Raw genomic sequence first — 72089 nt, forward strand, 5'->3', positions numbered from 1 at the left:
GTGAATCAGTGTTCCAGGCTTTTTTGCCACTAGAATAATAAGACCATATTACTATAGACTTAGAGCTGGAAGGCACCTCAGAGACCATCTATTGCAACCTCTTCCTTTTTACACATTAGGAAAGAGAAAGAAACTAAATGACCTACCGAGGGTTACATAACTGGTAGATATGTATGACAGCAATTGAACTTAGGTCTTCTTGACTCCAAGCTCAGGACTCTATCTACTGCAACATCTAACTGCTTAATTTTAAAAAAAGTCAATAAATTTCTCATGGTGTTCTATGAAAAATTGACAATTTAAGAAGAGGGAACCAGTGTCTTTTGATCTGAATCTAGTAATGTTACCAATTTATTTATTAGTTAGAATTGTAACTTTTGACTAAAGTTGGGCAGAAATGAAAATGACTTTCAGCATCCGGCCAAAAAAAAGTTTCAAACAAGCACGTATATTTAATGGGATATAGTAACTGAATCAGTCCAATAATATGATGGCAAAATGAGGGATGGTGAAGATCACCTTAATTTTGATGTCAATTTTTTTTACATAACGTTCATTTCCAAATATGTTCCTTTATGCTTACCCACTGAGAAAACTGTCCTTTATTTAAAAAATAATAATTTAAAATAAATAGAAGAAAAGTAGTTCTCCAAAATCAACTCGCCCATTGGCAACATCTGATAGTATATGCAGTGTTTCACTCCCATAGTCTCCCACCTCTATAATGAAATGAGAAGGCACATTTTTCTTCATCCTGTCTTCTTATACTTTTTTTTTCTTTCTGCTCCTAGCTCCCTCCTTATAAATAAGAAGGCAGGGGGGCAACTAGGTGGCGCAGTGGATAGAGCACTGGCCCTGAAGTCAAGAGGACCTGAGTTCAATTCTGGCCTCAGACGAAACACTTAACACTTACTAGCTGTGTGACCCTGGGCAAGTCACTTAACCTTAATTGCCTAAAAAAGAAGAAGAAGAAGAAGGCAGTAGAAGAAGGAGCCTGACACTTGTGATCTAATTGAAACAGACTCTTTCCTCTGTGCTGTAACTCTTCTCTTCTTCTTACCTTCTCCTGATCCAAGTTTTTTTTTTTTCTTTCTTCCTTGCCTTTTAATCTTCCTTTCACATTTTTTCCCTCCAACAGTTGTTTTGCTTATGAATATTCTCTTATCAATCCTGCCCCACTTCTTATCCCCCTCTCTATCCATTCTTTATTTCTGTCCCCTCTTACTTCCTTTCTGAGTTTTGTCTACTTCCATACCAGTCCTGCACAACCTGCAGCCCACCAAAGGATTTTGGGCAGCCCATGAAAAATGTAGAGGAAAACATTCTCTACATTTTTCACAGACTGCCCAAAATCCTTTGGTGTGCCTGTGGGACATGAGTGACCCATGGGCCACAGGTTGTTCAGGCCTGTTATATTCTGAAGTCTACATATATAGACTATATATGAAGAGGGCAAGGGCGGGGAGAGGAAAGCAGAAAAGATGAGTGTAATTATGTTCAATTTTTCCTGTATCTGATCCAGATGAAAGCAAAGTTCTTGGATATACATTCTCCCTACTTTTCCTCCAAGCTATATTGGTTTCATCTTGTTCTTATTATTCAGTTGTTTCAGTCATATCTAACTCTTCATGACCTCATTTGGGGTTTTCTTGGTAAAGATACTGGAGTGGTTTACCATTTCCTTCTCCAGCTCATTTTATGGATGAAGAAAGTAAGGCAAACTGGGTTAAGTGACTTGCCCAGCATCACACATCTACCAAGTGTCTGAAGCCAGATTTGCACTCAGGAAGAGGAGTCTTCCTGACTTCAGGCTCTATTCATTGTGCCACTTAGCTGCCCCTAGTTTCTTCTTACGTACCTCTATTATGCAATAGTAATTTCCCTCTCCTTCTTCCTTTCCTTCGGGGTGTAATCCCCTATACTTCCCATTTGTGTCTTCTTATAAGACCATCAAAAGTTACAGAATTAAAGAGAGGTACCTTTCTTAACTCTTCTCTGAGGGCAAACTCAGTTGTTGTAATTATGCTTAGCATCCAGTTTCCTTTTTGTTGTTGGTGTTCTCTTTGTGTTTATTACGTTAGTCCTTGTATATATTAATGTGCTTGGTTCTGCCTGCTTTGCTCTACATCCATTTGTATAAGTTGTCCCATGTGTTTCTATCTCCACATTCATTGCTTCTTATGGCACAATAACCTTCCATTACATTTATTGTCACAATTTGGTTTTTTGATGTAAGGGTTTTATTTTAGTGTATTTTATATTAGTGATATTATCATATCAGTTTTCATTCTTTTCCAGGCTGCACTACTGACTCTCCACCACAGGTCTTTGTCTACCATGCCATAGAAATGTCTCCAACTCAGAAGCTTAACCTAGCCATGGACTTCACATGTATGAAGTACAGTCCCCACCTGTGGCCTCTCTCTCATTGGCTGGTTCCTCCCACAAGCTCTAGTAAGTTCAAAGTCGAGGCCAATATGTCTTAATTCCTCTCTAGACTATACTGTTGAATCACCTCCACAGGACTTTCTCTACCATGCCTTCCATGACAGAAACCTTCAACCCTCTTTGCCCCTCAATCTACTTTTCAGTTCCCTCATTAGAATGTAAGCTCCTTAAGGTAAGGGACTTTCTTTCTGCTTGTATTTCTATTCACAATGCTTAGCAGAGTGGTTGGTATATAGTAAGTGCTTAAAAATGCTTATTGTTATTGTTTCTATCTATTGATATGTGATATCTTTTTTTTTTTTTGTGGTGAGGCAATCAGGATTAAATGACTTGCCCAGGGTCACAGCTAATGTCAAGTGTCTGAGGCGAGATTTGAACTCATACCCTCCTGATTCCAAGGCTGGAGCTCTATCCACTGCACCACCTAGCTGCCCTTATAGATGTGATATCTTGATTAGGCACTTAAACAATACTCAATTCTACTAGAAATCTACCAATTCTTTTTCTTTACTGTGGGCAGTGGAGAAAAAAAGCCTTAAAGAAAAAACAAACTAGACTGCTCAATTTTATCAACAGCTGCTATCCAATAATTGTCAAATAATCTCCATTATTCAAGACGTTCTAAGGTAGGCATCTTCAGCTCAGAATTTCTGTTGCTCATGGAATCTCCTAATGCTTTGAGGAAACTAATTTTTTCCAGCATGGACTCACCCTATTTCAGAGTATTTCTAGAGTCTTTTTTCACAGCTATCCAACCCCCTGGGATGAGATGCATGCAATCTCTAGTTGTGCTTCCTTCAAATGATCTGCTTCTAGCATTCCTACAATCATTCAGTTTCTGCCATTTTCTTCCCAGCAAAGGCAACCATTGCTGAGGCATTGCATCAGCTAATGGAAAAAGCTAGAATGTCAAGTTGGATAATTTAGCCTGAAAATGGTTTCTACTATGTTAAGCAGCTATTTAGTCCCAAGTCTGTGCTAACATATTACGGTGCAGATGACACACTTTTCCTCAACACTAATGTTTTACTTGCAAGAAGGGGAGGTATTTTCTTAGCCATAAGCTGTCCATTCTCACTGAGGCACTCACAGATAACAACTCAAGAATAATTTTACATAAAGAACAGAACAACACATAGAATCATAAAGAAACTTTATTTTGTGGTCCTGTTATCACAAGAATGAATAAATTTCATAACTAATAAAGGACATTTTAATGTTTGCAAACTGCTTACCTAAATTCATAGCTAAAATTTAATAGCAAACATTTATGTAGTGCTTTAAGGTTTTCAAAATGCTTTGCAAATATCTTATTTTCTTCTCACAATAACTCTGATAGGTAGGTGCTATTGTTAATCCATTTCATAGTTGAGAAAACTCAGGGCAAGAGAGGTTAAGCAACTTTTCAATGTCATACAGGTAGTAAACGTCTGAGACTGGATTTGAACTCAGGTCAAGCACTTTATCCACTGTACCACCTATATGCTTCAAAATGACCCTGTGACTTAAGTACTATAATTTTTATAACTATAATTGTCATCATATGTATATAATAACACATGCTGTACACATTGCAATACATAATTATAAATATAATTATTTTATCACTATTTTGCAGATGATAAATCTGAGACGCAAAACCATTAATGGAATTATTAGTGGTCACCCTGCTAATAAATATCAGAAGCAGGACTGAAATTTAGATGTCTCTAAATTCCCAGTGAAGTGATTGTTGATAAATCAAAATAAATTAATAAAAAAAACATAAAAACATACATTCCCAATACAAAACTCTCCCTTAGTATGATGACTTGGATTCTGGTCATTCATTCTAACTCTGTCATAGAATCAAGTGTCTCATCACCAGAATGTTGGCTACCAGGGGGAGATCTTCATGGCCCCAGCAGCTCACAAAGAACCTCAGCCAAGGTCCTCTGAGGCTAGGGCCTGTGTAGGGGAAGGGATTCCATGCTGATGAGATCACAGATCCCTGAAGTATGATCTATCCATCCTGCATGGACATGTCTCTCTGCTTGCCTCCTATAGGGTAGCACTAGGAGTACTTAGCACCTCCTCCTTTCCTATGTGATGATCACTGCTTTATTTGTTGGTTCTTGGGGTTTAGTTGTTTGGTTTTTGTTTTGCTTTTTCAAGGTGGTGGGAGATGGCTATGCTTTCAAGGGGTGAATGCAGACAAGCCGGATAGGGCCTGAGACATCCCAGAAATGAAGAACGGAAATTGATTTTCTCTGGGCAGTGCCTTGGAAGGGGAAGAAAGGGATGATTTCTTACAAAGAATCATATCCAGTGATCTTCAAAGAATGTAATTCCAAAATATTTAATCATCTTCAAAAAAAAAACTTTCCTTTACACTATGCTGCTTCTATGGCTTTGCCTTTACAGTCTCTATTGATGACAAGCCTCTTGAACAACTCTTTTGTAAGGCTATCCCTGCATATTAACCAGAACAGAGATACGAGTCCTGTGAGAGTCCTTAGAAAAGACTCAGTTTACAAAGAAAGTAACCATTGTCTAAAGAATGGCTAAGCAAATTGTTTTACATGAAGGTAATTGAGTATAACTGTACTGTAGGACGTGATATACAGGAAGAATTCCAAGAAGACTTACATGGACTGATGCAGATTAAATTAAGTAGAAGCAGGAACACAATACACATGACTACAAAACTATAAAGAGAAAGAACAAAACATATACTTAATGTTATGTAATTATATCAATGAAGCTTGACACTAAAGAACTGAATGTGTCCTCCTCCCTTCTTTTCATAGATGGGGAGACTATAGGTATTGATCATTGTAATGCTGTCAGAGCTGATGTACTGTTTGGTCTTACGAATCTGTTTTGTTTTTTTCTCTTTCTTTTTATTTATCATTATGTATGACTTGCTGGATAGGGGAGGGCATAAGGATTTGGAGATGAAGGTAATATAAAAACAAAATATATTATCAAATATTAAAATAAAAGAAATAAAATATTGATCTTGGTCTCCCTTGTCAGAGTCCTATTTCTATTTACTTAGAAACAGTGAAAGTGACAGGGTCAGAGACAAGGATAGGGATAGACAGACAAATATACAGAGAGATGGGAATTATGACTGCCACAATGATGTCAACCATCATCTGGGACCAGTACTCTCCATTTCTGATGCCTAATCCAATGGACTATTTGCAAGGGGGTTGGGATATTCATCAAATTAGTCCCCTGGGAGTAAAAAAAATTCCAGTCCATATATGAAAATGTGTTGGCAGAGTATTGTTTCCAAAATGCAGCATGGGGTTTGTGAATGTTGGATTATGTCAATCAAATTGTGAATACCTCTAGTTTGTCAAAGTTTATCAAAGTCAGAATTTCAAGATCTATGTGATCAGATTGTGGTAATCTATCTTTAATGATGTTCTTATCTACTCCTGGAATCCCTAATTGCCAAATTGGTCCAGACCATTATCCAGCTCTCTACCAATGCTAGCCATTTGCCAAGTCAGATAAATACCAATTTGAGAGGGAATGGAGCTTCTAGGGCATATGTTAGGTAATAGATAGTCCATATGTATCCATGAAAGACAGAGGACATACTTCAGGAGGAAACCTCTATCTCAGTAGGACCTGTGACAATTTCTTGGCTTTATAGTGAAATATCATTACTTTGTCCTACTGACCTTAGCAGGAATCTGTTCAAGTCTTTATATACGGTCTACTTAGACATATGGTTACCATTACTTTAACATTATATCTACCATTCTGAGTAATCTTGTGAGGTATGTGTTTAGGCTAAGAACCTTATGGGGTATCTGGAAGGCATATTGTCTCCTGCAGAGTTGATAGAAGCCCGTTATCAATTCTGTTCCACCAAACCATAGAATCAAGGTCTGACAGAAGCATTCTAAGGGAAAAAGGTATGTGTCTGTTGCCATATTTGTCCAAATATAGAATGGGATGCTTCAAAAGGGAGATATATCCTTCTCCTTAAAAGACTTCCCAAAGGAGCTGGAAGAATACATATCTGAAATGTTGTAACTCAGATTCCTGCTCAGGTGTGGATAATCCTTCCAATTCAGAACTTCTGGGATTTAATGGTAATTTATATAGAAAATTTGATGAATAAGTCATGTTATATTGAATTGCGTATTGTCATATGAGCAATAGTCTAATGTATGCAAAGTACACCAATTATCATAGAGGAGCAAAATTGTGTTTTCTGAAGTATTTTCAGGTACTGAAAGAATAAGCTATATTGAAAAAATGGGTAATTTCATAGTATTTTAACTGCAATCATGGTTTAATTTAACACTTTTAGAAGTGTTTTATATTAAGAAAGAATGGAAGGAAGGAAGCAAGCAAGAAAGGGAAAATGGAAGTGGTTTATGGGAATTTCCAAAATAATTTTTGTGTGTGAAGAAAATGTTTAAACTAGCAGACTTCATTGACATTGGGATGAGAAAGAATTGGTGAAGATTTGCATTTAGGTGTTGAATGAATTTTATCTTAAAATGTATTATTTAAAAATGTCCTTATATTTTTTACTTCCTTGTTAAATCTAATATCCTGCATGAAAAAGGCTTCCAAAATCATTATTTGAATTCCCTGTTTCCCTGTCAGTACCACATCCTGCTATTACATGCAATTGTCATTATTAGGAAACCTTGAGGAATAAAAAGCTGCTTTTTCCTTGCCTTGATTGCAGCACATGCATTTCTGTGGTTTGTGGGATCTCCTTTCACTACCTGGCTTAGGAATTAATCCCCAGGGATAATCTCAGAAATTATAGTAATCATTTTAGGGGATTTCAGAAGATGCAGGAAATGAGAGTACAAGGAATCTATCTATGAGAATATCTACTATAATATTCTCAGGGTTCTTATGCATTTCTCATCTAAGCTGTTCAACAAATTTATTATCTATATTGTGAAATTGATAATATTTAAATTCTTGAATTTAATAAATAAAATGAATTTGTCATTGCTGTTGGCAAATTTCTTGACTTGATTTATTTATTTCAAGCAGGAATTTGAAAATACTAATCAACTCTTTCCATTGTGAAGGAATGTGAACAAATTCTTCTTACTTTACATCTCAACTTTCCCAAAAGCTATAGTTTTATAAGCTTTAATTACACTCCTAATTTCTCAGACTTTATGTAGTTACTCACATCAATAGACAAAGCAAGAGAATTGCAAATACCATCACCTCTCCTTTATTATTCTAGCCTTCTGAAAGGTGAGGCTAACTCTTTCTAAAGGGAAATTTTGAAAGTCCTTTTATTCTGAACTCCATTAGATTGAATACCAAACTTAAATGCACAATTGTTATTCCTGCTTTTTGAATTGATTTGACTTCAGCAAACATTTCAGCAAATATATTTTAAGTACCCCTTATATATCAGCCACTGTGGTAGGTACTGGTAATAATACAAAGATAAATTAGAAACATGGCCCTGCCCTTGTGGAGCTCACAATCTAATGATAAGTTCTTTTTAAAAATATTTAACATTAATTTTTTTAGATTGTGAATTCTAATTTTTTCTCTCCTTTAAGCCCTCCCACAATTATTGATAAGTGATATGATATCATACATGTGAAATCATGTAAAACATTTTCATTTCAGCCATATTGCAAAAAAGATGGGGGGGAGGGGAGGAGAAAGTAAAAAAAATTATATTTCAATTTGAACTCAGAGTTCATCAATTCTCTTTCTGGAGGTGGATAGCATTTTTCATCATAAGTTCTTTGGACTTGTCTTGGATCATTGTATTGATCAGAATAGCAAAGTCTTACATAGTTGATCATTGATACCATATTGCTGTTACTGTATACAAAGATCTTGTAGTTCTGCTCACTTCATTTTGTATCAATTCATATAGGTCTTCCCAGGTGTTTTTTTTTTTTTTCTGAGAACATTCCCCTCATCATTTCTTATAGCACATATTCCATCATGATCACATACCACAACTTGCTGAGCCATTCCCCAGTTTATGAGCATCCCCTCAATTTCCAATTCTTTGCCACCACAAAAAGAATTACTATAAATATTTTTGTATATATAGACACTTTTATTTTTCTTTCATCTCTTTGAGATAACATACCAGTAGTGGCATTCCTTGACCAAAGGATTGGCAAAGTTTTAATAGCTCTTTTGACAGTTACAAATTATTCTCCAGAATTCTTGGACCATTTCACAATTCTACCAACAGTGCATTAGTGTAACTATTTTTAAATATTCCCTTCAGTATTTGTTATTTTTCTTTTTTTTTTTTATCACGTTAGCCAACCTGATAGGTATGAGGTGGTATCTCAGAGTTATTTTAATTTGCATTTTTCTAATCAATAGTGATTTAGAGCATTTTCTATATGATTATGGATAACTTTGATTTGTTGTTTCGAAAATTGCCTCTTGGCATCTTTTGACATCAGTTGGGGAATGGCTCTTATTTTTATAGATTTGACTCAGTTACCTATATACTTCAGAAATGAGACCTTTATCAGGAAAAATTACTGTAAAATGTCCCTCTCATTTCCTGCTTTCTTTCTAAGTTTGGCTGCATTTCTTTATTTTGTTCAAAAACTTTCTAATTTCATGTAATCAAAATTATCTATTATACTTCCCATGATCCTTTCTGTGTCTTGTTTGGTCATTAGGTCTCCTGTTATCCATAGATCTGACAGGTACATTTTTCCCATGATTCCCCAATTTACTTAGGCTATCACCCCTTATGTCTAAATCATGCATCCATTTTGACTTTATCATGTTATATGGTGTGAGATATTGGTTTAAGCCTAGTTTCATCCAAACTGCTTTATAATTTTTCCAAACAATTTTTGTGAAATCTGAGTTCTTGCTCCCAAAGCTTGGATATGTGGGTTTGTCAAATACTAGATTACTGTGGTCATTTACTACTATGTATTGAGTACTTAATCTATTATACTAATCCACTGCTCTACTTCTTAGCCAGTACCCAATTGTTTTGATGATCACCACTTTTGTAATACACTTTGAAATTTGGTACTGTTAGGCTACCTTCCTTCATGTTTTTTTTTTTTTCATTGATTCCCCTGATGTTCCTACCCTTTATTTCTTCCAGATGAATTTTGTTATTATTTTTTCCCAGATCTACAGAACAGTTCAGTGGTAGTTTGATTGGATGGTACAGAAGTAAGTTAATTTACATAGATTTGTCATTTTTATTGTATTGGCTCAATCTACAAGTGAGCAATTTATATTTTCCTAGTTGTTTAAGTTCATCTCTGCGTAAAAAGTGTTTTGTAATTGCGCTTATATAATTCCTGGATTTGTCTTGGCAGGGAGACTCCCAAGTATTTTATATTGTTTGCAATTATTTTAAATAGAATTTCTTTATCTCTTCTTCCTGTGTTTTGTTGGTAATATACAGAAATGCTAATGATTTATATGGGTTTATCTTATATCCTAAAACTTTAGCAAAGTTGTTAATTGTTTCAAATAATTTTTTAGCTGATTCTCTAGGACTCTCTAAGTATACCATCATATTCTCTGCAATGATTATGTCTGGTAATGTTGCTCTATTTGAAAAGATATTTGATATTTTTCATCCTATAACTGTGGTTAAAATTGTCACTGTTTGAAAAGCAAAGACTTAGTTTTGTTCAAGTTTCTCAAATTTATTTTAGTTCTTTAATAAACAACATTGTTGAATTTAAACCTTAGCACTATTCATGGTAGAATGGGGTTGTATAAAAGGCAGGTGTTTTGGACTCATTCAGTGTTCTTTGGTTTTAGATGAAGTACCAAGGGCAGTTCATTGTGGCTCCATCCTACATTGCAAACTGTCAACATATCTCTGTAATGAGTCTCCAGTATGGATACTGCAGATAAGGCATTTTAAAACATGAATTTAAAACTTGAATTTTTTGTTTAAACGTCAGCTACGTATTGGACCATTGATTCCCAAGACACAGAACTGAGAGCTCCACAGGAATATAAAGATATAGATTCTTGATCCAGTTCTTGGAAATTATTTTTAAAAAGTTATTCCAAACATGGTTTTTGGAAGTAAAATTAAATGGAAGAAAATAGATCTGGTTGTAGAAAAACAATACAAGTTTCAGCCTAAAATTGAGACAGTTTTGAATATACTGTTACTGAGAGAAATCCTGCCTTCTAATCCTCACTCAAGGTTCTATAAAACTCTGTGGGAATTACATCAATGTCTGGGGATAGAGTTGATTTGGAGATGTATCTTAATTAAAGATGGAAAATTCAGTTTATTTAATTATCACGTATCTGTGGGGATTTTATGAGTAAGCTCATTAATCCATGGAGTCTATTAAAGGTAAGGCCAACAAGGGTACGCAGATTTTTATTAAAAAATATAATTTAAAATTAAAATTGTTCAATCTAATTAATTGATAATGGGCTATGGCAGAGGCAAATTAGGAAGCAGTAAAATGAAGAGTAATAGGAATACATACACACACACATATATATACATACATACACATACATATAGAAGCTCTAAGGTGACAGAACTGCCTAATTGATTTTAAAATTCTAAAAGTCCTAGTTATTCTTACGTCTAAAAATAATTTGCACCAAATTTACTAGAAAATTAGTCTCATTTCATGAGACCATGTGAAGTATTTCAAAGCAACAAGTTTTTGTTGAACTTCAGATATTGAGTCTTTCCAAGCTATAGCTATGGAAAAACAACAACAACAAAAATGGATACAGTTTACTCTTAAACTCTCTAGGTACATTTTGTCTCTGGAAGTGAGTTTCTGCTAACCACACTATTTCAGACTTGAAATGAGGAGTCTTCTTTTGACCCACTCATAAAATGAGACTGATTTAGCAATATGTTTTAGTGAAGCAAATCTCAGTTTTGATTTTGAGCTACCCCAAATCCACAGAAGGTCAATGCACATTTATTTCGAGGTAGACAGAAAAATCTCTGATAATTGCAGGCCAACGAATAAACCAAAAGCATAAAGATGTAAGGATTTTGAAAAAAAAATCTAAATATATATTATTAATTCCTTATTTGGTTCACAATGAAATGTTTGGTAATTGTTTTTTTTTCTACCTTAGGATATTTTTTAAATGAATCAACATTTATTAAAGGCTTTATATGTGTACAAAACTGTCTTAAGCCCTAGAAACATAAGAGTAAGACAATCCCTGCTTACATTCCAATTGGAGCTGAAAATGCTTATGAGGTTCAGCTGCAGGGCAGGTGGAAAGGTCCGTTGGGATTTAGTGTACAGTGGCAAAGCAAATTGTAATTTAGAATTATTCACATATTTCCATAAATCCATATCTGTTTCTGATGTTGAATCACTTGATAGTACCTGTGACTTTGGTGGTGAGAACTTTCTTTTCTGAGTCTTCAGGTACTATGGTTATAAAGGAGGGAGAAAGTGCAATGCATGTTGAAGCAGTCATGTTGTACCTCCTCAGGGATGGCTTTCTTGAATTGTGGCAGAAGGTGGGCTAGAAATAACATTGGTAGTTTAGTGGCATGCTTCTGTTCCTGGGGCTCTTGAGTTTAGTTACCTGTCAGTGGTAGCTGGGCTGCATTTGATAATGATGTAGCTTCTGGTGAAGGTGTTGATGGTGGTAAGAATAACAAGTCCTTATTTACAGGAATATTCCCTTGGGTTGTGACTTCAGGGCTTTGCTAGAAACAGTGCAATGGTTGATGTGGGGGCGAGGTGATTTGGGGGTGTTGTTACTTCTGAGTCTCTTGGGGCATGGGTTCCTGCAGTGTCTATACAGGCATTTGAGGGGAGATAGTGGTAGTGGTTTGATCTGCCTGCTTCTTCCCTCCTCTTCCCCAGGATACCTAGATGCCTCATCTATGCTAATTTGCCTGCCCCAGTGGCATTTTTTTTCCATTTTATTTAAAAGGCTATGTTAAATTGTTGCCTTTTGTGATAAAGGCACCTCTGTTAATAAATTTTCTCAAATTGAATGTTATATTACTACAACTTCCCACAGTATAGAATATATGACTCACTCTCACAAAGCGATCTTGAAAGAAATACATCTTTATTTAAGTGATACGCAGAACCACAATTCCATAAAAGTAGATGCATTTCCAGAATCTCTTTAGTCACAGTTCAATTAGACTTTTCCCTATATAAGCTCAATAGCTTCTAGCTTGATTTGTGAAACATAATTAAAGAACAAGGCTAACATAGTAAAGTGCTGAAACTTCCTAATTATATTTTAAAGTTTTGATACTATGCTATGGTTCCTAGGGAGGTAGAGATGCAATAACGTGGACAGTAGATACTTGCCTGATATACTCACAACTGAGAAAGAAGACTCTGGACAATTTGGGAAGGGGGTAAAGGAACTTCATGAAACCCCTTCCCAATCTTTTCTCTATATCTATGCCATATAAGAGAATATACCAAGAATTCATGCAAGGAGATTTCTTCACAGTCACTAAGGAGATAAAAGTGAAAATTATCCCAAACCCAAATTTCCTGCCTATGAATAGGATAAAAACATGTTGACAGGGTGGGAAGATAAGAATCATTTTTTTCTTTTCTTTTTTCTTTCTTTTTCTTTTCCTTTCTTCTTCTTCTTCTTCTTTTTTTTTTTTTTTTTGCATCTCAGGCCCTGAATTGGAAAGCCAAAATTAATTCATTCCTTTAATATTTAAAAGCAGGTTGCCCCAGAATTACTCCAGCTGAGGAGGAAGGATATCATAGTACCAGAATACAAATCATAAAGCATTTTATATATAAAAGGCAAAGCTATACTTACTAGTATGACTTTCGCACTAATGACCATTTTAGAAGATTATCCTTTAGGATATGTAGTGAGCAAATATAACCAAATGAATATCAAAATCCTAAATAAGTACTCTCTACCACCTTATAAACTACTCATTTCTTTGAGGAAAAATAGAATGAAACAATGTAAAACACTGAACAGTGCACTGAACTGGTGATCAGGAAAAACCTGAGTCCAAATGTTAGCTTTGACACTAATAGTGTGACATGTGGATAAATTACAACCTCCCTTAGACTTGGGGTCTACTTCAATAATGTGATACCTTTCTTAATCTTTATCTTTGTATTCCAAGAGCCTAACATGGTAGTTTTCTTATTGTAAGCTCTTAACAAATGCTGCTTGAATTGGATACATAAATGAATGGGTAAAATAATAAAAACTCAGTTCCATAATATTTCAAGATTTTCAAAGAACTTTACTCATATCACACTTGTGAGATAGATAAAGCAAGTGTAAGTAACTCCAGCTTACAGGTTAGGAAACTAAGACTCATAGTCATTACATGACTTGTCCAGGGAAACTCAACTAGAGTCAGAATTTAGGAACATGATGGTATAGACCCGATCAAGGTGTAGGAAACAGTCCCTTGTGAATAATGCAGAGTAGATGTATGTCTGTGGAAGCAGTGTACAGTACAATAACAAATTTAGAAGTTAGAGATGACAAATTCTATGCTATCTTATATAGAGAGGGATTAGAGGCAGCTAGGTTTTGCAATGAATAGAACATGAGGCCTAGAGTTAAGAAGACCTGAATTCAAATCTGGCCTCTGACATTTCCTGGTTGTGTGACCCTGCACAAGTCACTTAACCTTTGTTTGCCTCAGTTTCCTCATTTGTAAAATGGGGATGATAATAACAATCTGCCTCCCAAAGTAGTTGGGAAGATCAAATGAGATAATATTTGTAAAGTTCTTAGCACAGTGTCTAAGACATAGTTGGTTAGTTGATTGGCCTTCATTCTTGAAGAGTATCAAAATGACATCATTTTGTTAGAGTCAAGTTAGAATGCATCCTTCTGTGGCTGATCAGATCAATACAAGCTTGGAATGCTTCACCACAGGTTGGGCACAGATAGTCCATGTGAACATTTGGTGTGGATTCTCTAAATTTACAATCTTGCCTTTCTTTTGAGCCACTTCAATTCTGCTTTGCACATAGAGCACAGCACCTTCTCTGATGAGGGCATGCCATGTTGCATGGTCTGGTGCCAGTGTCTCCTATGTCATATAAACAATTCCAAAGTTCTTAAGAGAGACCTTGAGAGTTTGCTTGTATCACTTCTTCTGACCATCATGTGAGCACTTGCCCAATGTGAGTTCTCCATAAAACACACTTTTAGCCAAGTGTACATGTGGTTTTAGAAAGGGCCAAGGAATGGTAGACATGGTATTTGCTGCCCAAAAACTGTAGGAGAAATGCCATGAGAAGAATAGAGGTCTGTACATATTTGTAGATCTGGCCAAGGCCTTTGATAGTCATGAGGGCTTATGGAAAATTATGTCACAGTATGGTTTCCCAGAGAAGTTCATCAGTATTATACATCAATTCCATGATGGCATTCTTACCCAGGTTCGGGATAATGGACAATTCTCTTGTACTTTCCCAGTCACCAATGGAGTGAAACAAGACTGTGGTCTTGCTCCCATGCTTTTTAGCATGATGTTTTCATACATGTTATCAAATGCCTCCAATGAGGATGAGCATGGCATCAAGGTCAGCTACTGCACTGATGGTAAATTCTTCAACTCAAAAAGGCTACAAGCCAAGACCAAAGTGGAGGGAGTGATGATGTATGTTTTTTTTTTTTTGTTTGTCTGCAGTTGATTGTGCATTCAATGCAGCTTCTGAAGCTGATATGCAACAAAGCATGGATCAATTATCTGCTGCTAGTGCTAATTTTGGCTTAACAATTAACACCAAGAAAACACAGGTACTCCATCAGCCAGCACCACATCACCCATAGGTGGAACCATCGGTGCCAGCAAATGGAGACATTTTAATGCTGTGGATGTTTGCTTACCTTGGCAGTGTAATTTCTAAGGATGTACATGACCCACAAATGTGCCACAATCACATTCAAGAATTCTGAAATCTTCTTATGTGACCATAATCTATTGGCTTTCTACCTTTTTTCAATATAAAAACCCACTCCTCATCCATACTATGACCTTCTCTCCCTCCATCCCTCAATTCTCTACAAGACCATGACTCCTGCACTAGACACTTTCTCCTCCATTCCCTATTTTGACCCCTTGGTGAACAAGTTCAGCTCTACACTGTCCTCTTCTCTTTAGTAGCTGACCCCCGACCATATAATCTATTTTCCTCTGCCAAGTTTCAGCCTTGGATGATTCTTATTATCTACTACCTTTGCTCCTACCCATATGCTGCTGAGCAAATTGTGAAGAAAACTCACACAACTATTCTGACTGGGTCGATTTATGTTAAACCTCAAATTGGCTCTCTCTGCTGCTAGGTAATCTTTTTAAACTTATAAACTCACTATCCCACTCTTCACAGTGGCTTTTCCAAACCTTTTTCATCCCTACTCAAAACTTTCAAGGATCCCCTTCTTCCCCACCCTCTCAACTGAGATCGTTGCCTCATATTTCATCCAAAAAACAGTACTATTTATCATGAGCTCCCTCTTCTTCCCACTTACTCATCTCATATATTGTATATGCCTTCTGCCACAATACTCTCCTAACCTCCTGTCTCATATGAAGAGGTGGCCTTACTCTTTACCAAGGCAAACCATTCTATTTGCAGTACTGATCCCATTCCATCCCATTTCTTCCAACAAAGTACTAACCTGGTCCAACAGATTTCTCTCTCTGTCATCTCAACTCTCATTTATCTTGACTCTCTTCTTATCTACTGGCTCTTTTCTTATTGCAAAACAAACAAACAGACAAAAAAAACCCTGCCATTCTTATGCCTCCCCCATTCTAAAAAAAAAAAAAAAAGCCTCACTTGATCCTGCTACTCATGCTGTAATCGTATATGTCTTCCTTTTATGGTTAAACCCCTTGAGAACACTGTCAACAATATATGCCTCTACTTCTTTTCTTACTCTCTTCTTAATCAGCTATTAACCTCATCATTCCACTATGAAACTACTCCCTCTGAAGTATGCATACATGTGTTTCTCTTGCACATGCATGTATATGCAGTTTGGTCTAGACCTATGATTTCAGGATAGGGAAAGTCTCTCCAATGTTATAGATTGATATATACACATAGGTGTGTATACATATATGACATACATTTACATGTGTATATACACATAAACATATATAATGTATAAATGTGTGTGATATAAACATGTGTGTACATACTTATGTATGTGAACTAAAGTATATTCTATACCATCAACTTTTCATAGAACTGATTGGACCACATTAACTTTCCGTTTTCTAAATTCCTTCTTGTTCTTATTGTGGTCAACTAAAGACCCATTTGTGGTGGATATTCTTTGGACCCCTCATTTATACCAACTTCAGGCAATTAGTAAAATCTCAGTGCCAAAGGTGAAAAGGATTTTAGTGCCACTTAATATTATCCTTTATGTTCTATTTTGTATCAATTTAATTTTCATGTCACTTGTCAACCCTTATTAGGCTGTGCCTCCTCAAAAGTTGAAGGAGTAAACTAAGCTTGAGGCACATAATAATTTGACAGACTTCTGCAAAATCAAAATGGCTGCTTAGCTTTCTTTTATCCCATGACTAAATCTCAGCTGTTTCTGAGCTCACTGATCAGGTTTTTTTATTTCTCCCGAGTGTTTTCCCTCACTCCCAATCATTGATCTATAGACGATATCATCACAATTTAGTATTGTCAAAGAAACTGTAAAGCCTTTGAGCTAAAACAAATATATTAGAACTGTAGGTATCACAGTCTTGGTTGAATTGGACTCACAGTGACCATGGTTCTGTGATATACTTTATCCAATAGCAAAAGAATAAATTAGCAGTATTCAAAATAGAATGGTATATTTAAAAGGTATGTTAATGAGATTAAATACATGAACAGGAAAGTTTAGTGAGCATTTGAAGATCTTCAAAGGGTGAGATAGAAATAATATTTTCATGGGAGTATCTATAGATGATCTTTATCAAAAGAGGAAATAGACAAGAAGTTTGAGAAACATCAAAAGTGTGATCTAGAGCCTTGATATCATAATAATGGATACTGCTGGACATCTGCTATATTGCTCTTTGCCAGAAGCAGAGAAAGTAATAAAATCTTGATTTGCTCTGAAGATAATTTCATGCTTTAAAAAAGTGGAGAAAGAGCACAAGGATGCTGTGATTTTGCACCAGATCTTGCAGAACAATGAGCAATCAGTCTTTTAAAGAAAAAATGGTGGAAATCTTTCGGTGGGGGAGAGAATAGTCCACGTTAATATAATATAAATATTACCAAAATGAATTTACAGATTGAGTGCCATACAAATCAAACTATCAAGGGAGTATTTTAAGGGGGAAAATAAATAATAATAAATTCCTTTGGAGGAACAGATTAGATGAGGAATAGTCAAAATATAATAAATAGTCAAAAATAATTTAACTCAATTATCTAGTGTTTGATAAACCTCCTCAAAAGATAACCTAGGGAAAAAAGAAAAAAAAAACTTCCTACCTGACAAGAATTTCTGAGAAATTTTGAAAACAGTCTTGTATAAAATGTGGTTAGGTCAACATCTTACACCATATATCACGATAAACTCAAATGAATATCTGACTTGAATATTGAAGATAATAAGCTCCCAAATAAGAAGACAATCATTTCATGTACTTTATATTTATAACTAGAGAGTGAATTCTTGAACAAAGAATAGAGAAAATTACAAAAGCTAAAATAAATATATTTTAAATAAGTATTTTTGATTATATGAAATTGAAAAGCTTTTTCATGAACCAAATAGATGGAACTAGCATAAGAATGGGAGTGGTCAAATATGAAAATAAACTTTTTATAAAACATCTTTGATAAGTATCTGGGCTACAAGATAGTTGAACAGAAATGTATAAGAACAAAATTCATTCCACAATGGATGAGTGATCAAAGGACATGAAATTAAAATAGTCCTCACAAAAAGTATAAACTATTTAAAAAATATGAAAGAATGTTCCTAAACATTAGTAACAGTATTTCACACTAAATAAATAAAATATAATAAACTTCCTGTTTTAAGGAATTGCTCTCTGGGAGGGGTGAGAAAGACACACTGGGATATGAAAATAAGAGATAGCAATAATTAAAAAAATACCAATGAAACATTTTTTTAAATTAATAAATTTATTTATTTTTAGTTTTCAACATTTACTTCCACAAGATTTCGAGTTCCAAATTTTCACCCCATCTCACCCCTCCCCCCACCCCAAGATGGCATGCATTCTGAATACTCCTTCTCGTAGTCTGCCTTCCCTTCTATTTCTTCCCCCCTTCTCTTATCCTCTTCCCCTTCTATTTTCCTGTAGGGCAGGATAGATTTCTGTACCCCATTTCCTGTATTTCTTATTTCCCAGTTGCATATGAAAACATTTTTTTAAACATGAGTTTTTAAAACTTCAGGTTCCAAATTTTCTCCCTTCCTCCCTCCCTACTCACCCTCATTGAAAAGGTAAGCAACTCAATATAGGCTATACACCTGCATTTAGGCAAAACACTTCCCACCCCCCCCCCATTTATTGTATTCTTTCTTTTGACCCTGTCCCTCCTCAGAAGTATTTGCTTCTGATTACACCCTTTCCCAATCTGCCCTCCTCTCTATCATCCCCCTACTCTCTTGTCCCCTTCCCCTCCTATTTTCCTGTAGGGTAAGACAGATTTCCATACCCAATTGAGTGTGTATATTATTCCCTCCTTAAGTCAAATCTTATGAGAACAAGATTCACTCATTCCCTCTCACCTTCCCACATTTCCCCTCCATTGTAAGAGCTTTTTCTATTTTTTGGTGAGATAATTTACCCCATTCTATCTCTCCCTTTCTCCTTCTCCTAGTATAATCCTCTCTCACCCCTTAATTTTATTCTCCAGATATGACCCCTTCATCTTCAACTCACCTTGTGCCCTCTATCTATCTATCTATATCTATCTATCTATCTATATAGATAGATACACATACATATAATTTTTTTCCCTCCAACTACCCTAATACTGACAAAGGTCTTATGAGTTACAAATATCATCTTTCCATGCAGGAATGTAAACAGTTCAACCTTAATAAGTCTCTTATGATTTCTCTTTCCTGTTTACCTCTTCATGTTCCACTTGAGTCTTGTGTTGGAAAATCAAATTTTCTACTCAGCTCTGGTCTTCTCATCAAGAATGCTTGAAAGTCCTCTATTTCACTAAATGACCATTTTTGCCCCTGAAGAATTATACTCAGTTTTGCTAGGTAGGTGATTCTTGGTTGTAATCCTATCTCCTTTGTCCTCCAGAATATTATATTCCATGCCCTGTGGTCCCTTAATGTAGAAGCTGCCAAATCTTGTGTTATCCTGATCGTGTTTCCACAATACTTGAATTGTTCCTTTCTGGCTGCTTGTAATATTTTCTCCTTGACCTGGGAACTCTGGAATTTGGCTACAATATTCCTAGGAGTTTTCCTTTGGGGATTCTTTTGGAAGGAGATCAGTGGATTCTTTCAATTTCTATTTTGTCCTCTGGTTCTAAAATATCAGGGCAGTTTTCTTTGATCATTTCTTGAAAGATGATGTCTAGGTTTTTTGGGTTATTTTTTTTGATCATGGCTTTCAGATAGTCCAATAATTTTTAAATTCTCTTTCACGGATCTATTTTCCTGGTCAGTTGTTTTTCCAATGAGATATTTCACATTGTTTTCTAATTTTTCATTCTTTTGGATTTGTTTTACAGTGTCTTGATTTCTCATAAAGTCACTAGCTTCCAATTGCTCTATTCTAATTTTTAAGGAAGTATTTTCTTCAGTAAGCTTTTGGACTTCCTTTTCCATTTGCCCAATTTTGCTTTTTAGGGAATTCTTTTCTTCATTGGCTTTTTGGACCTCTTTTGCCATTTGGGTTAGGCTATTTTTTAAGGTGTTATTTTCTTCAGTATTTTTTGGGTCTCCTTTAGCAAGCTGTTAACTTGCTTTTCATGATTTTCTTGTATCACTCTCATTTCTCTTCCCAGTTTTTCCTCTACTTCTCTTACTTGCTTCTCAAAATCCTTGTTGAGCTCTTCCAAGGTCTGGGACTGATTCGTATTTTTCTTGGAGGCTTTGGATGTAGGAGGTTTGACTTTGTTTTCTTCTTCTGGTTATATGTTTTGATCTTCTTTGTCAACAAACTAAGATAATATAGTCTGATTCTTTTTGTGCTGCTTGCTCATGATCCCAACCAATTACTTGAGTTTTAAACTCTTTGTTAAGGTAAAAGTCTGCTTCCAATGTGGAGAATGTACTGTCCCAAGCTTCGGGGGTCTGTACAGCTGTTTTGAGAGATACTTTTAGGGACCTGAAAATTTTCAGTTCTTGCAAGGTACTATGATAAGGGACGAGGTGTTTCCTCTCCACCACTACAACAAGCTCTATACCAGCGCTCCTCCTAGCCCCAGGACTGCCCCTCAGAACTGTGACCCAGATCCAAGCACGGGCAAAGCAAGAGATTCCTGCCTCAGCACTGGCAACCAGATCGTTGCAAACCCCTCTGATCAGCCACTCGATTCCCCCTCAGTCTGTGGGCCAGAAGCTCAGGAGGCAGCCGCTGCCCTGGGGGTGGCTGAGACCTAGTTTCTTCTCTCACCGCAATCACAGACTTTTCCCACTGACCTTCTAAGTTGTCTTTGGTGTTCCTGGGTTGAGAAGTCTGGAAGCCACCACAGCTGCCTGTGATTCAGTCTTCTGAGGCCTGCTTCAGGTTGTCTGCGGCCTGTGCTCCCACGCCGAACTGTGCTCCTCTCCCTGTCCAGTGCGATATACCTTTTGATCAGCCATCCAGGTTGTCTTGAGCTGGAAATTTGTTTCACTCTGTCTTTTTGTGGGTTCTGCTGCTTTACAAATTGTTTAGAGCAATTTTTTATAGGTATTTGGTGGGGTTTGAGGGAGAGCTCAAGCAAGTCACAGCTTTCCCTCCACTATCTTGGCTCCACCCCAGTGAAACATTTTTTAAAAGACTGAAGAAAGTAAAACAAAATTAAAGAAGGTAAAAAAGATGATCAGGACAAATTTGTTACTATTTTGTTAAATGAAATATATACTTTTATGTAAACATCACAACAAAAGTTTACAGTTTCATAAACTTTCCTCTTCTTTTTATATTGAAATGTTATTTTTTTATCTTGAGTTAATAATTAAAGATATATATATATAATATACATATATATTAATATCTGGAGGTTTTCATAGAATGCAAGTTCAAAGTGAGTTAATAGTATATATAGCAATCAAAAAATTAACACAACCTTAGGGTACATATGTCCAGAATAAGAGAAGTGGTTGCTGCATTATATTCTGCCTTAATCAGACAACAGACTATTGTATTCCATTTTGTCACCACATTTTAAGAATATTTCTTTCTTACTAGCCTCTGACCCTTTGATTTGAGGGCTAGAGGGTGGAGCAAAATGTCCTTCCCAAAGCCTCCATTATGAAGAGGGCTCAGAAATCCAGACAATTTTTCATTTCCCATCAGCTTCACTCCTTTGATTCAACTCCACTCATTATACCTCTTCCTTGGGTAGTTTATTTCACACACACCTCAATCTTTCTAACTTTCTTTTGTGTATTGTCTTTTCCATTGTAAACTCCTTGAATGCAGAGGCTATCTTTTTTTTTTCCACTTAAGAAATTTATTTGGGGGCAGCTAGGTGGCAGAGTGGATAGAGCACCAGCCCTGAAGTCAGGAGGACCTGAGTTCAAATCTGGCCTCAAAGCAAACACTTGCCACTTACTAGCTGTGTGACCCTGGGCAAGTCACTTAACCCTAATTGCCTAAAAAAAAAAAAAGAAATTTATTTGGTCATTTGGTAGAAGAGATCCAGAAGAAGGTATGACTCTGTCAATCTAAGTAAGGTTTACATTATTTAAGGTTCAGAGAAGAGTACCAGGAAATCAATAAGAGTTGAAAAAAAAAAAAAAAAAGCTATTTTGTAGAGGGCAGTTCCCAGGCAAGTTTCATTGAGATGTAGATCAGTAAACATAAACATTTAAATCTGGGAATCTCAAAAAACAAGTTTCAGGTGGACCCCAAAACAAGACCTGGGTGGGATCTTAAGCATTTCCTGCAGCCATCCTAAGTATTCCCTGAAAGTCTCTCAGGTCACTCTGGCCTCTACGATAAGCTTTTGTGTTAGACAATTTTGTAGCCATATAAAACTAGGTTCAAACAATATGATAAAACTAGGCTTTCTTAATAATATATTTCTCTACAACTCCCTTCTTTTGAACTTAAAGCCCAACATTACAATACTACCAAAAGCATAATTACAGAAGCAGAAAGCCCGGTAATGGTTTCAAAGAGAGATCATTAAAATAATCCAACTCAAGGGCATCCTTTTCACTACCTACCTCATCTAGAGCTTGATAGAATTCCTTTAAGTAGGGATAGGGGCCAGATAAGCAACAAATTTTCCCCAATGTCTCATAAGCCAGAGGGATCAATTTGAGTACATCTCAGGGGCTGTAATTCCTATGTTTATTTGGCAGGCATTCATTATTGCATATTAACGCCTAATGCAAAAATACAATCTTTAAATCTAAGGTCTGTTGGCTCAAAAAATCTAAGTTGGCTCAAACTATTAAGAGTTACAATTTAATAATATTCATAAGTGATGGCAAAACAATTTATCAGATGAAATCTTTTTTACTGTGAGTAATCTTATAAATTCTTTTATTTTAGCAATGAGAAGTCTTAGTTTTTAAAAACCACATCATTACTTTCAAACTTCACAACCTGTTGTATTTTCTTTCACAGGATTGATAAGATTTTATGATTCTACCCAAATAAAAAAGTCCTCCAAAGCTTATCCATTTTAAAGAAAAATATACCCAATTAAATACTTTAGTGTTAAACTTTGTGACCGCATTTTTATTGATAACCAATTCATAATCTAATGGCATCAAAATTAAAAGAGAAATTACATTTCTAATGATACAATTGTATCACCCACTGGGTATCAGTTTTCAAAACAATTCTTATAGAATGATTTCTCAAAAATCATGAAAAATGTGAAGTCTTACTATAACATAAACAATATTGGAGATTTTAAAAATATAACAAACATTTTGCCAGTGCAAAAAAAAAATCAATTCATTTGAAGGAATTTCTGAGTCTTATTACATAGAAAATCACTTTACTCAACTCTCAATTTGGCATTCTATACCAATTACATTCAAAAACCAGTATAGAGTAATTATACTTAATAATAATAATAGCTAAAACTTATATAGCACTTACTATGTACCAGACATTCTGCTAAGTTCTTTACAATCATTTTCTTATTTGATCCTCACAACAGCTCAGCAAGTTTTTTTCCCATTATCCCATTTTACAGACAAGGAAACTGAAGCAAACAAAAGTGAAATGACTTGCTCAGGGTCACACAGCTAGTAGTAAGCTTCTAAGACCAGATATGAAATCAGGTTTTTTTGATCCATGCAGTTTCTGACTGTTGAAGAAAATTTTGGTTTGGGGCTCTCCCTGGTCAATTTAAGGCAAACTCAAGAAATAAGACAAAAGGAGTTTTGCAAGGCAACAAGCAGTTGGAGTGTGGCCTGCCACTTTGCACTGCTTTTATAGACAGGAGTGAAACAATTTCCATATAGGGGTAAGATAATCCTGATTGGTGTATTCTTTCCCTCAATGAGAAGATGGGTAGAATGCAGGCCCTGGAGTCAGGAGAACCTGAGTCCAAATTCAGCCTCAGACACATCTCTAGTATATAATGCTATAAATTTCTACAGACCATGAAGATTTCTTTTCTCTCCTGTCTTTATTTCTGAAATCTCCAATCTGGCCAGTGTTTTGATGTTAGAGAAAGAAAATATCTCTGTTTTCCTCCTTATCTCCCACTGAAAGTCTAATCAAAAGGTCAATGAGAGTAAGTCCCTGCTCAATACAGCTAGGAGAGCTGTTTTTAGTGAAAGACTCCATTAATCTTTCCCACCCTTCTATATTCCCTTTCTGTTTGTGTATTCTCCTTCAAAAATCCAAGGTGAATATAAACCTTATAAGCTCTAGAGAACTTCTGAAGTGGAAACCCCAGTCAAGGCCTACTTCACTGCCTGCCAAATACGTGTATCCCTCACTAGTCTATGGTCTTCTCAATCATCTAACTAAGACAAGACACAGATATCTGCTAAAGTAATCTGGTTCCTTCCCTGCAGGTCATGAGGTTGAACTGGAGGTCCTTGCTTTCAAGTCCTGTATTATACCTCCATGTCCACCAAGATATTGGAAAAGCTATGAGACAGTCACAGACCACATATCATGAGAAGGTTGAGAAAAAGTATAGGAAGATAAAGAAAAAGAGAGAAAGAAAATTCTACCAAATGATCCTCAGTCTAATTTTAATCAGATTTTCAGCAGCTACTTACCAAGCTCTTTTGTGATCAAGTCAATAGTATTGCTTATTTTGTAGATCAGGTAGCCTAAGTTAATCCTAACTCCACTGGAGTTTTTCCTTGAACAAGTGCCAGACACTGCCCCTTAATTTTCTGGACACTTAGAGTCCTCAGTCCTAACCTTCCTAATCACAGACCTTGACTGCATTCATCTTGAACCTTAATGGACTCACCAGGTTCTCATTGTGTCTGATTTGATCTATGTTGTTGGGCCCCATCTGTTTTCAATCTTAAAATCGAAGAGATTTACTTTGATTCCATCTCAGAAGGCCTTCAGTTTTACTTGGGGGGGAGACCACTGACATATCCCATGCTACTCATCATAATTGTTAATATAAGGATGAACCCCAAAACCTGAAGTAGTTTTAGAAAGAAATTAATTTGGCCATTTGGTAGAAGAGAGAGACAGAAGATGGTATGACTCTCTCAGGGACTACCTTTCTTCTTATTATTTATTTCTCCAGCACTTAATACAATACCTGGCATAAAGTAGATGCTACAATAAATATTTATTGTATTGCATTGTACTGTACATTTATAAGCTGGAGAATGTTTAGAAGAGGACATCTTTGATGGCAAGAGGATTGGAAACCCTGCTATATAAGGACTGGTTGAAGTAATGTTCAAGGATATTCAGCTTAAAGTAGAGAAGATATGATAATAGGTATATGTGATAGATATTTAAGTATTTGAAGGATCATCATATTAAACAGGGACTCAATTTATTTGCTTGGCCTAAGAGACCAAAGTAAAATCAGTAACCAGAAAGTACAGAGAGAATATATATATTTTTTGATACATTAGAGTTGTCCAAAAGTGAAATGGTTTACTTTGGAGGATGGTTGTATTTCCCTCACTAGAGAGATTCAAGGAAAGACTAGAGGAATATATCACCAAAGTAGAGGTGATTTTTGCTCAGGTATAAGTTGGACTAGATGGTGTGTGGCCCTTTGCAATTCTGAAATTCTGTGATTCCATAAAGCATTACTTCTAATAAAGTACTCATTCAAATGTTGTTAACAAATCTTCAAATTACATGTGGCTAATCAGGTAATAACTATTTATTAAGAACTTACAAGGTGCCAGGCACTGTACAAAGTGTTAGAGAAACATAGAAAGGTAACAATGTGGTCCTTGCCTTCAAGGAGCTTATATCTGAAGTAGGAAACGGTATGCAAATAACTGTGTTGGCAGAAGATATTTACAGTGAAAATAGGTGATATTCATAGAGGGAAGACACTAGCAGAAAAAGAGACCTGAATAGGCCTCTTATAGAAGGTGGAATTTGAGCTGACTCTTAAAGGAAGCTAGGGAAACCATAAAGAGGAGGTGGGAGAGAGAACATTCCAAGCATGAGAGACAGCCAGTGAAAAGACATAAAATCAAGAGACAGAGTGCTGTGTGAAAGGAACGGAAAGATCAGTGTCACTAGATTATGGAGTATGTGGAACTGAGAAAAGTGTGAGAATACTGGAAAAATAAGAAGGGGTTAGGTTGTGAAGGACTTTAAAAGCCAGAGGATATTATGTTTGATATTGCAAGTAGTAGGGAGACACTGTAGTTAGGCATGATATGGTGACCTGTGATATGGGAATATCACTTCAGCAGTTGAGCAGAGGACAGACTGGAGCATGGAATGATTTGTAGCAGGGAAACCAACCAGAAGGCCACTTCCCCTATGTAACCTTCTGGGACAACAGTTTTCTCAGATATTAAATAGCCCTTTGCTTTGTACCTCTTTCTTTTACTTTGAAGTCTTCTCTTTCAAAAAAAAAAAAACACTACTGTTGCTGGTTCTGAAACTTCAACACCTATAAAGGCAAAACAAACAAACAAAAACCCTGAAAGCCTGTTGCAGACAGGTCCTTATCATTTAATACTATGTATATGTCATCACTCTATAAATACCATCAGGAGAGGGACCATGCCTTCTCTAAACTTTGAATCTTCTTCAATCCCTAGCACAGTACTCTAAACATAGTAGTTGCTTAATAATTATTTGTTGGATGCAGAATAAATGAATGATGCATACTCCACTTACTCCTGTGTGGCTGCTAGCTAGATTTATACATCTTTGAGGCCACACTGCCAGCAAAGGTAGAAAGGTAGAGGGCGTTCAGCTCCAGCTCCTCTCTGTGGCTCTCTATAGACCTTTAATATATACTCTTTGCCATGTGCCTACAAATGGCTTTCTGCCAACTCCCACTTAGCTAAGGAATTGTCTACTGGTGTGACTCAACAATTCTCTGAGGGCTGCCATCTGTCTCAGAGATTTTAATGGAAGAAGGGAGAATAAAAGAGCAGGGCAAAGGATTTTTCCCTTAATTTATCCTTGTCCTGAAGTGGACTTGGGTACCAGAAACAGACTGAATGTTTTGTAGGAATTATAAATGTATGTTTGACCAAATGGAACAACTGTTTCAAGCAGAAAACATGGTATACTACATATGGACATTTTGAATACCATAAAATGTCCATCTTAAGTAGAGGAAAAAAGTGTTGAGAAAGTTCAGCGAAGTGGATTGAGCACTGAATTTAGTCAGGGGCTTGAATTCTAGCTCACCTACTTATTAGCTGTGCAACTTCGAACAGTTCACTTAATCAACTGAACTTTTCACTTTTATGAAATGAGATGATTATACTACATGATCCATAATGTCTCTTCCAATGGCAAATTCATTGATTCTTTTCATTGATGAACTGTCGTTTAATGACCAATGTTGCAGTATACAGTGTGCTAGATTTAGCGGTAGAGGGCCATCTGTGTGACCATTGGCAAGTCACTTCATATTTCTGGACTTCAGTTTCTTCATCTGTAAAATAAGAGGGTTAGACTAGATATCCTCTGAGGTCCTTTCCAGCCCTGGATGTTTGATTCTGTTTGAACAACATTTCTCCTAGGATCTTTAAGGAATATAGAGGAAATCCATCATCCCTTGCCTTAGTTAACTCTTGGTCTGATAGAGGAAAAAAGTCTATATCACTTAAATAATAGAGAAAATTCTAAGAGTTTCCAATCCACATTAAGCATGTAGTACAGACCAGACATTCCTTAAGAACCCAGAGATGGTGGAGAATATCAAGAGTGGCAATATGATCATAGGATCATAGAATTATAACTAGAAGAGATTTCAGAGGTCATCTAGTCTAAACCTTCATTTTACAGATGAGGAATTGAGGGCCAAGGAAAGTCAAAATTATTTGCCCTAAAACATACAGGTAGTTAGTAGTAGAGTCGGGGTTTAAATCTAGGTCCCTTAATGACAAATCCATCCCACATTTACTGATTCACACAGCCTTCTCTAGAATTGGGCCTTACCTGGCCAGGAGAACCACAGGAGAGAAGTGGGCACTTACTCCTTTTCCAAGCACTATGCTAGGTACTGAGAATACAAAGACAAAATGAAAATGGTTTTCAAGGAGTATATACTCTGCTGTGGGGAAATGACATTTACACATATATTAAATATAAGCTGCATATAAATGCTTTCTGGGGGGAGAGCATGAGTCTAATATGAAGGGCAGTTTGATAACAAAGAACAAGGATTGCAGAAGATACAAGAACTGGTAGGAAAGAATGAGACATGCCCCTGGAGGGATGGGGTTGTTATGGATTAGTAGGGAATAGAATACTGTTCTGGGTAGTATACAATAAAGAATCAGAGCTTCTGAATGGACTCATAGGGATTGTCATGTCCTTTACAATAGTTTTGGTTGATTAATTTGATTATCAATTCCTGAGAAAGGATGGGAGAGCATGACAGATCACCAGTCCCCTGTTCTGCCTGATAGTGAGAGTTGTGGTGGATAGGGTCCTTGGGCCAGTTTGGTTATAAAAGAAGGATGTTGAAATTCCATATTAATGCTATAGATAGCAAGTTGGGAGACATGATATCCAACAGATGTGGTAAAAGGGGAAATGAGGTGGAGGGGGGTGGGATGGATGAAAAGGCCTCCAGGTGTATCATTTAAGCTGAGCCTTGAAAAATGGAGGTTATAATTGAATTGAAAATGAATGAGCTCTCTAAAGTAAAGAATGGAGAAAGAGAAGAGCCAAGGACCATGCCTTTTGTAACACCCACAGTTAAAGGGTAGAAAGGAGAAATATCAAACTGAGTAATAAGCTTTCAAAAAGATGAAAGAATAATTAACATTATACAGTATCGTAGAAACTGAGGGAAAAATTTTACAAAGGAAAGAGTAGTAAATATTGCAAGAATCATAGAGGGAATGGAGACAGAAAAGGGACCACTGGGTTTTTAACTAGGAAGTTCTTGACTCTTCCCTTCTCTCCAGGTCTGAGAACATCTTGTGCATATTTAAAGGTAACAAAAAAAACCAAACAAACAAAAAAACAAAAAACAAAAAAACTAATTGAGAGACAGAGTCTAATGACAGCAAAGAAGGAAGGAATAAGTTTGGGAATGACATCCCCCAGGAGTAAGAGCTCAGTAAGTGATGATGAGTCAAACAGGAAAGAGATCAAATGCCCAGGTGGAGGAGTCAAAAGGCAGTGGCATTCTGGCTAGTGGCAGATGCTGTCCCCAGCCTCCCTGGTGGCACTTTGTCACTATTCACAAGTACTAACTTTCTCCTTGAATCATGCTAAACATATGGCAAAGACAGCCTGGAGACAAAAATCTGCAAAGGGAACAATTGGCTAAATGAAGGAAGACATAAAACTGAAAAGTTTGGAGAGAGGACACAGAAGTTTTTGGAATGTCTTTTTGCTGCTCATGCAACATGTTGCCTCAGACTCTAATTGCCCCTTGCATGCCCATTTTAATGGCTTTCCTTAAGCCACTCTTCTCCAGCACCTTTCCATTTAACTGTGATCCCCATTTTTGATACTTTGTGGAAACTAATTATCCTCCATTTATCTTCGAAGCCCTGCATTTGCCATCTATTAGTCCAGGAACATAAATGATGTAAATCCTTTTATATCTTGCTACACTACCTAATTATTCCTCATTTGTTTTTATTCTCTCCCAATTTAGTATCATCTGCAAAGTTGGAAATCATGTTTTCATATCATAATTAGGATACTAGGAACCTCAGAGAAATTGCCTGGTGGATAAGCTTGCCTTTGCTTTTCATTTTAATGGGGAATTTAAAAGTGAGAAAATAAATTAGGACTGAAGGAAATAATGGACTGAAATGAAAGTATCTAGAATATAGATGAGGGAACATGATAGAAAAAAATAGGGGAAAAGTTCATCTAACATCAGTTCAAAATTGATGAGCCAAAGTAAAATCCTCCAAGAGACATGTACTCTAGTTCCAGATCTCCCACTAATGAACTGTGTTACCTAGGGCAAGACATAAAAATTATGTTTCTCAGTTTCCACATCTGTAAAATACGGGAGTTTAGCATTCCTTCCTACTCAATGAGTCTCTGTTGAAGAAGAGAAACAAGCTGTCATTGCTGTCTTGCTCTACCTATGTGTTGTTGAGGGATATAAGGGTGGGATGGTGCATAAAAGTTTGCTTGAATTATAGTTTGGCTAGTTTTGCTAATGAGAAAAAAATATTTCTTTATGTAAATAAAAAATGAGCTCTCCTCCCTTACTTCCTTTTGTAGGGAAGGAAAAGGAAAGGAACAGAGTATGATTGTCTGCCATAGTATGTCTCTCCTCTCTTCTCTAGTCTCTTGACAATGAGGTGGTCAATCCCTCTCATCTGCCTTTAATCTCATCATTTTTCTTCTCAATTTATCTGCTGCTTTTGACTTTGTTGACCACCCTTTCCTATAGGATACTCTCTCTGCTCTTGGCTTTCATGACAGTATCTTCTCCTAGTTTTCCTGCTACCTTAGTCTCCTTTGCTGGTTTCTCATCCACATCAAGTCTCCCAAGTGTATTGTTCCCCAAGGCTAAGCCCAAGGCCACTTCATTTTCTCTTTTAGTGACCTCTTTAGCTCCCAAGAGTTTAATTATCATTTCTATGACTATGCCTCCCAGATCTATGGATTCAGCTCATTTGTCTCCTCTGAGCTCCAGTCCTACATCACCAGTTGCTTATTGGACATTTCAAACTGTCTCAGAGATATCTTAAACTCAATATACAGAAAATTGAGCTCAACATCTTTCTACTCAAACCTACTTCCCTAACAAACCTACCTATTTTTGTTTGAGACATCACCATTCTTCCAGTCTCCCAGATTAATAACATTCACCCAATACTTTCCTTCACCTCACGTATCGAGCCAGTTGACAAATCCTGTTTCCACCTCTTCAACATCTCTGAAGTCAGATCCCCTTTCTATACACACACAGTTACACCCTTTGTTCTACCCTTCATTACCTTTTGCCTAGATGATTGCAATAGCCCTCTAATTGGTTTCTCTAAGTTTCTCCCTACTTCAGTCTATCTTCCACACTGCTCCCAAAGTGATTTTCCTTAAGCACAAATCTAAACATGTCACTCCCCTTTTTAACAAATGCAAATTGATCTCTAATGCTTTTAGATTCAAATATGAAGTCCTCTGTTTAGCTTTAAATGGCCTTCACAATATTATCTTCAAACTTTCTAGCCTCATTGTATTTTTATCTCCCTCCAGACTGTCTCAATCCACCCAAATTGAATTTCTTTCAATTCCTCAAGTATAATATTCCATCTCTTATCTCCATGCCTTTGTATTTACTGGCCTCCATGTCTCAAATACCTTCCTTCCTTACCTCTGTCTTCTTTCTAGATGCAAGATAAGCACTACCTTCTATGTGAAGAATTTTCTGATTATTGTCAAATGCTAGTGCCTATCCTCTGTAAGATGGGTCTAACTACTTTTTATTTAATTGTATTTATTCTCTTTATATTTGTTCTGCATGTACTTATACATGCTTATATTATATACATACTTATATACTTATATACATACTTATATATTATATATATACATATATAATATATGTATATATTACATACATACTTATATACTTATATACATACTTATAATACTTATATTATTCTGCATGCCCTTGTTGTCTGTTCCAATAGAATGTAAACTGCTTGCAAGTAAGGATTGTTTCTTTTATTATCTTTATTCATTGTAGTCTGCCAGCACCTACTCTAGTGACTGCAACATAGTAAGTGCTTACTAAATGCTTACTGATCAAATGAGTGAGTGCGTATGACACTGGAATTGAAATTAATAGAGGAATAACATTCAACATGAAGGAAATTTCAATCCTATTGTCATTTACCCTTGTCAAACTACCACTGCACTTTTTTATTCAGTTCAGAGTACCGCATCTTAGAATGACATTAATGAATCAGAACATGCCTAGATGACCAGGAAAGAGCATGAGGAGACTGAAGAATGTGCAATACAATGTCCAGTTGGAGAAACTGAGGATGTTTAGCCAGAAAAATGAAGACTTGGTGGGGGAAGGGGAAGTAGAGTAGGGTAAGGTGAAACATTCTCCAAGCATTTGAAGGATTGTCATATAGAAAAGGGATTAGACTGGTTCCATTTGGTTTAGAGTGGAGTTGTGATGAGTGGAAGTTTGAGAAAGGAATATTTTAGTGTGATATAAGGACAGACTTTCTAATACCTAGAGGTGTACAAAAGTGAAATACATCATCAAAGAGTTAGTGAGTCCCTTTTCACTGGAGATCTTAAAGAATAAGCTGAATGTTCACTTGTCAGGGATGTCCTTGGGAAGAATCTGTTCTGGCACAGGTTAGACTAGATGACCCCTGAGATCCCTTTTAACTTTTCAGTTGTGTGCTTCTGACTAGAAGAACTGAGCTGAATTCTTACATTTACTGACCTTGAGCCTATCGCTCGACCTCTCAACCTCAGTTTCCTTGTCTGTAAAATGAGAATAACAATACTTATCTTGATTCTTTAAATTTATCTCTTAGCAGATGACATTGTTCTAGTTGCAGGAAGTCCCAGGATATTGCAAAATCTGCTCAGTTAAATCCACAGCAGTTCAAAGAAGGTTGACTTAACTATCCCCACTGAAAAGGTAAATGGATAAAAAAAGCACAACATAATGCTTAGTTCATTGAATTCATGTATATTTGTGTGTATGTGTTGTATCTGACTATCTACAATTCTATATCTATATATCTTTATGTCTCTACATATAAACCTATAGATCTTTATATGGATGGATGAATAGACAGACACATAGATAACATGAGTAAGAGCTCCAGATAGATAATCAACTTAGTCTAGCATTGAACAAAGGAGAGAAAGACATTTAGGAAACTGCAAAGCTTGTGATGTTCCCAAAGGGCTCCTTGCCAGAAAAGTCCATTACCTTAATACTAATATCTTCCTCATAATATCATATGGTCACATATAATGGGATATCGTGATCTCAAAAGAATGGTAATTACAAATATATATGTAGTAATCATTGTACATAACAATTGTACATTGTACAGAAAAATAATATGCAGGAGTCAAAGTAAGTCAGCATTACAGAGAGGGACATGATTGTCCCTCCCATACCAATAAATAATATTTGATGAGTACTAATTGATGTGGAAGTGTAGATGCAAATAAACTGCATGAATTTTCTGTAATTACTTGCTGTGTCTGTTGATTTTTATTCCACTCAAACCACCTAACACTAATGCTATTGTTCCATGACAGCATCCCCTTGGGTAACCCATTTAAAAAATTCATTCAAGACTCAACTCCTCCGTGGAGAGTTTCCAGATTAGCCCATCACCTCAGTCTCTCCAGTTATTCACTCTCATCCCCCTAACCAACCTCTTCTTTGTAGCTCAGTTTTATATCTTTGGGCAATAGCTCTAATTATCATCCCAGAAGCATGCAAGGGTAAGACACTTTTTTTTATTTAAACCCTTTCTTTATGATATTTAGCATTTGCAGGACTCTTTGGCCTGATATCCTTTGAGTAAATTGATTCATATTGTTTGACTTAAAAGAGATCTTTCCTAGTAACATGGAAGGTCCTAGAGAGCAACGAACAGTTTTTGTCTCTGTATCCCCCAAGCCAACCTATATTCGGCACAACCTAGCACAGTCTAGTCTTAAAGGTACTAAGAGTTTAATAAGTGTTTGTTTTATTGAATTATAATATCAATATAATATAATAAATAATATCAATATAATATAATAACATAATAACATCAATATAATAGTATCAATATAATGTAATAATGAAGTCCAACTACCTCATTTTATGGATGAGGAAACTGAGGTGCAGAGAGGTTAAGTGACTTTCCCAAGCTCACACAGGTATTATGCGGCAGAACTAGCATTTGACCACAGGCCCTGTAACTACAAATCTTGTGCTCTTTTTTCTCCGTTACAAAGACCCATGAAGAATTCTTCTCCTGATTAGTAGGCCAGTGTCATTTTTACTTAGGAAGCCTCCTAGTTCCTTTCTTTGGATCATAAGTGATAACTTAAAGCCAGTATCTCATGAGGATAGCTTGGATTGTTTTTCCCTAAAGACATTTACTTCCACTCAGTCATCCCAAAGTTCACCTTGTTACTTTTCTGTCTATTGATCAAACTTTGCAAAGTAATCCCACAGTTTGCTGTGGGTAATAAGTGACTACAAGAGAAATGTTGAGTGAAAAGGTACATTGTGTCTGCCTGACAGCAGCAAGTGAAAATTAAATAAAGTCTGTGTTTGCCATTCACCTTCATTTTTTGGAGGATCAGGATAAATGTCTAATAGATTGAAAAAGTAGATAGTGCACAAAGTTGCCTTGTACATGAAAATACACCTTTGAGTATCTCTTCCTTTAGTTTTCAAGGTCACACATGTATCCAGTTTCAGAATGTTTAGATTTTCCTGCCTGTAAGTACATGTCCCAGAATGCACCACACCTTGCTCTAGCAGGCACAGAAATTGAATTCAGCAGTCAGCTGGGGACTGGCCAAGAGTCTGTCTAGGTTATCGGAGGCAGTGGAATAAGTTTCCTAAAGCAAAAACATTGCTGGGGGAAGGAAGAACACTAAAAAATTTATTAGAATTTATTAGGAGTTCACCAACCAGACAGAGTCCTGAAGAGAGTTTGAGGAAGGAGTAAGTGAGCAAGCAAAGCTGTTTTATGGGAAACAGCTTTAGGCTGAAGAGGAAAGGGGAAATGTAAAGCCATCTCAGCATTATCTGCATTGAGATGGAATGCTGTTTGGGCTGTTTTATTTTATTTCTTGAGCTTACACAGTCAATTTATTTTATCCTTTACTGAAATCAGGTAGGTGGTACAGTGGATAGAATATTAGACCTAGAGAAAAGAATAAAGGGTTCAAATCCAGCCTATAACAATTATTATCTGTGTGACCCTGGGCAAATCACTTTAACTCCTCTTAATCTCCATTTTCTCATCTAGAAAATAGAGCTAACAACAATATCTACCTTCTAGGATTGTAGTGAGGATCAATTAAACAACATATATAAAGGTTCCATTTATAGAGTGTTTTGCAAACAATAAAGCAAGATATAAATCCTGGTTGTTATTGTTATTATTTTATCATCTTCTAAAGCTGATGGATTCAATCATTGTGGGTTTTTTTTTTCATTTCCAACATTAGTTAAAATTACTAGAATGTTATAACATATGAAACATGATTTTAATTTAAAAATGTTTTCTAGGCATTGAAGTTATGCCATGCAAAAACAAAAACAAGAGAACGGCAACAACAAAAACCCAAACATTAAAAATGGTTCCTTAGAAGATGCATGTGAATTGATTCAGAGTAAAGTAATAAAGACCAGGCAAACAATATACATAATGGCTAAAAAATAAATAAATGAAGAGAAGAAAAAACAAAATAAAACTATAATTATGATGATGATTAAACTTGGAGAAAACATGATAAAATGTACCTTTTTTTCCTTTTTTTGAGGGTTGAGGAACTATAGTAGTAGAACATTGCATAAACAGTCAGACTCAATGTATTGGTTAGTTCTGCTGAATGTTTTTTTCTTCTCTTCCTTTTTTTTTATTCTTTATTACAATGATGGCTTCTTGAATAAGGAAGGTGGAGAGTTATATTAAGAAGTTAAGATAATGTTAAACTGAAAGAAAATTTTAAAAAAATTAAAGAATATAAAAACACATGCAAAAAGGCACTTTTCTTCCATGCAAAATAAACAAGTGTTTAGGAAATAAAATCCCCTATAGTAATGGCTAAAGTCCACTCTTACAGGAAAGGAGAAGCTTGGCCGTACGGCTTTCAAAATCTGTGGCCCTCTGCCTAAATAACATTCACATACCCACAAGGCTTGGGCCGGGCAAGTTTGTACCCAGGGCAAAATAGGGCCATTTGTTTTAAATTGGCATTTCGTGCTGTTGTTTCAGCAGTGACTCCACTGTCAGAGATCAGAAAGCCAAGGGACCAGACATTAGATGGTAGTGCTGCTAGGCTATTGACTGCTTTGTGGACTTTTGGAATGAAAAATCTTACTCATTTTAAAAAAAGTCATTGCCACTGGCTAAGAAGCAGATGGATAGTTTGGGGAATGATGCCAGATTTGAGTCATACTTGAAGCTGAGGTTGCTTTTTATTTCTCTATGTATGGTCAATAAATTTATTGATATGTTTGAAGGTAGTCAGCAATACATTTTGCTCTCTTATCAAGTTATATATGAGATTATTTATCATCAAAAATGAGTAATGACCACTTATCTGATTGTTTTTATTTAGGAAAACACTAATAGAAATATTAACCAAAAGCTCCCTGGATTTCCATAAATATTACCTGCAGATATTTATGGGAGCTGTAGCATAGTAAGTACAAGAGATAGCTTAAGATGCAATTTATATTTGGTTTTGTAATGTACCATGTGTTTTTTTTTTTGAGATATAGATTTGGCATGGTAGTTATAGGCTAATTTTAAAATTAGTTTCCATTTCCTGAGTATATAATAGCATAGGGAGATAACTAGAAACTTATCAGGTTGCAAGAGTAAGTTAGGCTAGAAATAAAATTTGGTCAGAATTCATTAAGAATTAACTGTATCTTATGTGTTTTTGTATATCTGTTGTATCTGTGTGTTCACTCACCATTCTGATATTGACAAGTCCTCGATGAAGCCTTTCTCTTTGCCAGAATGATATTTTCTTTGAATCCAATTTGTCCCTTCTAGGGCAATCCAGATTTAGTAAATAGGAAGAGGAGAGCTACATAGAGATTTGATAAGACATGATCACTGCCTTAATGGAACTTATAATGTAACAGGTCAATGAGACACATCTAAAGCTTTGGTTCAATTCAGCAATTATCTATTGAGGACCTACAGTAAGTAAGATTGTAGGTTTCTGGAATACAAAAATAAAAAGAAGACAGTCCCTTTATTCAAGGAACTTCCATATTAATGGATGATGGGATATGGGTAGGTAGGTGGGAACATACACAAAAGGAAAAGACTGGTGGATGAAGAGAGATTGAAGATTAGGATGAGAGAAGGGATGATTGAAAGGAAAATGTCTTGGGAAGCTGGGGGCCAATGAGATAAAGGGCATAAATAGACAAAGAGAAAGGTCACCTCTTCATGTGTGATTAGAGAAAAAGAGGAAGAAATAAGTGATGAAATTGAGAAGAATTGAGATGCAGAATTTGAGAGAATATAGAACTTGAAAGCTGACCTGAATCTTCTTAGTAAGGTATGAAGGAAGCTTCTTTGCTGAGGAGAGGGAGTGATATGTGTGTGTGTGTGTGTATGTGTGTGTGCTGTTTTTTTACTGTGCTTATTTGGAGGACCTATGAGCTGGGAAGTCAGAAGAATGAAATCTGTTCCTATCTAAAAATAGATGAACCCTGTTTTGAAAATTATATATGTTGTGAGTGATGAAGATTGACCAAAAAAAAAAAAAAAAAGCAAAAAAGGAATACTCAAAGACAAACAAAAGATATTTCTTCCATTAATTAGGGCATTAGGGAGCAGTTAGAGAATCATGGTCCAAGATAAGACTTGTAAAGTTCACTAGAACAGACCTCATACTTGTTTCTTTGGGGATTCATTTATATATTTGAAACTGGCTATAGAGTTCATTATAGGATTTTCATCCCTCATTGCGATATAAGAACTGCATGCTTATGAATAGGTAGTTAGTGTAGTTCACTAGAGGATATCAAGCATACATTTCCCTACATTTATGGGTAGGGAGTAGAATCTAAAAGCCGAAAGAGTGAGAAAATTCCCCAAAATGTTGCTAGTCCCTTTGTGTCAAGACACAAGAGTTACATTTGGGGCACTCATTAAGAATTACCATTTTGAGTATATATATATATTTGTATTTTCAAGAACTCAGCCTATCTAGGATGCCCTTGCAAACACTAAAGTTTGTCTGGGCCTCAATGGACAGTTAGGATGAACAAGAAAATGGCTTCACAATTGTTAGAGGATTTGTTCTTTTGGGAGAATGATTACCTTACATTAAGCATTGTTGATCTGGGAAATATCACAAAATTATAATGAGAGCAAAACTGAAAGGACCTTATACACTGCTTTGGAGACCTTCAGCAGGTGCCAATATAAGGTAGACTGTTCAAGAGGGAGAATGATGTATACTGGGGCAGATACTACAACTAATGCCTGAGAGGATCCCATAGAAGAAATTGCTGTTGTTCACAAAGGATGTCCTGGGAGAGGAGAAATATAACCTCTGAATGACATAAGTTACTGAGATGCTACTAGAGGGACAGGAATCAGACTCAGAGAAGATGACTACTAAAGAGCACTACAGATTTTTTCATTTGATACATATAGTACAAATGAAAAATACATTTGTTACAGTGCAATAGCAAAGAAGGGTGACTAGTAATCACCTTAAGGGCTTGGAGAATGTGGGAAACCTTCATATCAAATTCCTAAGTGCAACCTAAAAGTAAGAATAACTTCCAGCTGTGTATAAAGTTTTTAAAAGGTACTGCAGCAAATGGTGGATGAAGACAAAATCAATTGTGGAATCATTAAGTTATACTGAGAAGGACTAAAATGATGAACTATTTTTTATCTTTTTAAAAATATTATTTATAGATTTTAACATTTAAAAAATTGAGTTATATATCCCCCCTCCCTACAATCCTCTCCCATCTACTGAAAAGACAAGCAATATGATATCAATTATATGTGTGGAATCATGTAAACCATACTCCTGTATTAGCCATGCAACAAAACAAAGCAAGAAAAGTAAAGAAAGTGAGAAAATTATACTTCCTTTTGCAGTCAGGATATCTCTAGACAATAACATTTTTCATCATGACTTCTTTGGAATTATCTTGGATTCTTTTATTGATCAGAATAGCTGTCTTTCATAGTTAATTATCATTACAATATTTCTGTTATTGTGTACAATGATCTCCTGGTTCTGCTCACTTCACTTTGTATGAATTAATATAGTTCTGCCCAATTAGTTTTCTGAAAAAAGGGTACACTTATCTTTCTTAATAACACAATAGTATTCTATCACAATCACATACCACAACTTGTTCAGCCATTCCCTAATTGATGAGTATACCATTAATTTTCAATTCTTTGTCACTTCAAAACAGCTGCTGTAAATATTTCTGTACCTATATGTCTTTTTCCTTTTTCTTTGATCTCTTTGGGATACAAATCTAGAGGTATTGCTAGGTCAAAGGTATGCACACTTTTACAGCCTTTGGTCATAGTTCAAAATTGTTCTCCAGAATGGTTTGACCATTTTATAACTCTACCAGCTGTTCATTAGTATACCTATTTTCCCTCATCCCCTCTGAAATTTGTAATTTCTGATAGGTTTAAAGTGTTATTTCAGAGTTGTTTTAATTTCCATTTTTCTGATCAGTAGTAATTTAGAGCTTTTTTTTTTCATATGACTGTAGATAACTCTGATTTCTTCTGAAACATGCTTCTGTTAACAGAATTTTAAACATAGCCTGGACCAGACTGGTCTTTAACCTGAAATTGGCCAAAGGCAAAACAGAGTAGGTCAAAAACAGGTGTCAGGAATCAAGTAGCAATTTAACTAATTTCAGAATGAGGAAGGTGGTTTGCAAATCCTGAAGTCCTCTTAGGGAGGGCTCATTTTCCTGGAGCAAGGCATTGCTTTATAGACATAAAAAATCACAAGTGGATTGGACCATAATATAATCATTCTCAAATCTTGAGTAGTTGCTCCCACAATAGGCTCATGAATAAACAAAGTAGGTGTTCCTGGGTCTTGTGGGAACAGTTCTTAAATTGATTGTCTTAAGTCTTGGGGGTCATGATTACTCAGTGGGGTACAGAACCAGAGTTCTGTATTGGGAACATGTTTTAAAGTCTTTGATTTGGTTCACTTAATGTTCTGAAATGCATGAATTGTGAGTGTGTGAAAAGAAATGCTTGTTAATTTATCCAGCAGATATTTGCTGTTAAGATATCCTATTGTACACAACTTTGACAAATGCTTAGTAAAAATGATGCTTGTCAAAGGGCAGCTTTAGACCATTAGTGTCTGGTCTAACACCATTTATTTAGTGCCCCCTGTATTCCAGGAACTATGCTTCCTGTTCTGACAAAATGGACACAGTCATTATCTGCCTATAGGCAAAGGATTTTCTAAAGAGATAAACTGAAGAGATTTTCGGGTTACAATTTGGTTAGTTTGGAGATTTGGTTAAAATTATTGGGCATTTGTGAAAAGCTATACCTGAAATTGTCTTACTTGTGATTATGTACCATATTGTTAGAAGAATCACAAAAGATGTTGTAGTAGAAGGGAAATTAGGTTATGACAATGAAATTGCAGCAATATAGACTTGAACCTTTGAATATCTCTGTAATGAGAAATATGTCTAATATTTAAGTATCTAAATAAAGTACACTTTCATTCTTCTAAATTAGCTCTTTCTATTATACACAGATACAGACTGACTAGACAGGGAGTGGTTTTTTCCAGAAAGAGATGATTACTAGAAGATTATTGTGTTTGTTATCTTTAACTCATTGACATTGAGATTTATTATCTCATTCACAAGATAGAAGTTTAAATCCTATTGTATAAATGAAGAGTGTTGAGGCTATATGTATAGTGCACTACATTAGGTATGAATGAACAGATACCCACTGATTTATTTGCAACCTCTTGCAAATTGGATGATGCTAGCCATAGATGGTTAGCCATCCTGCTCAATTATGTATTCAATATGAAGTATAGACCAGAATGAAGATACCCTGCCCCACACTGATCTTATGTATCAAAGATCAGGATATTTCCTAGAAAGGACCTAAGAACTATAGAAGTCTCAAAGGAAGATACATATATGTGTGTATATATATATGTATATATATATATATATGTATCTGTGAGACAATTCTTCATACATAGGCTAAATAGTTATGATTGTCAGTTGGTACAATTACACGATTGTGACATGTGAGTTATATTATTGGCCAAAAAGAAGTGATAGGATTCCACAAAGAATTGAATCTAGCTACATTATACACACACACACACACACACACACACACACACACACACATATAAAAAGAAAGACTGTTATGGGAGTGGCTAAAGCTGAAACATTATATTAAACAGAGCATCATAATGAATAGTAATAATCCCAATACTAGGTAAATAAAGATATAACTATAGTGCTAACTGTATCTGTATAGTTTTACCTATCTATTTTTCTATCTCTCTCTCTCTCTCTCTCTCTCTCTCTCTCTCTATGTAAAGTTCATGAACTCCAAGTTAAGAATCCCTGGTCTGTAGCTTAATCTTTTGGCCCAATGTGCCTGAAAGCAGCTTCTACCCCAAAGATAATAGAATAACAAAACATTGAGAAGTGACATCAAATCACAGAACAGCACCCAGATTACCTTGTCAGTAACTAAGCTAACTAGAAACTGAAATGGATATGTGACCTCATCTACATGGATATCCCTTCCAACAATTCAGGTCACGACTCACTCATGACTGTCTGACCACTGTGATTCTTACCTATTTCTCCCTATAAGTTCCCCACAGGAGTTCCACCCAATATCACTTTCTCCTGATATCACAAAGGTACCAATGGAGCACCCTGGCCACCCATCAATTATCCTTTCTTCTTAGCCTATTTTTTTTCTATCATCAATTTGTTTAAATACACACTTCCCTCTGATTTTACTTCAAATGTCCTTTTTTATAATGTGTGGTGGCTAGCTCATAACCTTCATGTCATTTGAGTATGGCCCTTTAAAGGATACTAACTTTTACTTCTTCAGTGTCTATATCATCCCCAGACTCACAGCCCTAAAAGATAGATAGCCTACCAGTATTAAAAATATGGGCCTTTATTTAAGAGAAAAGTTTGAGGTCATCAGAGGAGACTTGTAGTTTTCTGAAGTCAATCCAGCCCCATCTCTTTAATACTGTGTCCAATTTACTGTCCATTTGTAGCATCTGTTGATTTGAGTTCAGATCAACATACCCACATGAATTATATCCCAGGTTATGGAAAGTAGTGGCAGATGTGATTACTGACCCAATGTCAGTGACCTTAGAAATAACATGAAGAATAAGAGGAGTGCCACAGGACAGGAGAAGGGCAAATTACTGGTTTAAAAAAAGGAGTGGGGAGGAAAGCGGAATCTATAAATTCTAAGTCAGAAAGCTTGACATTTGTTCCTGGAAAAATTCTAGAACACATTGTTAAAAAAGATAGTTAATGAATATCTAGAACAAAGAGGAAGTGGTGTTCACAAATAGTAAGCATGGCTTCAAGCCAGACAAAGAATATTTGCCTTTTTGTCATGGTTACTAGACTGTGAGATTTGGTAAATGCCATAAAAAGTTTACCTAGATTTTACCAAATAATTTTGGTCTAATTATTAGACATTTGTGAAAAGCTATACTTTAATGATCTCACTTATGAGATAACTCATGCTATTCATGTTGATAAGAAAAAGAGCAGGAAAACAGTCATGTAATAGAAAGAAAGGTGAAGCCAGAGTCAGGGTATCTGAGTTTGAATGGATGCTTTGAAAGGGTCTTGAACAAGTACTGTGGGATCTCAGCCAAGCCAGTTAACTTCCCCTCACTTCAATTTCATCAACTGTAAAATGAGGCAGTAAGACTAGATGGCCTCTAAGGTACCTCCGAGTCTTAAATATATGATCTTAAGAGGGAGAGTAAGTGGTTTCACAATTGCTTCAATGATTGGACCCAAATAATAGTCATTAATATTTTAATGTCATTTTGGAAGAATGGGTTGAATTCAATGTCCAAGGCATTGTCTTTTGGACTTGTGTAATTTTTTTTTCTCAATGACTAGGATGAAGGCAATCTAGATTATCAAATTATTGAATTTGAATATGATATAAAACTAGAAAAGAGGTTCCACTTCCAGGAGCCAAGATGGCAGAGTAAGAAGTAAGTGGCTCTTACCCTCCCCTATTAACCTCTGAAAGCCCAGAAAATACCACCCCAGGAAAAACCCTGAAACAACTGAACCAGAAGAAAGATGCAATGCAGCAGTCTAGTAGCCCAGGTAGCTTGAAGGATTAATGGGAAAGGCCCCTCTTGCCCTGGGGTAAGGGGAGCAGTACAGAACTGGAGGCATCCCAGCAAGCTAGCAGAAAGCCCCACCTCCACATACCAAGAGGAGACCCTGAAACCCAGGTGGTGGAGCAGGTAAACAGCAACACCTGGACCCCCGAGTGCCTCAGTGAGGGCAGGGGTGGGGCACCAGCTTGGAAAACCACCAGCTTGTAAAGCCCCAATATTCTACAGCAACTGGCTCTCCCAGTGCCTCAATAAAACTAAGGGAAACAGTGCTCCAAGGGGCTCCAGGCAGATAAGCATCCAGCAACATCCATCTGAAAGGAGCTAAAGAAAGCAAAAGGAAGGAAAGGCCCAGGTGAGCAGGAAATATCCAGGGACCACAATACCCAATCCTACCCCTAGAATTTCAGTGTTGCTGATTCCAACCCAACACCAGGTAAGCTGCCAGAACCCTACAGCCTCCAACTGTCAAGACTGGAGACTCCAGCATACAAAGCCAGTGATCAGGACCAAGGCTCGCAACACAAGAAGTTTGGGTCAGTGTCCTCTGCTCCCCAGCAGGAGAGCTCAATCTCTTTAAAGGCCAGGAAATAAGCAAACACCATGAGCAAAAACAAACGCACCATAGATTCATATTATGAAAATAGTGAAGATGAAGGCAGAAATTCTGAAGAGTACAATATTGTCAACAAACCCACATCTGGAACCTCAAAAGGGAATATGAACTGGTCTGAAGCCCAAGAAGTCTTTTTAGAAGAGCTCAAGAAGGATTTTAAAAGTCAAATGAGAGAAGTAGAAGAAAAAATGGGAAAAGAAATGAGAGGTGTGCAAGAGAGAGTCAATAGCTAGGAAAAGGAAGGACAAAAATTAACTGTAGAAAACAAGCCCTTAAAAATACAATTGGCCAACCGGAAAAAAAGTACACTGAAGAAAACAAATCCCTTAAAAATACAATTGCCCAAATGGGGAAGGAGATACAAAATCTAATAGAAGAAAACAATTTGTAAAAATTAGAATTGGGCAAATGGAAGCTAATGACTTTATCAGAGAACAAGAATCAGTCAAATAGAAACAAAAGAATGAAAAAATACATTACTCATTGGTAAAACAACTGATCTGGAAAATTAATGCAGGAGAGATAATTTAAAAATTATTGGTCTACCTGAAAACACAATGAAAAAAAGAGCCTGGGCAGTATCCTTCAGGAAATCATAAAGAAAATCTTTCCTGAGGTCCTAGAACCAGAGGGTAAAATAGCCACAGAAAGAATCCACTGATCACCTCCTGTAAGAGATCCTAAATTGAAAATACCAAGGAATGTAATAGCCAAATTCCAAAATTATCAGGTCAAAGAGAAAATACTGCAAGCAGCCAGAAAGAAACAATTTAAATATCATGGAACCACAGTCAGGATTACTCAGGACCTTGCAGCTTCTACATTAAAAGACTGTAGGTAATGGAATATTATATTCCATAAGGCAAAGGAGTTTGGATTACAACCAAGGATCAACTACCCAGCAAAAATGAGCATGATCTTTCAGGGGAGGAGATGGATATTCAGTGAAATAATGGACTTCCAAACCTTCCTGATGAAAAGACCAGAGCTCAACAGAAAATTTGATCTTCAAATACAAGACTTAAGAGAGACATAAAAAGTTAAATGGGACAGAAAGATACAACATGTTATTAATAAGGGCAAATTGTTTACATCTTTACAAGGGAAGACGATGCTTGTAACTCTTGAGAACTGTATTGTTATTATACCATGTTAAAAGGGAATGCTTAAAGGAAGTGGATATAAGTTGACTTTGATGTAATGATAAAAAAAATCCAACCAAGTGGGTCAAATGGATCCAAGTAAGTGGATTAATCTGATGGATCTAAGAAAATATGCTGAGAGAAAAGGAAAGGAGGAGGCAGAGGAGGGTAAATTACACTACAGGAAAAGGCACAAAAACCTATGAATAAAGAAGGGAGGGAGGTGAGCATTGTTTGAACCTTACTCTCATCAGATTTGGCTCAAGAAGGGAATAACATAATCAGTTAGGTATAGAAATCTAACTTGCCCTATAGACAGTAGGAGGGAAAAGGAGAAAGAAAAGGGGGGGGTAGAAGGGAGGGAAGAAGTAGGAAGGGTAAAGGGGAAGAAAAGGGAGGGGCTAATAGAAAGGAGGCAGGACTGAGGTAGGAGATGGTCAAAAGCAAAACTCTAGTGAGGAGGGAAAAGGAGAAAGGAGAAAGAAAAATATAAATGGGGGGAGAAGGATGGAGAGAAAGACAAAGATAATAATCACAACTGTGTGTGTGAATGGGATGAACTCTCCCATAAAATGTAAGTGAATAGCAGAATGGATTAAAAACCATAATGTTACAATATGTTATTTACAGGAAACACATTTGAAACAGAGCAACACACACAGGGTAAAGTTAAAAGCTGGAGCAGAATATATTATGCTTCAGATGAAGTAAAAAAAAAAAAAGGAGGGGTAGCAATCCTGATCTCTGACAAAGCAAAAGCAAAAATAGATCTTATCAAAAGAGATAAGGAAGGAAACTACATCCTGCTAAAAGGCATCAGAGACAATGAACTAATATCATTACTAAACATATGTGCACCAAATGGTATAGCATCTAACTTCTTAGAGGAGATGTTCGGGGAGTTACAGAAAGAAATAGACAACAAAACTATACTAGTGAGGGATGTCAACCTCCCCCTCTCTGAACTAGATAAATCTAACCAGAAAATAAACAAGAAAGAAATTAAGGAGGTGAACAGAATATTAGAAAAGTTAGGTATAATAGACCTCTGGAGGAAATTGAATGGGAATAGAAAGGATGAACAGGCTGACTTCAGAAAAAACCTGGAAAGACTTGTATGGTCTGAAGCTGAGTGAAGTGAGTAGGACCAGGAGAATGTTGTACACAGTAACAGCCACATTGTGCAATGACTAATATTAATAGATTTAACCCTTCTCAGCAATACAAGGATGTAAGATATCTCCAAAGGCCTCATGGTGGAAAATGTTATCCACATCCAAAGAAAGAACTACGGAGTTTGAATGCAGATTGCAGCGTACTATTTGCTTTTTTTTTTTTTAACTTCTGTTGTGTTTTGTTTCCACTTTCTGGTGGTTCCTCCTATTGGTTCTAATTGTTACTTACAACAACACTAATGTGAAAGTATTTTAATAGGAATATATATGTATAACCTATATCAGATTATGTTCCATCTTGGGGAGGGAAGTGGGGAGGGAGAGGGAGAAAAATTTAAAACTCAAAAGCTTATGGAAGTGGTTATTGATAATTCAAAATAAATTAATTAAAAAAAAACTAGAAAAGAGAGCATGCATATTGGAAAAGAAGATCCAAAAAGATATTAACAAGTATTGAGATATTGATAGTGAATTGAATTAGATAAGATGAGTAAGAATCAGATAAGGTCATATCAGACACTAAAAGATATTGAGATGAGTCAGAAAAGATGAATTGTTATAGTAATCAGTGAAAAGTCTTACCCTTGGGTCCAAAAATAAGCTCCAAAATTACAGAATGGGTGAGGTATAATTAGATAGTAATTCATCTAATAACAACAACAATGGTAGTAATGATAGTAATAATAATAGCTAGTGTCTGTATTGCTTTTTACATATTTTATCTTATTGATCTTCACAACAACCATGTGGGGTAGGTGTTATTATTTCTCCATCTTCTACATTTGAGAAACCAAAGCCAAGAGGTGAAGGGGACTTATTTTTAAACTCATGTCTTACTGACTACAGTTCTAAACATGACTCCATCTACTTTGTCACCTACTTGTCATACAGACAACACCTAGAAAAAGTCTTCGGAATTTAGTGCAACACAAAAGGAAAATGGGTCAACAATGTAACATGGTAACAAAAAAAAAAGCTAATCTGAGCTTAAGCTGAATTATGAGAGGCATGGTAGGAATTAGGTAAGTCCTACTATCACTATATTATTCCCTATTCAGATTCTGGGCACCATATTTTATATAACACATTAATAAGTTGGAGAGTACCCAGAAGAAGGCAAGCAGGATGTCAAAGTCCTGGAAATCAGGCAATAGGAGGATCAGTTGAAAAAAAAACAATGATGTTCAGAGTAGAAATAATAATAGAATAGTAGAAAATAGGTGAAAATGAAAAAATGAAAGAGTAGAAAATATTAAAAAGAACAAGTGTAATCATCATAATGTAAGTAACAGCTAGCATTTACATAATAGTTTAAGGTTTGCAAAGTACTTTACAAATATTATCTCATTTTATCCTTACAACAATGCTGGGAGGTAGGTCCCATTATTATTTCTATTTTTATGTGAGGGAATAGAGACTGAGAGGGGAGAATTCAAAACAATAGGTAGAAGCAGATTTGTTTGATATAAGGGAAGATTTTCAAAGGAAGAAGAGGTTGCCTTGGGAGAAAGGTATTACTTCTTCTACATGTCTTCAAACAAACTCTGTAGGATCACTTTGAAAAAGAAATTGTGGTAGGATGTACAGGTTGCACCAGATGACTTTGAGGTGCTTTACAATTCTGTGACTCTAAACAATACATACGTTATATACATATGTTGCTGTATATGGATGTATTTTATGTGAACAACATATGCAGCATTTAGTATAATTTGCTATGATTTTAATTTATGAAGAAAAAAATAGTGAAATTTTTGAAATTTTTGCCAGTTCTCCCACTCTTATTTGGGAAGCTTGGGAAAAACTAAAATGTACTTAGTTTAAGGGTTATGCATATTGATAAAGAAGGAACTGGTAAGTGGAAGAAACTGAAGAATGGAGAGAAGATAGAAAGGTCAGAGATAGGGGAGTAAAGTGGAGAATGGCAAACAGAAAAAGGTTTGGGGATATTTTATACTCCCATTTGAGACCAAAGAGATGCAATTTAAAAAAAAAAATTAGAAAACTCTAATAAGACTAGTTCTTTTTTGGGGGCTCTAAACTGCTTCTCCCAGCTTCATGTCATCTGTGTAATTAAAAGATTTGCATTTTCATCCAAGTCAAAGATAAAAACTCTGAAGCTCAATGACTAAGCATAGATTTGTGTTATAAGCTTTTCTTCAAAGGTGACAGAGACCTGTTAATGATGACATTTTGGGTCCAGTCATTTAACCATGTTTCAATCCATGTTTCTGTATAGCCATGTAACCCATGCTCTACATTGTACAAAAGCATAGAAGGAGAGACTTTTGATGAAACAGACATACCATGTCTCCAACTTTCCCCTGACCTACTAGTGTGGTATCCCCATTAAAAAAAAAAAAAACATAGACTAGTCTACAACGATCCATTTTTAATTGATCTATAATTGTTTTTAGTGATCTTTTCCTAAGCATTAATGTGGCATTATCTTAGTATTATTCTAGAATTTCCCAACCAAGCAAAGACAATTTCATAGATCTACAGCTTACAAACTCTACCCTTTTCTGTTTTTGAAAATCAGTGCATGTTTTCTTCTTCAATATTGCACCTCTTCCATTCTCAAAGTTCTTTCAATAATCATTAACTGAGGTTCAGCAATGTATCTGCCCAGTCTTTCACTGGCCCTAGTTACCTTATTTCTTGTAGCTCAGCTACCACTTCTTGATCCTCTGCTAATTTATGCTGTATTTCAACATTTGGTTAAGAAATTTTGTCCCATATTTTTCACTTCCAATATCATTCTCTTTTTGTTGTTCTTTGTGCTTATCACTAGACTCATCTCATCCTGAGCTTCAGCACTGCTGAAACAATTCTTAAAAGACAGCTATTCTTCTGTATTTACCTTCATTTCCATCTTCTACTATATGTCTTTTTTTTTTTAAATCTGAAATTGTCCGTGAATTTTCTGTGCCTCTTCAAGTGGCAAACCCTTTCCTCCCTACTGGAATAATTTCTGTTTATGTCATCAGTATTTTATTCTTGAGAACTTCCTACCTCTTTGAGAATGATTTCCTCTTGAAAAATGTAAGCCATTGTATGATAAATTTATTTTCTGTAAACTCTTTGAAATTTGTTCTTCTAAAATGTAGGGTATTTCTTGCCTTCACAGTGGATAAGATAGAGGCTAAAGGGAGGGAAATATTAAAAATTAAAAAAAATTAAAATATAATTTAGATTGGATGTCAGATTCTGTGTATGGCTTTCTTCTTCAGCAAGGTGGCACAGTGGATAGAGCAGTGAGACAAGTTAGGAAGACCTTACTTCCAGGTTGTATAACCTCTGTCTTAACCACTGTCTGCCTCAGTTTCTCAATTGTAAGATGTGGATAATGTTACCACCTACCTCACAAGGTTGTTGTGAGAACTGTTATAGCATAATATCTGTAAAGCACTTACTATACTTCATGGCACATAACAGGTGCTTCATAAATACGTATTCTTCTCACCTGATCAGTGAAGTGATCAACCAGGATTCCAAAGGAGTAATAATGAAGCAATGAATCCACCCCTTGACAGAAGGCTGATAGAATTAAGGTGCAGAATAAGATATATTTTTAGATATGGCAAGTATGTCATTTTGTTTTACTTGACTATGCTTTTTGTTACAAAGGGTTATGTTTTTCTTTGCATTTGGTAGAAAAATTTACCAAAAAAAAATTTAAAAAGAAAGAAAAGAGGTTCATGGAAGCATTTTTATGGTATGTACAGAAAAGAATAGAAGGAAATTTAAAAAGAATCACAGATAAGCAGGGCAGTTTTGAAAATAGCATGTTGAATTTATTATATTATTTTTAGGCAATTGGGGTTAAGTGACTTGCCCAAGGTCACACGGCTAGTATGTGCCAAGTGTTTGGTCTGAAGCCTGATTTGAACTCAGGTCCTCCTGACTTCAGGGCCCATGATCTATCCACTGTGCCATCTAGCTGCCCCTTATTATATGCTTTTTTAAAAAAAGTAAACTGCACAAAACAGAGAATCAACATTTTTACATATAATCTCCTTTTGTTCTATTTTATATGTAGTAATGTTTTCTTAATTGCATTTATTAAATTCAGAATAAAATAAAAATAAAAATTCAATGCCTTAAACTTAAAAATATCCCTCCCCCCATTTTGAAACTATGCAAAAAGGCTGCCCTGATGCCTATTAGAGATTTAGAGTTGGTTTTCAAAGTATTTGCTAGTAGAGCATGAAATCTAAATACTACCAAACCAGAAAGACTTTGATTCCTCCCAGTACCCACCCACCCACCCCAAATGATAGTGAGTCTGTTGGCTTGAGTACCAGGCCAGTTATATATGGACTAATTACCAGAAGTTTGTCCATTAGCCTATGAATTATTATTTTTGTTGTTCGTTCATTTTAGTCATATCTGACTCTTCATGACCCCTTGGGGTTTTCTTGGCAAATATACTAGAATGGTTTGCCATTTCCTTCTCCAGTTCATTTTACAGATAAAGAAACTGAGGACAACAGGGTTAATGCCTTACCCAGGTTCACATAGCTAGTAAGTGTCTGAGGTTGTATTTGAACTCAGGAAGATCAGTCCTCCTGACTCCAGGCCTAACACTATACACTATGTCACCGAGCTAGTCATAGCACTCATGAAACAAGGATCCTTTTTATGCTACCTCCATCCTTGATGCCTAGAATATCATTCATCCTTTGTTTTCTAATCCTAGAGTTATTTATTCTAACCTAGAAAGAATATACATTTAGTCACACAAATAATTCACCATTCTACTTAGTTCCCTTCCCTCACACACCATTACTATGTACTTACTGTTTATATATTTTCTATGGATTTATGTGATTACATATTGTTTCTTTTCAGAAGAATGTAACCTTCTTGAAGGCAGAAACTGCATCATTTTGTCCTTATATTCTTAGTAGTCTGGAATACAGCAGGGATTCAATAAGTGTTTATTGAATGGACTTCATGAATTTACCTCCTTATATAGGAGATACCAATAGGATTATCAGCAAAGAGCTCACTTCACCTTTTAAGGCACAAATGGAGGGGTCAGTGTGTCACAGCAACAGTTCCTGTGACCTCCGCCGCCCCCCACTACTTGGCTCTAAAGTGGTCTTAGTGTTTTAAGGGACCATTATTATTCCTGCTACCAATACATGCAGGTTATTCTTCTTGCTCATCAAACTCAAGTTATGTCACTCCACAACTGTCTTTGTGGAGGCAATCAGTCCATTTAAGAAAGCTGTCATTGTTTAGATGAGCTGAAAATCAGTTTCCCAGAATCAAGGTTTTAAGGTGATGTATGAGGTTTTGTTCTAGAGAAGAAATTGTTACCATGCAGAGTGAGCAATTTACTATGGCTGTAGTATAAGTGCCGGGCATTTGTCTTCCCTATTCCCCTTCATTTTGAACATGCAAAACCCTTCCCTTCCAAATGCAGCTTTCTAAAAAGTGAGCTCTATAATTTATTTAGCTTTTCCTATGCCAATTTCATAATAGTTAGACAGCAACTCCCAGTAAGTGGTTGATTACATTCAAGCATATACACAGCTGGGCAATTAAGTGAATTCACTTGCACCTTAACAGACCTTAGGTGGTATGATTATCTCATGAAAATAATTATGAATTGCTCTGTCATGCCTTTCTGTAGTTTCAGGGGAAATGACTCTTCAAATTGGCTTAGGGTCAAGTGTTATTTTTCCAGTTTTGATTTTAACTGAGATTTGATTTGATGTGTTTATTTTAATGAAGGTTATATAAATCATCATTATTTTTTGTGTAAAACAAACTTTTTGTAACAGAAAAAAAAGTTCTTCATATGAAGGATTGAGTAAAAAAGATTTAGGTAGTTTTGTCTATGTTTCCTTATTCTAATAGGATTGTTTGCAAATATTTCACTGGGTTGTAAACTTTTCCTTGAGAAGACATATGGCATAGAAAATATCAGTGGGAGTGGAGCCAAGATGGTGAAATAAAAGCAGTGACTTGCTTGAACTCACCCCCAAACCCTAACAAATACCTATAAAAATGTCTCCAAAGAAATTCTAGAGCAATAGAACCCAAAAAAAGACAGAGTGAAACAAATTTCCAGCCCAAGACAAACTGGAAGGTCAGCAGGAAAAGTCTGTTGCACCTGCCTGGAAGAGGAGCACAGCAGGTCAGCGTGGGCTCCACAGGCAAAGACCAGGCCTCAGCAAACCTGGAGCAGCCTCAGGGGACTGAAACACAGGCAGCTGTGGCAGTTTCCAGACTTCTCAATCCACAAATGCCAAAGACAACTTAGAAGGTCAGTAGGAAAGGTTTGTCAGACCATGGTGAGAGAGGAACTCAGTCTCAGCCCCAGTCCTGGCACAGCCCTGGGGTGGCAGCTGCTTACAGAGCTCTCAGCCCACAGATGAAGCAGGGATCGAGTGGCTCACCAGAGGGGGATGGCAGGGATCTCTTTGCTGGTACTGAGGCAGGATTCTCTTGCTTTGCCTGTGCTTGGATCTGGGTCCAAATTCTAGGTGGCAGTCCTGGGGCAAGGAGAGTGTTGGCATGGTGGAGCTTGTGTTGGCAGTGGAGAGGGAATTCTCCTCACAGCTCCAAGGCAGAAAAGAGTGCTTATGGTCACTCATAGACCATACCACAGACCAGGAAAGGAGTAAACACCTCACCTTTCCTCATATGACCTTGGAAGAACTGAACATTTACAGGTCCCTAGAAGTATCTCTGAAAACTGCTGCACAAAAACCCCAAAGCTTGGGACAGTACATTCTCCACACTGGAAGCAGACCCCTACCTTAACAAAGAGTTCAAAAGTCAAATAATTGGCTGGGATCATGAGCAAACAAAGGCACAAAAAAAGTCAGACCATAGAATTTTTCTTTGGTAACAAAGAATATCAAAACATTCAACCAGAAGAAGACAACAAAGTCAAAGCTCCTACATCCAAAGCCTCCAAGAAAAATATGATTCAGTCCCAGGCCATGGAAGAGCTCAAAAAGGATTTTGAGAAGCAGGTAAAAGAAGTAGAGGGAAAACTGGGAAGAGAGATGAGAGTGATACAAAAAAATCATGAAATACAAGTCAACAGCTTGCTAAAGGAGACCCAAAAAAAATACTGAAGAAAATAACACCTTTAAAAATAGCCTAACCCAAATGGCAAAAGAGCTCCTAAAAGCCAATGAGGAGAAGAATGCCTTCAAAAGCAGAATTGGCCAAATGGAAAAAGAAGTCCAAAAGCTCACTGAAGAAAATATTTCCTTAAAAATTAGAATGGAGCAAATGGAAGCTAATGACTTTATAAAAAATCAAGAAATTTTAAAATAAAACCAAAAGAATGAAAAAAATAGAAGACAATGTGAAATATCTCATTGGAAAATTTAAAATTTAAAAATTATTGGACCACCTGAAAGGCATGATCAAAAAAGAGTCTGGACATCATCTTTCAAAAAATTATCAAGGAAAACTGCCCTGATATTTTAGAACCAGAAAGTAAAATAGAAATGGAAAGAATCCAAGAATCACCTCCTGAAAAAAGATCCCCAGAGGAAAACCCCTAGGAATATTATAGCCAAATTCCAGAGTTCCCAGGTCAAGGAGAAAATATTGCAAGCAACCAGAAAGAAACAATAGTTATTGTGGAAACACAATGAAGATAACACAAGATTTAGCAGCTTCTACTTTAAGGGACTGGAGGGCTTGGAACATAATATTCCAGAGGGCAAAGGAGATAGGATTATAGCCAAGAATCACCTATCCAGCAAAACTGAGTATACTTCTTCAGGAGAAAAATTGGACATTCAGTGAAATAGAGGACTTTCAAGCATTCTTGCCATCTTGGGTAGGGTTAGGGGCAAGATGGGGAGAAAATTTTGAACTCAACATCTTGTGGAATTTAATGTTGAAAACTAAAAATAAATAAATGAATTAATTAATTAGAAAATATCAATGGGGTGGAGGTAAGAAAATAGAAGTCTTGTTCTTCCACTGACATATTGTGTGACTTTAAGCAAGTTATGTGAATTCTCTGAGTCTCAGTTTCTTAATCTATAAAATGGAGCTGTTTAAGCCATACTTTTAATTTTATTTAACTCAGTGTTAAAGTAGACCAAAGTAAATTTCAAATTAGAAAAATGGATGAAGGTGAGAAGGCAATCTGTGAAAATACATAAGTACTAATTAGATGATTTCAATCATAATTTCAATTCTGAAAAATGGGAAATAAATGAGAGGAGACAATACATTTATTTCCAGAACTTGGCTTTGAATCCAGGATCTAGTATTTACTTTCCACATTACCTTGGACAAGTCACTTCTTTAGCTTCAATTTCCACATTGATGAAAAATTATTTTGTTAGCCTGAATTAAGATCATCTAGGGTTGAATACACATGTATAAAACCAAAGAGTTTGGAGTAAAAAAGGAAACAGTGTGACTGGGAGAACAGAAATGGGGTATTAAGTTAGGAAGGGAATGATCATGAGTAGAACAGTTTTCTAACTCTGAGAGTGAATCAAAAGGCGAGGAAGAGAATTAAAAGGAAAAAAATGTGAAAAACATGAATCTTTGTGAAGAGGAGAGTAAGGGAAAAGGGAAAAGAAGAAAATATATGAGAGTATGATGGATGCAAATGTATAATTAACATGCATAACCATGAACGTGAATAGGATGGATTTACCAATAATGTACAAAAGGTTAGGAGAATGGATTAGAAAGCAAAATCCAAGAATACAATGTTTACAAAGAGCACATCTGAAATAAAAAAATCAGATACATGACAGATCTAAAAGATCATACAAGTACAACCTTAGCTTCCACCGAAGTCTGGTGTATTTTATATGATGTTCCACATGTGATATGATTGGTAAAAAGATGGCATGGACTAATTACCAGAAGTTTGTCCACTAGCCTATTAATTATTGGCATTTTTGTTCTTCAGTCACTTTAATCATGTCTGATTCTTCATGACCCCATTTGGAGATTTTCTTGATAAAGATACTGGAATGGTTTGCTATTTCCTTCTCCAGCTCATTTCACAGATGAGGAAATTGAGGCCAACAGGGTTAAGTGACTTTGGTAGAAAGAGATTTTGGTAGAAAGAATGCTGACATGATGCTATAAAGCAGTATGAGGGATAGAATTGGTTCCAGAATTTCTTTGGGACCAACTCCAGGGAAGAGAGAGAAAGATTTTGGAAGCTACAGACATAAGGGAAGTTGGCTCATCAATGTGTCCCTGGTCTCCCGTTTGCTTCCCTAGAAACATTCTTACATTCTTTCTCTTTCTCTTTCTCTTCCTCCTTCTCTTCTCTTCCTCCTTCTGTTCTCTTCTTCTCTCTTCTCTTCTCTTCTTTTCTCTTCTCTTCTCTTCTCTTCTCTTCTCTTCTCTTCTCTTCTTTTCTCTCTCTGAGTCTCTGTCTCTGTCTCTCTCTTTTTCTCCTTTCACTAGTGTTAATTTCAATGAAAGAGCCTGGAACCAATTCCTCATAAAGATCTACAATTTTCAACATTATCTCCATCAATTAAGAGTTAATATATACAACAACATGAAAAGTGTCCTAAGCTTATCTGGAAACTTAGATCATCTAAACAAATTAGAGGAGCAAGGAAGAATATACCATTCACAACTATGGACAGAGAAAGCATTCTTGAACAAAATGAGGTAGAGATTTTTACAGGTGATAAAAATGGACAATTCCAAACATATAAAATTGAAAGCTATTGTACAAATAAAATCAATAGTTAGAATTAGAAGAGAACCAGTTATGTGTGGAAAAAAGTCTTTGTAATAGGTTTCTCTAATGAAAGTCTAATATTCAAGATATATAAGAACTTGCTCAAATATGTAGGAATGGAAGCCTTACCAATTGATAAAAATAAAAAAAAATATGAACAGACTTTTTTTCAAAGGAAAGAATGGTAAGCCATTGACATTCATATGAAACTAATAATAATGGAATGCACATTAAAACAAACTTGAGACTCTAGCTCATACCCATCAGATTGGCAAATATGACCAAAAATAAAATAATGGTGATTTTAATAAAACTGTGAAAGGAGAGTTACACGAATGAACTATTGTTTGAGCTACAAATTTGGTTTACAGTTCTGGAAAGCTTTTTAAAATTAGATCCCAAAAGTAAAAAAATACCATTGGGAATATACCACAAGGAGATAAAAAAAGAGAAGAATCCATCCATACAAAACTATTTGTAGTAGCATTTTTAGTTATGACAAAGAACTTGAAACAAAGTGGGCACTTATTTCCTGGGAAAATGTTGAAGAGATTATAGTTTAAGAATGTAAACAAATATTATTATGGGTGTAAGATATGTCAAAAGAGACATTGAGAGAAAGTGAGAAGACATGTACGAACTAGTGAAAAATGCAGTGAACAGAATCAGGACAACAATTTATTCAGTGACATTGTAAAGGAAATATAATTTGGGAAGACTAAAGAGCTCTGATCAATACAATGACCAATCAAATTTACAGAAAATTAATAAAACATGCTTTTCTTCTCTTGGCAGAAAGGTGATGAACTAGAGGTAAAGAATGAAACATTCATTAACCAACTAGTAACAACTTTGCACAATTATACTTGTTACAGGGAAGTACTTCTTTTTTAAGGCATCTCAGAGTGGAGATACTAAAAACAGTGATGCCAAAAGAAAAAAAAAAGAAAGAAAAGGGAAAAAAAAGGTGTCAATGTTAAATATGAAAGAGTCAAGAAAGAAGAATAGATGGGGACACAGGCAAATAAGAAGTGTTGGCACTACCATGTTAGCTGTATTATGTACTTTTTAAAAAAACATGCTATAGAGACTTATGCCTTCATATGGTATCCCCCCTTTTATATTCATGATTGTTGACATTTGTCAGTTTCACAATTTTTAAAGGAGGGAAAGGGATTTCTACATTCCTCCTTGTCCTGGCAGTATTATACAAATGTAGTTCTGACTCACAACTGGGGCTAGATACTCATCTGAATTTTGAATTCTGTTGCTGTATATAGTGAAAGAGTTGAAAGGACAGTGGTAAATGTTTTTTGAAGACAGTTTTCATCAAAACACTAGGAGGGAGTGGGCATGCTTTTAAAGCAAACATTTTTTAAGTGACCACTATGTACTATGCACTCTATACAACTTGGTGGTACAAGGGATAGAGTGCTAAACTTGGAATCAGGAAGATTTGAGTTCAAAGCTTCAGACACTTTTTAGCTGTGTGACTCTGGGCAAATCCCTTAACCTCTGTCTGCCTTGGTTTCTTCATTGGTAAAATGAGAATGATAATAATAGCTATCTTCCAGTGTTGTTGTGAGGATAAAATGAAATGACATTTGTAAAGTGCCTTGCAAATTTTAAAGTACTACATGTTTATAGATTTTTTTTTCAATTTATTTAATAGAACAAAAATCAGCTTTGAAGCCTCTCTCCAGTTGAGATGATTTTTAGAAATATCACACAATTATATTAGGTTCTTCAATAAATGCCCCTAAAGAGATATATTTATTTTTTAATGAATGGTTGTATATTGATATCAACCAGAAATCTAAAAAAAGAAATTGTGTGTATGTATGCATATATATTTATCATTAGTGTTTATGTAGGACATCTTTCATTTTGCATGATAATGACAAAGTTTGAAGAAAAAGTTTAAACAAAAGTTTAAAGTTTAAAGTTCAAAGTTTAAAGAATGAAACATTCATTAACCAACTAGTTGATTACTTACTTACTAGTTGAAAGTTAAAAGTTTGAAGAAAAAGTTTAAACAAAAGAAAGTCTTGATCACACTATTCTCTGAATTTTCCTGTTTGCTAATGGGATCTTATTGATGACAGCCACATGTCACTACAAATGGGGATTCATGGAATTCCCAGCAATTGAAAAGAGATTAATGTAACAACACACTGAAAAAAAAAGTTAGGTATAAAATAATACAAACCAGACTATGGTATGCCACTAAACTCGCAGGTAATCGACATGTATGTCTGAAACTTCCACTGTAATTCCAAAATGAATTGGGTCTAGACTTGAGCAGAATATTCTGGATTGCATTTAGGAAATTATTTCTCCATTGGGTATTAGGATTTAAAGCTGAAAGGAATCATAGAATTCTACCCCTTCATTTTATAGGTAAGGAAACTGATAAAAAAAAATGACATGGAAGTAATGTTCCGAAGGGCACATAACTAAATGACAAACCTGGGATTCAAACCCAGATTTCTGACTAATTCGAGGGACTCAAGCTAGTGACTGACATATAAGATCATGTCTTTAATACTGATAGTTTCCTAGGCATTCTGTATGGCTAGGAATCATGGAATACAGTAAAAAATGAAAAGCACAAGTACTCTGAAAGACAACATAGATGGCTAGAATAAGCAGATTTAATAAGAATGACAGAGATATAGTAGAAAGGATAGTAGGGATAGTAGAAGTCAATGTAAGAAATGATCACCAATGAAATTGTGGATCTTTCAAAGCATCTGTTTATAGAGGCTAAGGGCTTGAACTCACTAAGGGCTAATATGAGTAAGGGTGACCTTGGTAAGAACCATCTCAGTTCAAGGAAATAACATCTGATCGTGCAATTATTCACATCAAGGAAACTGTGAGAGCAATTAATCTATATCCACTTGAACCCTTACTTGGTAGGGAATGGTGGTAACATTATCAGGATTGACTATTGGCTATTTTGAACTGGGGAGACTGTCCTAGAAAGGAAGTTTAGCAATGAAAGAGTTGCAAAGAAATCAGGCTTGGAAAAGAATGAAATGTTAGAATATTTGCAATATTCTAACATTAGAAAATATTAGAAATATTGCTAAGGGATAAAGGAGAAATTATCTTTAAAAAACAGGTGAAGAGAGAGCTGAAATGATTCTTCACTTACCCACTCCCTCCAATGATGGTTCTGGAGAGGAACAGGAAAGCTGGGACAACAAGAAAGGATATTCAGAAAGAGAGCTGTAATATAAAAGCTATACAAGAAAGCAAAGATGGAGCAATAGGGGACTTGTTGCAGGAAAGGAGAGTAGCATTTCATGTGATTTCTGCTGTTTGTCAGAACAACTATAGCTGTGGACTTCTGTGATTCTATGACTTTATATGAGTGTGAATCCAGGGAGACATGTTTAGTTCCCTAGCAAGCTGTAGAATGTTTTGGCTAAAATAGTTGCTTTGCCCAAGGTGGAAGATTCATTGCAAGTAATCACATCGAAGTTAGGCTGGTAATCTTAATGGTAGAAAAAAAACCAAAAACACAAACATGGGCAGTTGACTTAGCAATATTTAAGTAATGTTAACTTTATTAGTAACACTCAAACTGGTGGAAGGTCTACATAAGTGAATTAAGAATCACTTAGAGTAAGTAGCAGACATGTGTGAAATAGACAATTAACACCTGTCATCTAAATAGTAGCAAAATATAAGCTTTAATAGATGGGACCAAAAGCTGTGATCATGGCCTGAGGTATCTCATAAGTAGGAAGAAAGATAAAAGAGCAAATAATTAGGGAAAGGGATATTGAAACAGTAAAGATAGGAGAAAACACTTAATTACACTTAGTTGTTTTTTTTTATTTCTTTGTTTGCTCTATCCTGAAAAATTTAGAATAAATAAGAAAATCAATTGTCATGTGATATTGTAAAAACAACAACAAAAGCAGCACTGTGCTTTTATTGCGTTTTTAACCACTGGTAATTTTAGCAAATCATTATTTAAGATGCAACATGGTGCAATGGAAAGATTATTGAACTTGGAGTCACAGGACCTGAGTTTATTTCCATATCTTTAAAAAGAAGGGATTGGCCTAGATGATTTCTAAGATTGGCTATGATACTATGGTCCAGGCCCTCTTAGAATCAATGTAGCAGACAGAGTCAAAAATATTTGAATTCAAATACCACCTCTGCTATTCACTGGCTGAATGACCAAAGGGTAGTCATTTAACTTCTCTAAGTTTCAATTTCCTTATCTGTAAAATGGTTATAAGAATAGCTGTAACACCAACCTGACAGCCTAATTGTGAGGATCAAATGAGATAATTAATATAAGACACTTTGAAAGCCTTAAAACTCTGTGCATGTCAACTATTACTATCTATCTTAAAAATTAAAAACTGGGTTTGTGTTGTCGTTGGTATAAGTTGGTAAAACTTCCTCTGCTAGTGCAGATCAGCCTCTATGGGTGACTAAGAGGATAAGTGACTCGGGCTGAGCCACACAGCCTATACATAAACATATTCACAACCAAGTCTTCCTGATTCTGAGATTGGTTCTCCATCTTTTATGTCACATATTCATCCTAAATCATCCTAAACTCAATATGTCTGTTCTTTCTACACCATTGAGGTTCTTAACCTGGTGTCCATGAAGAAAGTTTTGTTGTTCTTAAAATAATTTGATAACTAATTTCAATATACTTAGTTTTCTTTTTAATTCTAAGTATTTTATTTACTATAATTAAAAACATTATTTTGAAGAATCCATAGATTTCACCAGACTGCCAATGGGATCCTTGACTAAAAAAAAAGATTAACAACTCCTGGTCTGTAGTATCTTCACTGGACAAGGACTTTTCTCTCTTTGATAATACATGCATATGAAAATTATTAAGCCACATCCAAACTTCTACAAATATACAGCAATAACACCCCACTGTCCTTTAGATCCATTAATTTGAATGGAATTTAGAGGTGAAAACTGGCCATAGGACATTAAAAGTTGTGTGGTATATCTGATCCTAAATGCTCAATTTAGTAAAATAATAAAGCATGCTTTCATTCACATATAGTCTCTCCTAAAGTAAAGCAACTTGGCCACAGTGATAAACTTCACCTCTACATGGAACAGATGCAAGCAAAATTGTGATAAGGATTTTGTTTCCCACTATCCAATAGTACATTAAATAATATATTCAATGTGCAAGTTTTTGTTGTTGTTGTTATCATTCTTTCTCCCTCACTTGTAAAAGCATGGACTCTTCCTATTCTGGAAAGAAGACAATCATTCCAGTAATGGAAGGGAAAGAAATGGTGAATTAGTGGAATAATATTGAAGAAAAAATACTTGGTTGTGCACACGTGCACATGGGTTTATGCATATATTAGAGAAACAGAGAGTTAGAGACAGACAGAAAGGCTTTTATTACTGCCACTTCTTTTAAAGTCATTAGCTCTTTGGGATCAATGACCACATTTTTCATGGGCAGTGTTTATTGACCACACAAGGGACTCATATAGCCTTTAATAAATATTAATATCCATCTGTTATAAATGTGTAGTCCTTGGACAAATCATTACATTGGTTGGCTCTATTAACCTTTATACAAACTCATTCACAATTCTGTTCTGCTCTTTCTTTTACTCTTTTCACTTTGTCTCAGTTAAAATAAACAAACTTTTTTTTCCCATATATTTACAGGTTGGAGTAGGACAATTTAATAGTCCATGTGATAGGCCAATATTGAGTAGTGCTAGATAATGGGATTTTTTTGGACATGTACTATGTGGAAATTTTATGACTGAAAGATCTACTCCGCCAATGTGTACCAACTTGCAACCTTGCTAGATAACTAAGTGTTTAAATTTCCAAAAATCAACCTATAGACTTGCACGCCTAAATCATATATTTGCCTGTCAGCCCTTGTAAGAGTGAATTAGAATGAAGACTGTATGCACTAGTATATGATTTTATACTCTGACCCTCATGGATCAGTCCAAAGACGTCCCTCTATAACAGAGAGGGTTCAAGGGTTTGAAGGACTGTCATGGATAAGAGGGATTATACTTACTCTACTTGGCCTTAGAGGCCTGAGCCAGCAGGAGCACTGGGTTGAAGTGGTAAAGAGATCAATTTAGATTCAAAGTGAAAAAAAATCCCTACATTTTTCCAAAAGTGGAATAGACTTACTCAAGAGGGAGGCAGTTTCCTCTAACTGGAGGTTTTTTAAACAAAGGTTGAGTGACCAATTGTATGTCATCTCTCTCTAAATGGAGCATTGTAGGTAGCTTCCAATCAAAGTTTCAAGTCAACAAGCACTTATTAAGAACCTATTATGTGCCAGACATTGTGGTAAGTTTTGGGGATACAAAGAAAGGCAAAAAATAAAAAATAGTTCCTACTCTCAAGGACCCCAAAGTACAATGGGGCAGACAACATGCAGACAACTGTGTACAAGCAAGATATACACAGGATAAATTAGAGAAAATCTAAGAGACAAGGCAGCAACATTAAGGAGGCCTAAGCAAAGTTTCTGGAAGAAGATGGGACTTTAGATGAGACTTGTAGAAATCCAGGGAAACTAGAAGGCAAAGAGGAAGAGCAAGAGCATTCCAGGCTTGGGGAATGGTCAGTAAAAATGCTCAGAGAGCTTTGGCAGCAGAGATTTCTTTGACAAAAACATGTAAATGTGTTCTCTGATGACACGGAAATTATTATTGTCATCAGTATAAAAGATTACCTCCAGAGGAATCCTATTAATCCTACTTCAATATTACACTGCCATGTGGAGACGATCCTGGGTAACCAAAGACTATGCCCAGAGAGTACTTGTTCTGGAACACTCTATTATTCTTTTTACAATTTCTGAAGAATCAAACCTTGAAGTTACCTAAGAGGCCATAATGGAAAGATGCACATGACATATTGTCAACAATGAATTATAATCTAGAAACAGCATGAAAGATATCAAGAAATTAATAGGGTAATTAAAAAAGAATTGAACCCTTTTAAAATGTATGACTTAGTAATTAGGTTATATATGAACATGCAGTCAAAATCAATTTGTAAAGGAAGAAAATCGTGAAACGTAAGAATAATTCTAAAATGCAGTGCATAGCACATATTCACATATAGCCAAATTTTGGAGTAATACATTTTTGAAAAGATTCAATTCTTTTCAGATCACCCTATTGATCAAAACAGGAAGTGAGCCTATCATATAGTGGAAGAATGAGATAACAAGTCTACATCCATATAGCTGTATGGGGGACAATGAGATGTTTAATAGAACTCAAAGGAGACCTTTAATCCCTTTGGTGACTTATCTCCAATATATCCTGTATTTATATGATTTGTACATAGTTTTTTTTTCCTATTGTCTCTCTTATTAGACTATGATCTCCCTGAGAGCAGGGACTACTTTTTGCCCTTCTTTGTACCCCCAGCATTTAACACAGTGTGTGGCACATGGTAGGCACTTAATAAATTCTTGTTGACTGATGAATTAATTTATTGAATAATTTTTAAGAGGATATGAACTAGGATTTGTTGTGCCTAGGAGATGGATTCCCTTTGTAAATTGCTGTAGAAAATGATTATTTTATAAATTCTAAGCAGGAAATAATAACACACAAAGCTTTAATAACATGAGTTCTCTGTTATCCATATGATAATAACTGAGAATTATTCCAATTCCAAATTATTTTAAAATCTTTGCTTGATCTTCTTTTGCCTTGTATTATTGGGCACAGATATCTTCACTATTAATCATACTTATTCAGAAATAAGAGCAAATTTTAATATTAACTTAAGCAAATATTCACTTCACCTTGTCATTTATTAAGTGGTGATGATATCAAGCACTGTTATTAAGTTTACCAAAAAATTGTACTGTAAAGCCAAATGAATTTATGTATGTATATATGTATGTATGTATTCATGTATGTATGTGTGTAAACACATACATTTCTTTATTTATGTATATATATACATATACACACACATACACACATATTTAATCAATCATCAACTTTTGTGAGATAATACTCCTAGAAAATGATGTGAAAGTCAAAATCCTAAGTTTTGATATATTGAACCTTTGGAAATAAGGGGTTAGGTTCCCACAACTATTGTCACTATGGTGACAAAAACTTTTTTGTGGTAACAAAAAGTCCTGCTAGAGATTGCTGAAAACACATTATTCTGCACATAATTCTTCATAGCAAAACATTAATTCTGATAATATGTACTTTTCCTTACACAGTAACTGTGAAATAATCCATAAAATGTGTGCACAAAATAAATGTAACAGCATGCAAAACATTTTTCTCATTAGTACTAATATTTCACAAGAATTCTGTGACCTTTTGTGCTAACGTCTCAATGAAAAAAGTTGATTTCAGACAATATAAAGTTTTCATAACAGATTAAATCTACAATACCCTAAATACTGTACAACAAATAAAATTCTTAAAACTGATACATTTTTAAACTGAATCTTATCTTCCACTGTGAAATGGTGGTGTGAAGGCAATACACTATACACCATACTGCTGCAAACCTCTCTACCTTGACTGCCCTCTGAAAACCAAAGGAGAGATTGCTGGGACTTTAGTTATTAGTCAGAAGACTGAAACTGGCAAAGCCTGAACATTACCTCCAAAACTCCAACACTTTGCCATTACTGCACATAGCTGTGGAAAATGCATGGTTGCCAATGCAAAAGTGAAAAATCAGATTACCAATAAAATCACACAAATGCTTGAAGTCATGAAAACTAAATGTGGTTATGGAAATGCTTGTTTTATTTCCATAAATTAAAATTTGAATAAATAAAAATTTTAAAATAAAGTGATTTATGTTGAATGCTAAAAAAAAAGTTAAATGTGCAAATGTTGAAGATTGGATAAACATATTTGTGTGTATATATTTGTGTGCTTATGTGTATAAATATACATACACACATGCATATATTTATTATACATATATACATATACATGCATACACACATGCATATATATAATTTGTATAGTACTCTAAAGTTGGAAAAGTGCTTTACATATGTTACCTCATTTAATCTTCACAACAAGCATAGGAAATAGCTGCTATTAGTATCCCTATTTGTAAAATGGGAAAACTGGGACCAAGTGACTTGCCCACTCTTATACAATTAGTGAGTGTCTGAAGCAGAATTTGAACTCTGGTCTTCCTGACTGAAGCTAACAATCCACAGATCATGCCACCTAGCTGCCTATCTAACTGCTATCCATCTGTTTGTTTTTCTCTATTGGTACGAATGTTTTCTTCCATTAGCATGGATAATCAAGTGATAACTGAGTTTTATAGAATTTTAGAGCTTGCAAAGTTTTTACATATACTATCTCATTTGACTCTTACAACAAGAAGTAATTGCTATAATCATTCACATTTTACAGATGATGAAACTGAGGCTCAGAGAGACGGCATTACTTTTCTATGTTTGTAAATGTCAGAGGTAGGATTCAAACCCAGATCACAGTTGTTATCATTCACATTTTATGTATGAAGAAACTGAGGCTCATGGAGATGGAGTGACTTGCTTATGTTCAGCAGGCTTCTAAGTCCAGGCATGTCCTTCCTTTTTCCAAGTTCAGCACCATTTCCTCTGCTGTCCTTCCCATTCCTTTCTTTCTTCCTTTGTCTTTTATAAGACCTACAACATCAAATATCTATCTTGAAATGTTATTATCTCTGAAGCCATATGTACAAGGGATCATTTTAATATGTTAAAGAATTTGATGAAGTTTAGCTCATCTCCTGCAAGGGAAAAAACAACAACAACAACAACAACAACAACAATGCTGCCCTCAAGGCAGAAATGCATTTTCCAAATGACTGTGGTGACAAATTATATGGCTAAGAAACTATGGGCTGGATTAACAAAGAACAACTCTGAAAAAAGGAATACCCAATTTGACAGCTCACCTATATCACAGCTGTCACTCAAAAATGTTAACTAACAAAAGTAATTAACACTCCACCTGTATAGGCTGCCATGTTTATTCATTAGTAAGGTTAAAAACCCATCTTGTATTTCATGGAAGATTTATGCAAATAATAAAAAGCAATTAAGATGTTTCTTCCCCAGGTGTCACTACCAATTTGGGCACAGACTCCCATAGAATGAAGATGAGCAGGGTACTTACTCAGAGAGAATTTGAAGAATGTGAAAATACATAGAATTGAAATTGTTGATTTGAAAAGGAAGAAGGAAAAAAAGGGAAAAGTCCTACAATGAGATGTGTGTAAGGTCTGAAGAAAATTAGTTACCAGCCATGGATAAGGTGAAACTCAGGAGAGCAGAGGAAGAAGAGAGACAGAAAAATAGTAAGGGCAAGCAAAAAACAATAAGGCATGTAGGTCAGAATAAATGTGAATGAGAGTGAAATGGATGTGCTAAGAGGCACTGGAATGGAACCAGTGAAGAGGAAAGATGGAAAAGGAAATTGTGGAAGGGGAAGTGTTAAGTACTTATGGCTGGAGTGACTTCAAGAACTCTTGAATCAAGGGAGATATGTTTCTGCTGCTCAGACCAGAGATTATATCAAAGCCAGAGATAGATATCTGGCAGGTGAACTAAAGTAATAAAGGACATAGAAAGGAGCAATTGGAAAAATAGACGTCTTACTAAGAAAGGATAGGACAAAATAGTTTCTGGTAATAAAAAAAAATCATTCTTTGAAGGATTTTTTGAGTTTTGGAAAATACTGGATAAAAACTTGTGCAAGCATGCACAGTTTCCAGTACCAAGATAATGATTTATTCATGAATTATAATTCCAACTCTATCTTCTGGTTTGCTAAGTTTCACTACTCTTTCCTGAAGTGTATTTACATCATAATATTGCAATTTTCTCTCTGATTTTTCTAGCTGGCCAATTTAAAAGCCATTTACTTTTTGGTGAATTCCTAGATTTGTAGGTGTATTTTATTTTTGTTTTTGGAAAATACAAAAAAAGTGAGGATGTTGCTAACTCATAATATAAATACAGTGTGGTTTAGTGAACTTAAATTCAAGAAAACAGATCCCAGACATGCTTCTGACACATATTAGTGAATTAGCCCATAAGCATGAGAAAGGCACATTGCTTCTCAGTAACTGTGAGCTACACAAGTTGCCCACATGCATTGGTAATGGGACTTTCCCAATAGGAAACTCTAGACACTGATGAGATCAAAGGTCTGGACAAAATCACAAGCAAAAACAGTGTTATAGATGTTTACAGTGTGGTAAAAGGAACCTTTGTCAAATGAGCCTCAGTTACATATTTTTTCAGAAAAAATTATGAATTAGGACATGATATACAAGCACGTAACCTGATCATAAATCTGTATTATGAGTAGCTGTTAATGCTTGAAAAAAGTAGCTGTTAATGATTTAATATCAATGTGACAGGTTGTCTTCTGTGAAGTGTTCTAATGATCTATGATATATCCTGTGCTAGTTACCATTTTTTTCAATAGCTTAGATAAAAGTGTAGATGACATGTGCATAAGATTTGGAGATAACACAAAGCTGGGATGGATAGTTAGCATGCTGGATGGAAAACTGGGAATTCAAAAGGATCAATAGGCTAGTGCATTAAGGCTAAATCTAGTAAGATGAAATCTAAAAGGGATAATTATTAAGTTTTACTCTTGAATAAAAAAAAATAAATTCCAAAAGTGTATGATGGTGGAGGCATAGTTATATAGTAATTTTTTTAAGATCTGGTAGTTTTAGCACACAAGAAGTCCAATATGAGTCAGTAATGTGATATAGCAGCAAAGAAAAAGAAAGAGAAAGAAGGATAAAAGAAAGAAAGAAAGAAAGAAAGAAAGAAAGAAAGAAAAAAGAAAGGAAGGAAGGAAGAAAGGAAAGAAGAAAGAAAAAGAATGGAAGGAAGGAAGGAAGGAAGAAAGAGAAAGAAGAAATAAAGAAAGAGAGATAGAAAAAAGGAATAAAAAAGGCAATGAAATCTTGGGCTACATTAAGAGGGGCATACCTTCATGGAATAGAGAGGTGACAGTTCCACTGTGCTCTGCTCTTGTCAGTTCTCAACGATGTCATCTAGAATATTGTGTTCAATTCTGGACACCATCATTTAAGAAATACTTTGATAAGCTGAATAATGTGCAGGGGAAAGCAATCAGGATCATCTAGGGCCCAAATAATTGGTGTCCAGTCCAGGTCATATGAAGATCATTTGAAGGAATTGGGCAAGTTTAGTCTGGACGATAGAAAACTAAAGTTTGCAGTGGAGTAGGTGGGGAGACACGATAACTCTTTTCATATATTTGAAGTGAAGTTATGTGGAGGAGTGAATGGATTTATTTTATTTTGCCCCAGAGGTTATTTTACCCCAGAATCAACAGCAATGAGTAGAAGGAGGAAAAAGCTAATTCAAGTAGAATTTGCTGCCTCAAAAAGTGATCAGGGCAGCTAAGTGACGCAGTGGATGGAGCACTGGACCTGAGTTCAAATCCAGCCTTAAACACATAACACTTACTAGCCATGTGACTCCGGGCAAGTCACTTAACCTTCCAATTGCCTCACTAAAAGAAAAAAAGGGAGGTCCCCCCTCCCTTTTGAGGTCTTCAATCAGATACTGGATACCCCCTTGTTAGATATGCTACAGTGGAGATTCAGTTTACTTAGGTCACCACTGAGTATTCTTCCAACTTTCAGATTTGATGATTCTGTGATTTAGCCTGAAAAGCTTTGGGGATGCTTTAATGATCAGGAAGAGGAGCTTATATTTAAGCAGTTGAGAGCTCTAATAAGGTGCATTGTTCTGTTCTTGTTTCATTTTGTTTTTAAAGACTCAACTCTTCAAAATGATCAACCTAATTTGAAGAGTGAAGAATTGATTTAACATTTAAAAGCCCATATTTTTGGAGAATAAAGAGATGTTTGCTGTTTATTTCCAGGCTTATTTATCAAATGATTATTGAGATGTTTTCTGTCACCTTGTAGGTTTTTTTAAATGCTTAATTCCTCAGAGTTTATTCACTACCTTTTAAATGTTTTTGCTACAATTCAAGCAAGCAGCCAGCAAGATGGGTGGTAATGCCTAAATAATGTCCCAGATGATGTTGTGACATAGTATATATCTACACAGTACTTACAAAAGTTTAGTAGATTGGGAAAATAGGATAGTACTTATTCTTTCAAAATATAGCTGTCTATAAAATGTTAGCATAATATTTAAAAACACAGTTGATGAAAGAGAGAGTCAATGAAATGATTAAAACTTACTGTATTTCTCCCAATTCACTATTTTAAATGACCAATCCTCATAGAACTAGAAAGCATTTCAAAGACCATTTAGTCCCTCTCCTTTTACAGATGAATAAACTGAGTCTTGGGAAGATTAAATGATTTGCCCAAGATCACATAGTCAATGAACATCTGAGTCAGGATTTGAAATCCAAGTCCTCTGACTCCAAAGTCATTGCTTTTTCCATTTCAACCAATTTCCTGTTGAAATTAACACTCATTCTCCCAAAGTCTAAAAATAAAAATCATTTTCTACTATTCACATTATGAAAAGTGAAAATAGAACCTCAAAAAAGTCAAATCAATTCTTCAAGTTCATATATTTAGTAAATGTCAGAATTCCATATTCTCCTAGTTCTGCACACTTTTTTTTTTCCTATAGCATGCTTAAGGAGAAAATAAAATAATCATTCAGCCTGAACCTTTCCTCAGAGTCTAGGTTTTTTTTTTGTATAGTAGATAGCTCCAACCCTGGCACTTTAGGTTTTGGGTCATCTGAGGGCAAACATCTTTTGAAGTAGCATCTATTTATCTTCCTTTTTCTTTAGTCAGAGAAACCTTTAAATATCTGGGAAGGGCTTATCAGAAAGTTCAGAATTATCTTCATAACATTCCTAATGGCTAGCTTTCTGAGAGCTTCCTCAGATTCTTTTGCATCATCCCTGACTGATAGCAACAGCATAAATTGGGAGGGGAAATCCTGTCTGATAAAGACCCCATGATGATTTTTTCTGAACCATTATTTCTCTAAAAAGCTAATTTTCAACTCTTAAGCTGTCATTAAAAAAAATCTAAGGGGAAAAAAAAAAAACTCCTCCAGCATTTTTTCTCCTTTCTGATAAATGTCTTACATTCATTTAGAGTTAGTTAGGTATACTCAATAGATAAATCTGAAAGCTTCGCAGATTAGGTTTTTTAAACATTTCTCCTTTTAAAAGAACCCTGAATTTTTTTTCCTCATGCAACTTTTCAGAACACATTTTGACAGAATATATTTTCTGAAAAGTATTACTCTAATACACCAATGAATCTGTGATCTTATTGATATCCTTCAATGATACATGCCACAACCCATCCATGCCTTGCCTTCCTGTGGGACTCGTGTCCATGTCCTCTCACAGTTTGCCATAGATGATCACCCGTTGTGATAAAAAGCCTTTCTGTTTGTCTTGACACCATGAGGAGGCCAGTGGAGCACTTAGGCATCTGTTATCCCTATGCAACCCAAGTTCTCTTTTAAGTAGCAGTAGCTATTATGATCAGGGAAACCTGAGCAAGTTTGAAGGCAGAAGGGAAGGAGCCAATAGATATCAAGAGACTGAAGATTAGAAGAAGGGAACAATTGTGGAGGATTTTAATTTTTTTTTAAATTTTTATTTTTTAAATTAATTTATTTTGAATTATCAACAATCACTTCCATAAGCTTTTGAGTTTCAAATTTTTCCCCCTCCCTCCCCACCTCCTTCCTCAAAATGGTGCTTAATCTGATATAGGCTATACATATACATTCCTATTAAACATATTTGCACATTAGTGATGTTGTAAATAAGAATTAGAACCAATAGGAGCAACCACCAGAAAGAGGAAACAAAACACAACAGAAGAAAAAAAAATAGCAAATAGTATACTTCGATCTGCATTCAAACTCCATAGTTCTTTCTTTTTTGTGGATTTTTTTCATCATGAGGCCTTTGGAGATATCTTAGATCCTTGTATTGCTGAGAAGGGAAGGGGAAGTCTATCAATATTAGTCATCATACAATGTGGCTGTTATTGTGTACAACGTTCTCTTGGTTCTGCTCACTACGCTCAACATCAGACCATACAAGTCTTTCCAGGTTTTTCTGAAGTCAGCCTGTCCATCATTTCTTATAGCACAATAATATCCCATTACATTCATATACCACAACTTGTTCAGTTTTTCCCCAATTGATGGGCATCCTCTCAATTTCTAATTCTTTGCTGCCACAAAAAGAGCTGCTATGAATATTTTTGTACATGTGGGTCCTTTTCCTATTTGTATGATTTCTCTGGGATATAGCCCTAGAAGTGCTATTCCTAGGGGAAATAATTTCAAAGGAGATGTGAGGGGATGAGATCAAGGGTACAAGTAGAGATATTAGATTTGGTGAAGAGAAGGACCACCTCTTCAAAAGAGATATGAGTAAAAGTAGAGAGAATAAGGAATTCTATCCTAACTCAGAGTTTATGTACCTAATACTAGAAGATATCTTAGAGGTGATATAGGACAATCTCATTTAGCTGATATGGTAAATAATGCCCAAGAAGGTCCAAGGTCACACAGGTAGTTTATTTCAGAGGCAGGATTTGAACCCAAGGCCTCTGACTCCAGAGGCAGTTCTCTTATCTTTGTAACACCAAAATATCAAGATGATTCAAGTTGGAGAATGGCGCAGGAATGGAACTCCCTCACAAATGTTCTCTACTTTCTCAATAAAGTATGAGGCCAAGTCCTGTGCTTTGAAGGAGAAAGAGAGAAGCAATGAGAGGCTTGAGGGGAAAAAAGAGATAACAGAATAGCTGCTGTGGAAATTTCAATAGAATCAATGAGGGAAGAGGAAAAAGATGGTCCTTTGGCAGTGACACACAAGTGGAATTAGATAACCACAATTTTCAGTAGATTGAGCCAGTAGGACTAGTACTGTACAGTGACATGTGAATAAGAGCAGAGGGATAGATCCTGGCAGGGAATTCTGGGTTGAGGTTGGCAAGGCATGAAGGATAATAGGAGAAAAGGTCAAGGGATTCAATAGTAGAAGACATTAAAGAATTGAACTGGTTAAGAATCAAGACTGAGAAGGGAGGAATGGAAAGTTAGAGCAAGGGTGATGGCCTGAAAGATCACTTA

This window comes from Vombatus ursinus, unplaced genomic scaffold, assembly GCF_900497805.2.
Source record: "Vombatus ursinus unplaced genomic scaffold, bare-nosed wombat genome assembly UNPS02001419.1, whole genome shotgun sequence".
NCBI lineage: Eukaryota > Metazoa > Chordata > Mammalia > Diprotodontia > Vombatidae > Vombatus > Vombatus ursinus.